The sequence below is a fragment of the Brassica napus genome, chromosome C1 (assembly GCF_020379485.1).
Source record: "Brassica napus cultivar Da-Ae chromosome C1, Da-Ae, whole genome shotgun sequence".
In the NCBI taxonomy this organism is placed as follows: Eukaryota; Viridiplantae; Streptophyta; class Magnoliopsida; order Brassicales; family Brassicaceae; genus Brassica; species Brassica napus.
In genome coordinates, this window is record NC_063444.1 from 21,839,928 (window position 1) to 21,912,016 (window position 72,089).

General features: G+C 33.3%; 4 protein-coding genes, 1 long non-coding RNA gene and 1 other non-coding gene across 9 annotated transcripts; all 6 read left to right on the forward strand.

Moving 5' to 3' along the window:
* Positions 1–13,572: 13,572 nt before the first annotated feature.
* On the forward strand, positions 13,573–14,653 carry LOC111198101 (transcription factor MYB77-like). The gene has a single exon (XM_048745973.1). It carries the CDS (start codon positions 13,608–13,610, stop codon positions 14,472–14,474), a length of 867 nt encoding a protein of 288 aa, XP_048601930.1. The 5' UTR covers positions 13,573–13,607; the 3' UTR covers positions 14,475–14,653.
* A 2,133-nt stretch (positions 14,654–16,786) lies between these two features.
* Positions 16,787–19,470, forward strand: LOC106405216. The gene is made up of 2 exons (XR_002659792.2): positions 16,787–17,777; positions 17,861–19,470. It is a non-coding gene; the product is annotated as an uncharacterized LOC106405216 (transcript).
* Positions 19,471–23,017: 3,547 nt separating this feature from the next.
* Positions 23,018–26,216, forward strand: LOC106406503 (aspartic proteinase 36). Its single transcript, XM_048745974.1, has 12 exons — positions 23,018–23,358; positions 23,426–23,546; positions 23,620–24,047; positions 24,161–24,317; positions 24,406–24,488; positions 24,570–24,669; positions 24,767–24,839; positions 24,918–25,103; positions 25,203–25,330; positions 25,417–25,518; positions 25,606–25,703; positions 25,793–26,216. The coding sequence occupies exons 1-12, from the start codon at positions 23,117–23,119 to the stop codon at positions 25,965–25,967; spliced, it is 1,893 nt and encodes a 630-aa protein (XP_048601931.1). The 5' UTR covers positions 23,018–23,116; the 3' UTR covers positions 25,968–26,216.
* Positions 26,217–27,665: 1,449 nt separating this feature from the next.
* LOC106403085 lies at positions 27,666–29,906 on the forward strand. 4 transcript variants are annotated; one of them, XM_013843938.3, is made up of 4 exons: positions 27,666–27,802; positions 28,206–28,840; positions 28,920–29,371; positions 29,461–29,906. In XM_013843938.3, the coding sequence occupies exons 2-4, from the start codon at positions 28,228–28,230 to the stop codon at positions 29,626–29,628; spliced, it is 1,233 nt and encodes a 410-aa protein (XP_013699392.2). In that variant the 5' UTR covers positions 27,666–27,802; positions 28,206–28,227; the 3' UTR covers positions 29,629–29,906. The 4 variants fall into 4 exon arrangements, with proteins under 4 accessions (XP_013699392.2, XP_013699391.2, XP_013699388.2 ...); XM_013843937.3 differs by having other exon boundaries at positions 27,679–27,802; positions 28,203–28,840; XM_013843934.3 differs by lacking the exon at positions 27,666–27,802 and adding an exon at positions 27,805–28,055 and having other exon boundaries at positions 28,203–28,840.
* Positions 29,907–30,066: 160 nt separating this feature from the next.
* On the forward strand, positions 30,067–33,736 carry LOC106404846. Its single transcript, XM_013845509.3, has one exon. It carries the CDS (start codon positions 31,873–31,875, stop codon positions 33,511–33,513), a length of 1,641 nt encoding a protein of 546 aa, XP_013700963.2. The 5' UTR covers positions 30,067–31,872; the 3' UTR covers positions 33,514–33,736.
* Positions 33,737–64,263: 30,527 nt separating this feature from the next.
* On the forward strand, positions 64,264–66,002 carry LOC125580806. Its single transcript, XR_007318584.1, has 2 exons — positions 64,264–64,920; positions 65,145–66,002. It is a non-coding gene; the product is annotated as an uncharacterized LOC125580806 (long non-coding RNA).
* Positions 66,003–72,089: the final 6,087 nt, after the last annotated feature.

Below are 72,089 nucleotides of genomic sequence, written 5' to 3' on the forward strand. Positions count from 1 at the left end.
TTACAATTAATGATTTTTTAAGTATTTTCTCGTTTACCGTTTTAATTCTCAAAATTTATATCTCATAAATATTTCATATTTTTTTATAAATTCAAGATTTACATATAAAGTTAAATAAAAAATTTAAAATAAGATTTATAATAATTCAAAACTAGAATTAGACAACAAGAATATTACAATAAAAACTTAATAAAAACTTTTTAAAAAGGTACATGAAGACATAAATTACACAAGTTTAAGTATTATAACAAAATTAATAGTCTGGTAAATTTTCTTTGGAACCTTCAAAATCTCCAAAATTGTCTAAGCAATTTTTTGTAACCAAGGATGGAGCGTACATAAATAATTTTATGGAATAATGTGGTATTTCGCTTGTAGTTTAATATTCAATTATGTATTTCTATTTGTAGTTTTATATTTTAGTGTAAGATTTTATTAATTAATAGTGCTGTAGTATTTTTTATATATGTGTGATATACCATGGATTTTATCCGTTTTTAGCTATGGTATATAGGTATTTTAGAAATTATTTATTATGTTTTGGAGTCTTTTTAGTATATTTACAGGTTCAGAAGTGTTTTGAAAGAAAGTGGTGATTTTGGTACATTTTAGAGATAAAATGAGAGGAAGCCCGTAGCTGACCATCAGACTGGTCGACAATCATAGACAAACATCGATCGATGCGTATCCCGTGCCGTCGATCGACAGCGAAGTGCGCAAGACTCGGCTAGGTTTTCAGCAGACTTATATCCCAAGTCACAACACATTTACAGAATTACCCCTGACCGCTTTTAATCTAATATTTATGTGCTCTGCCATTGTTCTAGGCAACACACGCTTTCATACTTTCTACTTTTCACAGCAAACAATAATTAGGTTTTTTAATAGATTTGGAGAGAAGATCCAAGACTCATTCAGAGATTTGTATTGGAACTCCAATATTTCTAACTATATTCTATTTATGCATTTTACTCAGTTTATGTTTATGAATTGTTTTGTCATGTCTGAGTAATTCATTTGTTAGATTTAGGGTTCAAATAGGTTAAGAGGGATTAGCCCAAAATATAAAATTTCTAAGGTGATAAATATCCTTCAAATAATTGTGGTTAATGGATGTGTTCTAGAGTAGATAACTAGAACCTTGAACTTAGGATTGTGGACAACTACGACGGTAAGTTCTGCACCAAAACTAATTCCTTTGAGCTAGTATAGCTAGAAACAAGCGAAAGCTGATTTAGACAATACTAGTGAACCTATCGATCAATTTCGCTTATGCGTGTCGAAGAGAACATTGATCGACGTTAGTTCCGTATCAACAAGCGATAAATGAGATATTGGACTTAGTCAATACATAAGAATCACATGCTAAAGTTGGATATCTTTACACTAGAAGTCGAGTTTTAGGATTGACCTGAATAGAAACCCTAGATCTAATGCTTTCTAATAACTGTTTACAAATCTCAAACCAATCACATGAACAACTGCCTTGCTCGCTTACTTGCAATTTATTGTTTTCATATTTTACCTAGCTTAATCACAAACTGTTTAGATCTATTGTGTGCCCTAGCTCCTTGTGGACTCGATCCCGAAGTACTACAATTGAACTTCTTATCTGAGAGAGTACAAATCACTCCTTAGGGTTAATTTGAGTGATATCAATGTGATAGCTTTTATAAAAAAAATTACGAATTTATATTAATTATAAAAATAGAAGGACTATAGTGTAAAATATAAATAATTTTGAAGTTATGTTTGAAATTTTACTTTTGGAGAAGAATACCTTGAAACTTCAAATATAGAGTTTTGAAAACTTCAAAATATAAAGACCAATTAATTTTTAATAAGTTATTAAAATATCTCAATAATAAGTGTCTTTTATAGTTTTAAACTAGATTTTGATCTGCACTTAAAAAGTGTGAGTTTGTTTTCAAAATTAAATAAATTCTTTTGAAATGAATGTATGTATAAGATAGTGTATAGGTTTGGGCACTTTTGTCCAGAACATTGAACGAACCATGCCAAACTATAAGACTGAAACCAAAATTATACTGAATTTCATAAACAACCGAGCAGATCATATCTCTATGGAACCGAAAAACTGAAACCGAACCGAAAACCAAACGGGTACCTGAATTTTTAAAATACAACTTATATACTTACAAATATTAATTACATTTAATTTTTAAATAAACAAATATCCTAAAATACTATTTGTAAAATGAATTACCCGAAAAACTGAATTAACCAAATATTTTTTATTCAAAATATTAAAAATATTAAAAAATTATCTTAATTATCTTATATTTTTATACAAACAACCCAAATTATCCTATATTTAAACTGAAAAGCCAAATTATCTGATATTTTTACCTATAGATCTGTAATTACCGAAAACAAAAATCGAACCGGAACTGAATTGGACCAAATTTTTTTTTTGTATATTTGCCGATTTCCAACTTTGCCTCTAAACCGAACCAAAACCTAAATAACCAAAATGAAACCAAACCAAACTTTGTAAATACATGAAAAGTTCCTAAATTTCTATAACCTAAACACCAAACACAAAATACTCGAACCAAAACTGAATGTCGAGAACTAATAGTGCATCTACATTTAAATGGTGTGAAGAAAGCATTCTATTTTTACAAGTTTAACTCCTTTTAGTGGGGGTGCATATGTGGTTTATAGATTAACTAAGATATAAACAGTGTTTTGGTATCCGATCCGGATCCGTGGCCGAATCAGTAAACCTGGTGGCCGTATATAATCTAGACTGGCTTATGTTTTTCATATAACATTCTATCAGAGGTTCTACCAACTGATATATTTCCACAAAATTTAGATTTAGTGAAAATCAATTAATTAGAAATCCGATAAAACCTAATACCCCCCTCCTTAAATAGTCTGTGAACCGACACTGGTTGACTCAGCGAAAACCCATAATCTATATTATAATAGTTGAGTTTTTGTTCAGTCCGCAGCGCGCCATGTCATCGTTTTGTGGCCCCACTTTTAAAAAGTGTGAAAAAGTGTCAAACCCATGGCTCGAACCCGGGTTATTGAGATATAAACACCAACATTTATACCACTAAGCCAAATAATACTTTGTACATTGATGGCCGAACCTAATATATATTTATGAAGGTCGGAACCATTGCTTCTTTGGCTTCCTCTGAGGGTCGGGCCTACAAGTGTATTATGGATTTCATTTTTAAATGAGATTCATCACGTTATATGAAAAAAACTCAAGTTTGCAACAATTATAGTTTTCACATATTGTAAACTGTTGTCGTTTAACATGAGTTTGGGTTCTATTTCATCATTGTCTCAAACAAGTCTGAGTTACAGAGTTGTGCCGTGTGTCTGTTCGTTATCTATTTTTTCACCGGTGAACTCTTCATGTCCCCATCTTAAATCGCTTGATCATAAATGTTCCTGATTTATAGCCCATCTGTAAACCCTATATATATGATTCTCATCTTTGATGAACTCAATCTGCATCTCCACAAAACTCTTTGATTACTTTTAGTTTTAACCATCTTCTAGAAAATGTTTCTCTCTGCCTCTCCAGTTCCCCAAACCGGCGTCCCGGCGTCCGTCACTCAACCTTCGAGTCTCTCCGTCTTGGTCGTAGTAGTCAGAGCATAGCCTCTGGATTCCTCCGCTTCTGGGATTCCCTGAACTTCAAGAAAGACAGGGAGTTTGTGGGAATCACGGTTCTCTTCCTTGATAAAAATGTAAGTTAATCTTCGATCTATCACACTTATTTAACATAATTGTTTTAATTGATTTCCTGATTCTTTGTTGAATAATATTATTTACAGATTCCGTGATTCATGGGTTTACTCCCGTGGGAGGTGCTAATCATTACATGACATCTTTGAAAGAAGATTCCATTGTGAAAGTCGATCGTTTTACGGTTGCAAGGTCTCAAGCATGTACAAAATAACTGATCATCCATTTCTCATTCGTTTCATCTCACTAACCATTATTGATAAATTCATCACATATGCTCCTGAGATCAATCTCCAGTCAAGATTAGACTGTTCGACAATCTCCAAGTGATTGCGAATACAAACCTAGAACTCTCAGGTATATTATCATATTGCATCTGAGTTTATATTATGTTTCGATATCATAACTGATATTTAAACTCGCAGATGTGGTTGAGAAAATCCGTTATGTCCAGGGTTCTGACCTCACCAAAGAAATAACTCGAGTCGTTATCGTCTCCTCATTGATCTGTAAGAAACAATCAACACATAATTCCCTTTATATTACTGTCTATATTGTGCTAACATCAATAATCAAAAATATTTTCTACCCAAGATTTGTGGTCGTGCATTTATCTCCCTTACTTATCAATCTAATTTTATACAAATCTTTATTTTACAGCTTAAAAGAAACCACAATAACCCAAACAATTAAAACACCAAAAACTAGAATCCCAAAAAAGACGAATCATTAATGATCGCCTCTCTTTTTGTTTAATCTTAAAAATAAACTTCAAAACAAATATACCAAACCAATCAACTCAACTAAAACTCAACGACACATACATTGAGCCAGCTAAACAAATACAAACTACACGAACAGCTATTTAACAATTTACAAACTTACATTCGCAGATGCTTACGAAGAAGACGAAGACCACAACTAAAGTGAAATTACCTAAACAAAAAATCAGAGTAAGTTATAAACTCTGATAAATACAACTAACAATGATTTTTGTTTACATATTACCCATCAAATAAAAGAGAAACAAACACAACCACACCAGAAGATACAAGAGACAATCCCAACAGACACAAAGGCAGCAACAACATCTCCACGTGCTTACTCCTCTTGTCTTATGAAAATAGCTTACATGCTCAATGTCAACATGCCAATGTTATTGTCTTCTCATGACAAATACATATATTCGTTTAAAACCCATTAAGGCCCAAATACTAATTGTCACTCATTTTATAGTATTTTTGTTAATCTTTTACCAACCGCTTGTGTTACACAAAGATCACAGTGTGTTACACACGAGTTCGAGATAAAGAATAAGATAGACGTTTCAGGCTTATAAAATTTTCTGAAAATACTTTTGTATTATTGAGATTATGTGATGATGTTTACAACAAATGATTGATCTTTATATAGAGATCGAATCATTAAGTTAAGAGACACACCTCTTAACATGAAGAGTTACAACTCTTTGTGTAATAACATAAATAACTAACTTATGTAAATGTATTAAGAAGAGATTATATTATATAGTTTAACACTCCTCCTTAATCATATCTCGACTTGACTCCAAGCTGCTTCCTGAGATCTTCAAACCTTGAACCGCCCAATGCCTTTGTGAGAATGTCTGCGAGTTGATCATCCCCTTTGCAATACTCCAGTTCAATGATTCTTTTTTGCTCAGCTTCCCTCACGAAATGGTACTTGATTTATATGTGCTTCGTCCTTCTGTGTTGCACCGGATTCTTCCCAATTGCTATTGCTGATTTGTTGTCACATAAGATCGGAATGCCTCCTTCAAACTCCTGACCAAAATCTTCAAATAGTCTTTGTAACCACAGAGCTTGATTTGTTGCAGCACACACGGCTATGTACTCCGCCTCAGCCGTTGATTGCGCCACTGTTTGTTGCTTGCTTGATTGCCAACAAAACATGGCTGATTCAAGAGTAAACACATAACCTGAAGTGCTTTTCTTGTCTTCTTTAGAACCACCCCAATTGCTGTATGTGTAGCCTACAAGTCTTGGTTCTTTCACGCTTGTGAAGTACACTCCAAAGCTTGATGTTCCTTTGACATATCTTAACACCCTTTTGGCTTCTTGGTAGTGCTTCATGCGGGCTGATGACATGTATCTTGAGAGATAGGCGCTTGCATACATCACATCAGGTCTTGATGCACACAAGTACAAAAGCCCTCCAACGATACTTCTATACTTAGTCGGATCTCCATATTCCTTGTCATCCTCAACTCCTTTTCCTTGTGGTGTAAGTGGGTTGCTTACACTCTTGCTGTCTCGCATCCCAAACTTGTCTACAAGTTTGTTTGCATACTTTTCTTATGAAAGAAATATGCCTCCATCATCTTGAAATACTTCCATTCCAAGAAAGTAGTTCAACAATCCAAGATCCACCATCTCGAATTCTTTCTTCATGTTCTTCTTGAATGTGTTGATTCTCTGGATGTTGCTTCATGTGATGATTATATCATCCACATATAGACTCATGATTAACACATCTCCTCCTTGCTTCATGATGTATAAGGCCGCATCATTCATACTCTTCTCAAAGCCGTTTGAAGAAAGTATGAATCTATCCTTTCATACCATGCCCTTGGGGCTTGCTTCAAACCACATAAAGCTTTGTGTAGCCTTAACACTTTGTGTTCCTTCCCGTGTGTCACATACCCAGGCGGTTGTGTGACATACACTTCTTCCTTGAGGTTGCCATTGAAAAAAGCTGACTTCACATCCATCTGATACAATCGCCACTTCATCTGAGCCGCATAGGCAAGTAAGGTAGTCGACACCATACTCATGAGAGAACCCTCTTGTAACTAGCTTCGCCTTGTGCTTGATGTGCTTGTCGTTTGCATCGGTCTTGATCTTGTAGATCCACTTCACACTTATCACATTCTTCTTCTTTGGCTTGTCCGCTAGTTCTCACGTCTTGTTCTTCTCAATCGTGGCTATTTCCTCATTCATCGCCTCTCTCCATTATTTGTTACCACACGCTTCATCATAAGTGTATGGTTCTTCATGTGCATGAAGACAAGCTTCTATTGCTTGAGCCACCTCATCAAGCTCTACTCTCGGTGCCCTTTCCATGATATCAACCATGGACCTAAACTTCCTTGCTACCTCAGAAGCTTCTTCATCTCCACTACTAGTATCATGATCATTATTTTGAATGAAAAAGGACTGAAAGTACCTCCGGATTGTTCCTCAGGGCTGGATGTACCTTCGGTTTGTTCCTCTGGGCTGGATGTAACTTTAGTTTGTTCCTCAGGCGAGTGAGAGTCTTCCATAGACAACTCCAATGTCTTCCTCACTTCTTCTTGCCTTTTCCAATCCCATTTTTTTTGCTTTCTTCAAACTCGACATCTCTTGATACTTCAATCTTCTCATTCTCCAAGATGAGAACTTTATAGCCTTTGGGTTGGTTGCTATATCCAACAAAGACTCCACGCTTTGCCTTGACGTCTAGCTTCCTCCTCTTTTGATCTGGGACATGTATGTAGCATATGCTACCAAACATTCTCATGTGTGACACATCTGGCTTGTGTCCACACCACTTCTCTATAGGACTGACTTCTTCTTCAATTACCTTTGATGGCAGATGGTTTTGAAGATATGAGGCAGTGTATACCACTTCTGCCCATAACTTGAGCGGTATTTCTTGCTTTGCCAACATCGATCTAGCCATCTCCACCAAGGTCCTATTCATGCGCTCCGCTGCACCATTTTGTTGTGGTGAATAAGGCAAGGTGGCTTGCTTATTGATTTCGTCTTCTTCAGTAACCGGTTGAATTCTCGTGAAGTGAACTCACCACCTCCATCTGATCTCTGCGTTTTGATGGTACAATCTGATTGCTTCTCCACCATTGCTTTGAACTTCTTGAACAGTGAGAATGTCTCTGACTTTTGCTTCATGAAGTATACCCAACACAATGAGTATGATCATCCAAGAATAGCAAAAAGTATCGGCTTCCATCAACAGACTGGTGCTGCATCGGCCCACATACATCCGTATGTACAATCTCAAGCTTTTCTCTTGTCTTAGTTTGAGATTCCTTTGGGAAGCTTTTGCGTGATTGCTTTCCAAGTCTACACGCCTCACATGTTTCCTTCTTGAGTTTAAACTTTGGTAATCTCTTTACCAAGTCTTTGTCTTGCATTTGTTGCAACCTTTTGTCGCCTACATGACCAAGTCTTGTGCCATGTCTCCATCTTTCCTTGCTCACTAGCGCTCATGGCTTCTTCTACGTGAGCCGAACTCATCCTGATTCGATAGCTTTTGTGAGTCATTGGGATATCCATTATCCTCCTTCCTTTTGCATCCTCTATGATGCATCTCTTCTCTTGGAATCTCACCCGGTATCCTCTTGAAACAATTTGTGTAACACTCAACAAATTCTTCGCCAAACTCGGAACCAAGAACACATTTCTGATGGTCCTCTTGCCACCTTTAGTCATGACGGTAATATCTCCTTTACCAGCTGTCATGACTATGCTTCCATTTCCAATCTTTATTGGAACCTTGATACTCCTATCAAGTCTTGAGAAGTAATTCTCCTCCTTTGTCATATGGTTAGTGCATCCACTCTCTACTAACCAGACGTCCTCCATCACTGTTGTTGTTGTTTCGCTCGCACTGAACAACATGTGATCTTCATTCAAGTCTTCTTCGAGACTTACATGTGCTTTCTCTTTCTTTTTTGAATAGCACTGATTTGCAAAGTGGCCTAACTTGCCACACTTGTAACACTCATTTGTTACTTCTGTGATCCTTCTTTGGATCATCCTTCTTCTGTTTCCGCAGACCCTCGCTCTCGGTATGGTTGTTCTTCTTGCAGTAACCACACCACTTCTTGCCTCCTCAGCGCTTTGAGTTGTCTTGTATGACACCAGATTTTTTGTGTTTAACACGAACATCGAATGCTCCTTCACTGGTGCTTTCTTCTCTTGCAGCCAGCCTTGCTTCATGAGCCTTCAAAATCCCGATCAACTCTGCCATCTTTGTTGAAGTCAAATCGCTTGTTTGCTCCAACACACTGACTATGCTATCGAACTTGGCTGGGAGAGAGATGAGTATCTTCTGTATGAGTTGAACATATGTCTTATGTTCACCATGATAAGTCAATTTATTTGCCAAATCAACTATCTTATCCGTGAAGACCTTAATGTCTTCATTCTCATACATCTTCAGATTCTCGTACTCCCTTCGCAACGTTTGAAGTCGAATCAAACGAACTTGAGGAGAGCCTTCATACTCTGCCTTCAATGCATCCCACGCCTCTTTGGATGTTGATGCTGCTGCAATCCGTGAGAAGATGTGATCCGATACGGCAGTTTGCAAAATTTGCAAAGCCAATGTATCGTTCATCATCGCTTCTTCTCTAAGCGATCTTGCCCTTGATGTTTCAGGGGTCTCATCCACTTGTGCTGGTGGGGCTGCTACACCTTCTTCAACCACAGACCATAACTTCCTGGTCTTGAGAATGGTTGTCATCTTAATGCTCCAGAAGTCGTACTTCTCTCCATCAAATATGGGGATTACTTGATTCTTCATCGTTTCGTGTGCTTCCGATAAATCGTATGCCAAAATCCTCTAGCATCCTTTTCTCCACGCCAAGTGTTTCTCTTACTAGTGATTTCTTCTTCGTCCTCTCAACCTTACAGCTCTGATACCATGTTAATTTTTTACCAACCGCTTGTGTTACACAACGATCACAGTGTGTTACACACGAGTTCGAGAGAAAGAATAAGATAGACGTTTCAGGCTTATAAACCTTTCTGAAAATAATTTTGTATTATTGAAATTATGTGATGATGTTTACAACAAATGATTGATCTTTATATACAGATCGAATCATTAAGTTAAGAGACACACCTCTTAACATGAAGAGTTATAACTCTTTGTGTAATAACATAAATAACTAACTTATGTAAATGTATTAAGGAGAGATTATATTATATAGTTTAACAATTTTTACAAGTCTTCATGTATTTGTTTTAAATGTATTTGTTTTAAAGGTCCGGTAAAAACAACAAGTTTAAAAAAATATATATATAACCAACATAATAAAAATATAAAATAATTATTACTTAATACACACAACTTACACAACTAAACTGGAAAAAAAAATATCCAGAAACAAAATGTATTCTCAACAACCTTAATATAATTTATGTAATCTCAACAGTACAAGTAACAAATTAAAAAGACAAACAAACAGTAAGTCTCAGTGACACCGCAAGCAACACCACGAACTATATCAATCACATTACTAACACAGTTTAGTCATTCATGAGTGGAGAACAGTGCATACACAGTTCATCATCACAACTCTAACCTTATAACAATAAAAAAACTTGTGAAACAATGATCAATCCAAAACGCAAAATTCACAGCAACAATAACCCTAACAAATATTGAGATAAAACAAAAATTCTGTTCATAAATCCGCGTTTGCGCGGGGCAATGCCCCTAGTGTATTTTAATTTATAGGTTTTCTAATGCTAAATACTATTACAATTTTAATGTAGATAATTTTTTTTTTGTTTATAAGTATATAATGAGTTTAGACCTATTAATAAAATTAAATTTATGATTGATGGGATGATATTTCTTAATGGATCTTAGATGCAATGAATTAAATTAATAGGTATATATAAATTTAACCCCAAAAACAAAAAGATAAAATTGTCATTTTCAGTAATCACTTTCTCATTATTGTTTTAAAAGAAATGTTATCTTGAAATTGACAAATGAATTTTTTTGTTCTTAGACCATGTACATTGGTTAGATTTTTCCAACAGCCTTTTTTTAACACAAAGATTTTTTTCTGACAGCCTATTGTTTTTTTTTTTTTTGGTCAACTGATTGACAGCCTATTGTTTCAACTTTAACTTTCAAGCTCATATTCTCTTTTTCCATTTCATTTTTCCTTTTCCCTTTCTTTTTTTTCTTTTATTTAGTTTTTTCATGTTTTTATTTAGAAAATTATGATAAAGGAGATTTATTATATATGTCCAAAACATATGAAACTAATTTCTATTTGTAAAACATAAAAATATTTTTTATATAAAACAATTAAAGAAATTAATTAATTTGCTATAGTATAAGTAACCTTAAATAATCAAGGTGAATACAGTTATCTGTAAACCCAAACTTTTTAGCTTTCAACAGCAAATAATTCATGTCATGTTTTTAATTTTTCAACATCTTCAATATGTAAGTTTTCAACTGTTGAAACAAAAACTCAACACTTTCATTGTATATGGTTTTACTAGTTGTCACATCCCAAATTTGTAGCATTAGAACGTTGTGAACTTTTTCAGCAAAAAAAAAAAGATAAACTAAAGTTCAAAACTAGAAGAGTTACAATTTTAGCCATTCAGTTGTTTGAAAAAAAAACATTATTGGGTAACTAGTAAATTTTAAAAAACTTAAATCGCAATTTTGTTTGGTTGCTTTTTTCCGGTAATCTATTATTATTTCCTGCTCCAGTATGTATCAAAAGTCCAAAACTGTGACTAGTTTAACTCTTGTTCTCAAACGTAACTAACGCGGCCGTTTTTTGCCGAGTATAAATGCTAGACAGTGAAACGTTTCAATTTGGTCGAAATCGGTTTCAAATTGGAATTTGTGAAAAACTTACTCTTACTAGTTATAGTTTTAGAAATCGAGTTATACTTAATAGATTTATCAATTTTGAGTTTAAATACAAAGAAAAACATAAGAAAAAGATTAAGATCGAGAAAAAAAAGTGATGGCCACCATTGTTAAGATTATGGACATGTACGATGAAAATGAAGTGAAATGACTATTATGGCAATTGGGTCCAAGACCCAACCTGCCTAATAAGGCTAATCCATCTATTATGTGGACTCAGACATCTCTTCTCTTCCGGCATCAGATTAGGCCATCTCGATCGGCAGATCATAGAAGAGTTCCTAGTCCAAAAGTAATAATATAAATACAAAAATGTAGGAAAGAGAAATGAGGTGAGGTTCTTTAAATTCTGTTTTCAGAACCGGCACTTAAAAGTAAGTGCCACATGTTTTGTTTTCATTTGCAAATATTTATTAAAAATAATTAAATTAAAATATATAAATATAACACATTAAAATATTAATTTCTTTTTGTTTTCATTTGCAAATATTAATTCTATGTAACATGACTCTTGCCACTTTTTTAATATTAATGTACCAACTTTTAGCAAAAAAAAAAAGAAAAGGTTTAAAAGGATAAAAATTGCCACTTAGGTGGGGGCATTGAATTCAGAAATTTGATAGAATTAGAAAGAATCATAGTTTCTATTAAATTCCACTGTTATTCAATTGTGAATTTCATCAATTCTTTTAAATTCTTTTATTATTGGATTAAGCATTTGAAATCATTCTTTTAATTATTTTAAATTCTGTTGTTATTCAATATTTGATAGATTTTGTAGCAGTGATATTTGATAAGAATTTAATGGAAAATGTCATGTATAAATGTAAAGGGCCAATTCTTTGCTCTTATGCAGAGATTTGTAATGAATCGTAGGAAAACACAAACAATAGCATTTCTCTACTTCTCATTTTTCCAAAAGTACGTGAAGAATGAAGAGATCTTTGTGGATGATAATTAATGAGTTACCGGCAAATATAAAGAACAACAATTAACAAATATAGAGTGAATGTTGTCTTGTTGCTGAAGAAACCCAGTGTCGGTTAACTAAACCAAAATGCCTTCTGAGACTTTCGATTGTGTGCTTTCGCATTACGAACACAAGAACAAGATAAAGAAAATGCAAATACTTGGAAAAAAAACTATGGCAGAACTTAGAAGATATGTGGAGAAATGCTATGGGTTTAGATGATCCATATATTTTATTTATTAGTATTATGATTTTAATAAAATTGCTACAATCCATAAATTAGTACTAATTACTATTTTTCTTTCAGTTTTAAAAATAAAATATTATTTTGTTACCGTTTTAAATATACAAGGATTCGAAAATTCATAGAATTTAGAGGAATTAGTATTCTATCAAATTTATGTATATTCTTTTCTATTAAGCATAGGAATTAGATAAATGCATTAAAATCTCATCAAATCTTATGAATTCTTTCAAATTCCTGTATTGAATACCACTTCCTTAGGGTTTGAATCCATGTTTAAGAGCATGTTTAAAGCACCGAAACCACTGCACCAGCTATATTTTTTGTGTACTTGCCTAAAATTAACTCCTGAATAATCCTTGAATAACTGATTCAGCGCTATAGGCTTCTATCTAATCGCATGCGTTGTTACAGTGTAGTTTTGAATAGTGGTTTAAACTTCAAAATCCAAAACGTGTAATTTCGAAATTAAAAGAAAAGTATGTTGGAATCCAGGTTGGCTTGGCCAGTCAAAAGTCAGAAATGCATTAAAAACTGTCTTTACCCAAACGGCCAAACCTAACCGTTATCATCTTTACTGGCAGATATTCGAATTTAATTTATTTCAAAAATTAAAACAACTTTCTAAACTTCGAGCGAATAATATCAGAACTTTTTTTTGTAAATTTCCGTGATTTTGTATATTTAACTTCACACATTAACCCACTCGTTACTGACGCGCGTGACCTCACTCCTGTCATTCGCTTTTAACACCATCGACACTATCACACGCCCGATCGCGTAACAAAAATAACGACACATAGACACAGCAAGATAACGACACGTTTTCGCCTACAGCTGTAACCCAAAACTTTCATAACCGCTTGCATGGAAGAAGCGGGTGCCATGACTTTCTCCACCGTCTCAACCGGTTACCAGTTATATTTCCCCTTCCTCTATATAAATGACCTTAGCTTCTTTCTCGTCTCTACGATCCTGCTTGATTCAATGGCGGATCGGGCAAAAGGTCCGTGGAGCCAAGAAGAAGACGAGCAGCTAAGGAGGATGGTGGAGCATTACGGACCGAGAAACTGGTTGGAGGTTAGCAAATCTGTTCCAGGTCGATCTGGTAAATCCTGTCGGCTACGGTGGTGCAATCAGTTATCACCGGTGGTTGAGCATCGACCGTTCTCGTCTGAGGAAGACAAGACAATTGTCTCTGCCCGCGCTACGTTCGGTAATAAATGGGCCACGATCGCTCGTCTTCTCAACGGCCGTACGGATAACGCCGTGAAAAACCACTGGAACTCGACGCTCAAGAGGAAATACTTAGGCGGCGGTGGAGATGGTAATCTCATTGTGATGACGACGGAGGATCAGGATCGGCGGAAGAAGAGGAGATCGGTGAGGTCTGAGTCTGCTACTCCTGTGGACACTGGGTTGTACATGAGCCCAGAGAGTCCCACCGGAATCCCACCTCCGCCATCTCCGCCGTCTCCGGTTGATGCTCAGCTTTTAAAACCAATGGCAATGCCGTCGCCGGCGGAAATGTCTTCGGTGGAGGAGGATCCGACAGCGTTTTTGAGCCTGTCACTGTCACTTCCTGGTGCTGATGTCAGACAGGAGTTGAAGCCACACAACTCGTTGCTGTTTCCGCGGTTTGGGAGTCAAATGAAAATCAATGTTGAGGAGAGAGGAGAAGCACTTGTGGGACATAAAGCTGAGTTTTTGACGGTGGTGCAAGAGATGATTAAGGTGGAAGTGAGGAGTTATATGGCGGAGATGCAAAAAAAAATAGCGGTGGTGGCGGTGGTGAATTCATCGTCAGAGGTTTCTATGATGCCGGCAACGGCTGTTTCAGGGATAGTGGGATGATAATACCGAAGGTCGAGTAGTTTTGTCATGTGAGCCAGTTAGTAGATCGAATCTATTTGGGAATTCAAGAGAAATTCATTTTTTGGGGTTTTGGTGAGATGAAAAAAATGTATAGACGGGTCGAATTGGACGATATAAGTCTCAGTAACGAGTAGCTCAAATGAAAATGTTTTTAGTGAGACCTTGTTACTTAGCCTGCGACATATAACAGTCCAAATCGATAAAAAAAATATGATCGTACTGAGAACTTAAACTAGATTACGATTAAACTAGATTACAAAGGGCGGATATATTTTTTGTTTTACATTTTTTTAGATATTAATTTTTATATTTGTGAGTTTTTTAGTCGTATTTGTATTTTTGTATAATATTTTTTTTTAAATAATTAATAAAATTTTTAATAATTATAATAAAATAGTTGGACAACACCTATGTCAATAAGTTATATAAGCCAAGTTTTTATTTTAACAGAGTAGATGCATTTACCTACTGTATTCTATACACTGTAAATAAGTTCAGGTTTATATAAATCCTTAGAGCATCATTATCCCTTTTAAAAAAAGGTTGTTTATGGTTTGGGGTTCCACCAAAAACACAAGCAACATCCCTTCTGCATGCAAATTAAGCACTCTGTTTTCTTTGTTACTTGTACTGTTTACGGCCTCTATCAACACGTGGTGGTCCGCGATTGGTGCACTTTTTAATTTTTTTTTTTTAATTCAGACAAAAAAAAAATTTAAGCAACCATGAAAGGTTGCTGGGATAATGATGCTCTTATAAACCATAAAACTACGTACCGAAGGACTATGATATCATCCCCTATATATTAATTGAGGAACATTTGAAAAGATGTAACCTTAATTTTGTAATAATTAAAAAAGATCTATTGCTTATTTGTCAATCAATTAGGTAGTTAATTAGTCATACGTGTCAGCCTCACATTGAAATTGAAAAACATGTTGGTCCAATTCGATTTTATATCTCACTAGAAACATTTAATACCAACTATATAATATCATATGATATTAACTAAAAAAAGGTGGTTATTTATTATATATTATTTCCTTAAATAAAACATACGGAATTACCTAATGTGATTATGATATATATAGTAATTAAAGATTTTAAATAATGAAGATTTGCTAATAATTTGTATGCTTTCTATCATTTTTGTTTAATTCTTTACTATTAAAATAAATTACACAATTACATTAATCATATATTAAAATTTTAGATTTTTTTGTACATGTTGTATTTTGAATTTTTTAAAACGAGTATAAATTACTAAAACTGTTAAAAGTCTCACATAAACTTTTGTGATCAATGTTTAAATTATTTTCTGTAATAAGAATACAATGATAATAAATTCATATAAATAAATAATTTTATTTTAATAGGTGTTTATGTTAATATATATACTTCATATCGTTTAAATTAAATTATATATCATATACGATAGATAAGATTGATTGTTTTGATTTATTTTTCTAAAATGATTGCGAATAAACAAGAGCGGTCATTTGATTTATATGTGCAAGCCAATTTATTACATAATAGTAACTGATTTCTTAGTTATTTAATATATAATTATTATTTTATTATTTCATAATATGCAAAAAAATATAAAATATGTATTTATTCTGCACAAGACGCAGATCTTAACCTAAGTATGTATCTCTTTAATAATTTTGAATCTTAAACATTTTCTAAATCTCAGGCCAAAATAAAAGAAAGAAATGAGAATAAACTCAAAAATCAATATTTATATCGAGCAATAACCAAAATGACACAAAAGGAGAAAACTATCGAAGATAGATAGGATTGGCACGTGAACGTAAAATTCTCATAACCATAATTAACTTTTAAATTCCTAAATCATGATATAAAACCGAGCTGGCATAATTTCATTGTAACCAAATAGTAGGCATTAAATTTTTAGGCCTAAACGTTAGGTTTTTATGTGATAAATACTTTTTTGACCTAAAATATTTTTAAAAATGAGATCAGTTCATTAGTAAACAAATTATGTAATTAACAAATAATGTTTTAAAAAATTGTTTAAGAGCCAGATATATTAATTCGATCAATAATATAATTTTTTTTCCATACGATATTTCTTAAATAATTTTCATATAAATTTACCCTGCGCAAGGCGCATCTCTTATCCCTGTTACATAGTAGATTGAACACTTTAGCCGTAACTAGAGAGACATTGTAAGCAACATAGCCTGCGACATGTTACATCAGAGTTTAGATTTGTGGTTCTAGAATCAACATATAATATTTCTTATTATATTTACTTTTGTTGGTTTTGAGTTTTGACACACTATATATATAACATCTATTATTCACTCCTGGCAGCACCGACACTTCATCCGCCCTCTATTATAAAACACTGCGTCTCATTTTTAGGCATTAAATTAGCATTGTTTGGGATATATTGTTGGGCTTCTTGATTTAATCGATCTTTTGAGCCAGAACGTGATTAACCCTTATCTTCTTCTTCACACCGGAATTTAGGGTATACGTCTCTTCAATCTCTGACATCGACGCTATTCACATATATACGCAGACAACAACAATGGAGTTTGAAGTGATTGGGATCTAAAATGGACGGGCATGATCTCTATGTCGCCTTTCAGTGGTGTCTTTTTGTCTTCCATGTAATCAAGCCAAACGTTCCCAATTTCAGATTCATCTCATTTATTGCTTTATTAACTCCTTCGATCCACAACAACACGATCTGCCATTATGCATTATGTCTTCTCTAAGGCGGTGAATAGTTGTATACACCTATAAAAATGTTAGCCTTCTTCACTTTATCATCATTCTCTCAAACCCTAAAACAACAAAGCAAACTTATTTCTTCAAATGGCTAGCTCCTCTAATCCGACGTCATGTTCTTCCACTGTCGAGGTTAAGCTTCCGTGTTTAGTTTTAACCGGAAGTTCACCGTATGTAAAGGTGTCGCCTTCTTCGTTAAGGTGCTTACTTATTCCTCCTAGGGATCCCATTCTCAGTCACCACCACGCCGTTGCTCATGAAGGATTTGGATTCCCTTGCTTGATTCTTTCAGATCTTATGTCGTTTCCTGCGAGATTCAGACAAGATGCTTACGACAAGGTAAAGTCTTTGGTCCTTTTGGTAGTAATTGTTTTCTTATTGTGAAGGATTTGGATTGAAGATGTATTTTTTAAATGATTGGCAATGTGATTGGTATTTGACGTATGAGTTTTGCTGCAAGGACGCTGATGATGATGGCAAAACTGTTATTGTTGCAGTCGTTGATAGTGATTATTTAAGGTGTTACTTGACACTTTTACTTCAAATCTTAAACATTTTCCGTTGAGCTCTAACTTTAATGATCCTTTCTTGGTAAAATGTAGGAGGAGCTTCGCTGATGTTCTTAAATTTTTACCAATAACTGATTCTGTGACAAAGCTAACCGCAAGGTGTGAGGTTTGTGGACAGAAAGTTTTTTTCACTGTGAGGAAGACTTGTGACACCAGAACTGAGCTGATCGGTGGGGCTGATGTCTATATCCTCGTTTTTCTTAAGCATTATATCAATAATCAAATTGTCATCAAAGCTTCAAAGTAAGTTTTGGATTTTCACAAGGCAAGAGCTGGACACCTGTGTGGAGACAGTTGCTGCTATGATCTAACCATGACTTGCTGTGAAACGCACTAAACATATACTATAGTGAGATTTTGTTCTTTGAAGGTGCCATGTTTGTTTGCTGCTAAGTTTTGAATCTTATGTTATTTTGTTCAATCATTTATGCAATTTAATTGATTTGCAAATCTAATATATATATAATATATATTAACAAGTCTAAGTAAAGTTTACTGATTTTCAAAATCGAATATATATATTATAATAATATTTACAAATTCTTAAGTTTTTTCTTTGGGATTTTGTATTTATATTTTTAATTAAAAAAACCAGTCTCTTTTAAAATAAAATCCATAAACAATCCCATAAGATGTATGAATTATAAATCATAAAAATAATAACAAATGATTTAACAAAGATTTTTAAATCACAGAACCAATAATATTTGATGTACCATAACGATCAAGTAGACAAAAATTAGGCAATTTTTGATAAAATTTAACAAAACGATGAAAGAGTACATTCACAAATTAACTTATAATTAAAACAGTGATTTTCAGAAATCTAAAAATTTTATTAGGAAAATGAATCAATAACATTCGTTTTGAAAATCAAAATCCTTTATTCAGATAATATAGTTAACTTGATTTTCAAATATAATGAATAAAAAAAAATCAAGCAACACATGAATATTAATTTTCTTATTTGTGTGAAATATATTAATAAAATATCTAATATTACATTAATAATACTATAATTAATTATACATTTTACCTCAAATAAAATTTCAACAATAATCTATCGTAAAATTTAGTAAATTTATAATCAAAACAATGACTTTTAAGAAATTAATATTTAAAATTTATATTATGAAAATTAACCAGTAACATTTTTTTCAACTAATCAGTAACATTCATTTCAAAAACTATAATCATTTATATTAAAACAAGGTTTACTTGATTTTCAAATATCTTTATAAATAAACAAAGTTATAGCAAACATGTATATTTTTATTATCTTGGTCACATATATTAATTAAATATATAATATTACATAAATAATTTTATAATTAATTATACATTTTAACTCAAGCAATATTTCAACAATAATCTACTGGGAAAACTAAATTTAGTAAAAACATAAGATAATCTACTAAAGTATATAAAATTTAACAAAAAATATGTGTATTTACTTACAAGTTTGTTTCTTTTCTACTAACAAAAATGAAAAAAAAAATCTCATGGTTTTTTTAATGGTCATCCAACTCTAGAAAATCACAATAAATGATGTAATGCCACATTCAGCTCTTAATATATAATTAAAACATAGATTACTTAACAAAAGAAAATCATCTTAAACCTTTTAACAAAAAAAACAAATCATATTTTTAAAATAACAAGTAATATTTATTTTAAAAATCTTAATTAATTTTTCAGATAACAAGTTTTATTTAGTATTCAAATACAATAACATGTACAAAATTTAACAAATATGTATATTTTAAATAATAACAATTTATATTAAATATTTACTCTAACTATTTAAATTATTTGTTAACTTTCATCTCGTCTGTAGGGCGGACCTGCCTTAGTACTATTATATAAAATAACAACAAAAGTAAGTTAACGAGAAACATTCTATGTGATTCTAGAAGTGTCAATAAATAGTTTCATACTCTTAAGATCATATCCAATTCACCTTTATACTTTCTTCTAAATAGAAAAATGTATTATATAAATGAATTTTAATATATGTGTTTATAAAAGTTAGAAAAATATAATGCATTTATATTTAGAGGTAAAATAGTATTCTGTTATATTTTCTCTTTAAAATATAGGAATTCTATTATATAATCATACATTGGAATAAATTTAATTTTATAATAAATTTTTTATTTTATTTTAGAGGGTTTCTCTGGAAATAGAAGATCATCAATTCGCATGGATCCTATGGTATATATGGAAGGGGCGAAATAATAAGGTCTTTAGCAATCTGGATATTGATCCACGAGATACTTTCAAGTTGGCAGAAACGGAGTCGGTACTCTGGGCTGATGCACAAATCTCTCTTACACAGAGAACAAACCAGTCACGATCTGTAATGAACGCAACAATACCAATTATTCCTGGCAGATGGTGTTTTACGGACGGATCATGGAAAGATCATGAAATTTTTTAGGGACAAGGGTGGTATAGTACTTTGGAAGGTTTTGATGGTTTAATGGAAGCAAGAAACACAAGAGCGAGTCAATCACCACTTCATTCAGAGATAGAGGATCTTATAAGGGCAATAGAATGCATGAGTAACCTTAGACAATTTAATGTTACATTTGCGACGGATTGTTCTCAGTTGGTGAAGATGGTTTCTGAACCCGAAGAATGGCCGGCTTTTGCAAGTTATTTGGAAGATATAGAGTTTCTGAGGAGAAGACTCAATAGTTTAGAGCTCATCCATATACCACGGACGCAGAATATAAGGGCGGATCGTCTAGCATGCAGTGCAAGAAAGCAACTGTCATTTGTTGTCCATATGGATGAGGAGCTAACAGTTACGTTTACAGAGTCTATATGAGTCTGTTATGTTGCTGACAAAAAAAATTTACATATGCATTGGTGTTTAGTACTAGGTTTAAACGCTAAAACATATATGACTGGAATTTGGATATTGAATTGGGGGTGAGTCGAATATTTCAGATATAAGATTTTTCTTTTGGTTTTATGAACTCTGATATCTATCAAATATTTTGTTGATCTAAATTTAGTTCAGATGAGATTGACTGAACATTTGTTATAAAAATAAAGACCTTTGATTTTGGGTTCTCTTCATTTTATATCTAAACATATATAAAACTATTAAAATTATTTAAATTAAGGAAATAATATTTAATATATTTCAGTTATTTTTGGATAAATAAATAATATTAGATATTTAAAGTTACTAATAATTGAATTATGAATTTTATTTTTAGCTATTTGGTTATTTAAAGCTAAATTTTATTAATATTTTAAGTATATAAATTATAGGCTATTTATTTGTTTTGTGTTTAATTCTGTTTTCGAAGATGGAAAAACAAGAAGATATCTGTTAATTCTAATTGCATTGTATAACTATAAAATATTATAATTCAACTTATAACCATATTAACAACGTTGCTAGGATATACTATGTATTATTATATTCATCTATATTAATCACATCCCTTAATTCATTTTAATTTTTTTTTTCATGTTTTGTCTTTTTCTTCCTTTCTCATTTCCTTTGATTTATATATTTTTACCAATATAATTCAGTCAAAAATACTATTTAAAACATACACTTTTATTTATGCTGTATTTAAAAATTTTCAAATGGATATAAACATTTTTTAAAATATATAAATTGTTATTAACAAAGACATTTCATTCTATTCTATATTATTTGTATATAAAACACATTTTATTTAGATATTTGATCCACCTATTTTAGATTTTAAATTTTCTTTGTTTTTGTATTCTTTTTTCTCCTCTATTTTCATTTGATTTTTAGTTATATTTCTTAATAGATAAGTTTCAGATGATATTTATACCATAATTTCATATCCTTATATACATGTAAATATTATTCCATATGCACTAAATAATCTGATTATTGTAGAACTTCTATTCTATCATGATATCTAATCTATTAAATTAGAGTCATATTTTTATCTAATGTAAAAAAGTTATTAGACCAATTCATTAGGAGCTTAATATTTAAAGAAAAATGTAAATGATATTATTTTCCTACATCGTAGATTTTGTGACCATAATCTAAACAATAGTTTGGTAAATATTATATATATAAATAGTAAATACACTTATTCACAAATATATATATTTGGTTTACATAATCTTAGTTATATCTATATATTATATATTCTACACAAGTTTTCACATCTAAATATATACATAATATTTTGGGATACCGTATTTTATTTGAAACATAAATGTTGTTAAAAAAATATAAGAATAGTAGAACATATGAGATTTTAAAAATAGACTATGAAAACTATATAGTGATGAAGGTTTGCTTTATTGTAACAAAAAAGTAAAATTTCACCAATATTTTATTTATATTATATATAATATTAATTTTAATAATAAAATCAGTTACATTACTATTAATTTAAATTTTGTAACAAAAATGACAACAATATCTGCCAATCCGCGCGGGTTAGAATCTAGTTTTACATTATAAATGGATTTGGTTTTAGATTCTAAATTTTATACTAATTTCTATTCTTTTGGTATGATTTATATTGTATAATAATATAATAATGTTATTTATGAAGCTAGTCAACTTAATGTATCTTCAAAAATGTATTCATTATTCGGCTTTTTAGTAAATAATATTTGTATTTATTATTCAGATTTTCTTCCTAACAACATTCATGAATCTGATAAACTTTAGAAAATTTTATTTATGTTTTCTTGATTACTTATTTTGTGTGAATTTATATACTTTTATGATAGTGCATCACTATGCATTTAGAACAGACAAAATATGTTGAATAAAAGAGGCAACAATTTCCACAACACCATTCGTATACAGTATAAACATGGTTAAGTATAAACATGGTTACTTGTTATATTCACTAAGTTATCTGGTTATATTTTTAATTTTGTTTCCATCGATATTATTAAAACTCAAGTACTTTTTGTTAATGTTTGAAAACATGAATAACAATATAAATGAGAATTGTTTGGAAACAATAATAGTGGAGATTTTTATTTATTAGATAATCAACCTTAAATTTGTTCCAATTATAAAAATTAAAAATATAAAATAACTGGATTTTGCATATGGTTAAACGTTAAATTTAGTTTAGTTGTGGTAAAAAAATTGAAAGAGAAAAGAAAAAGACATTAGATAAAAAACTACGTCGTTTGTGGTTTACATATGGCGTGGCGTCGTTGCTGGTTTTGTATTCAAAGGAAAAGTAGCCTTTCGTTCCCGTAGATCTGACGTTTGACTCGCAGCTTCACTCACTCATCCATCGGCGATTAGATATGGCGCTGGCGTCAATCGGCGCGACAGTCTCGCTCCTAATAATCTATCAATCTCTTCCAATCTATACACACGCGGCTGGTGAAAACATCGTCCTCCAATCTCCTCCCATGGTGTTCCCTCTCTTTCTCTCTCAACCCAATTCCACCTCTTCTTCGAGATCCGTCTCTGTTCACCATCGAAAGCTCCACAAATCACTCCCTCACTCTCGCATGCGACTCTACGACGACCTTCTCCTCAACGGGTAAGTCAATCCCTTCCCTTCCCTTCAACGCCGATTACCGATCTGATTGTATCATCAAAATTCGCAGGTATTACACGACGCGGCTATGGATCGGTACGCCTCCGCAGATGTTTGCTCTGATTGTTGATTCCGGGAGCACTGTTACCTACGTCCCTTGCTCCGACTGTGAACAGTGTGGCAAACACCAGGTTAATTAGAGATTCCAACTATAAAAGTCTCAATCTTGTCCTCGTTGCTTTACTTATCTTTATTATTCATCAGGATCCAAAGTTTCAGCCGGAGATGTCCTCCACCTACCAACCTGTCAAGTGCAACATGGACTGTAACTGTGACGACGACAAAGAGCAATGTGTGTACGAGCGTGAGTACGCTGAGCACAGCAGCAGCAAAGGTGTCCTCGGTGAAGACCTTATCTCGTTCGGCAATGAAAGCCAGCTTACACCTCAGCGAGCTGTCTTTGGCTGTGAGACTCTCGAGACAGGTGATCTCTACAGTCAACGCGCTGATGGCATTATCGGGTTAGGACAAGGGGATCTCAGTCTTGTGGATCAGCTGGTGGATAAAGGCTTGATAAGCAACTCTTTTGCTTTGTGTTATGGAGGGATGGATCTCGGTGGAGGTTCCATGGTTCTTGGAGGCTTTGCTTACCCTTCTGATATGACATTCACGGACTCGGACCCTGATCGTAGGTAATGTTCTAAAGGATTTGCCTTTTGGGTCCTGATTGGCGAATGTATTAATCCTGACAGATACGGTTTCATACCTTTCCACACATTTGACTCTAGTTTCGGGATGGCGACAGTCCATATTACAATATAGATTTGACGGGGATACGTGTCGCTGGGAAGCAGTTGTCGCTTAGCTCTGGAGTCTTTGATGGAGAGCATGGCGCCGTTTTGGACAGTGGGACAACGTATGCTTATCTCCCTGACGCAGCCTTTGCAGCATTTGAGGAAGCTGTAAGACTCTCAAATCTCTGTTTAACACTTGGTTCACCTGTTACACTTTGTTTTTTTTTTTTTTACACTGTCTTTTTGTGTTGTGAAGGTGATGAGGGAAGTTTCTCCATTGAAGCAGATTGATGGCCCTGATCCAAATTTTAAAGATACTTGTTTCCATGTTGCTCCAAGGTATGATTTCTTTGCAAGCTTGTTATCAAACCTTTAAATCAAGGGAAGATACTGACGGTTAAAATTTGCGTTATGCTCAAGTAACGATGCCTCTGGACTTTCGAAGATATTCCCATCAGTCGAGATGGTGTTTAAGAGTGGACAGTCATGGCTTTTGTCTCCTGAAAACTACTTGTTCCGTGTAAGTAACTTAGTCCTCAAACGCTTTTGAAGTTTCATTTTCTCTCTATAGCCTAATGTTGTAGCTGATGATGTGATTATCTTTTATTCGATAAAAGCATTCGAAGGTGCATGGCGCGTACTGTCTCGGTGTCTTCCCAAATGGGAAAGATCATACGACTCTTTTAGGAGGTAAGTAGATATCATTTACTCTGTTTCTTTTCATTTTGGCTACCTTCACTGCTAACGCAATATCTAGTGTTTTATCAGGAATTGTGGTTCGCAACACGCTTGTTGTGTATGATCGTGAGAATTCTAAGGTTGGATTCTGGAGAACTAATTGTTCAGAGTTATCGGATAGGCTTCCTATCGATGGTGCACTACCGCCACCACCACCTGCAAAATTGCCTTTAAATGAATCAAATCCATCTCTCAATACATCAAGCAATCTTCCAGGTTCGCGACATACGTAGATTTCATCTAAAACTCTTTTGTCCTGTAAAGTAGAACCTATTGTCGTCATGTCACTTGATGTTTTTGTACATATTTCCTCAGGGGAGAAGACACAAATTGGTCAAATAAACCTTGATATACAACTAACAGTCAATTCATCATATCTGAAACCTCGCCTTGAAGAGCTCTCCAAGGTATTCTCCAAGGAGCTCGATATCAAACCTACACAGGTAAGCCTTATTGATAAACACATTATTGCTTGTAAGCCTTTCAACACTGTTTTTTATGTTGCTAATATCTGAGTCATCCGTCACAGGTCTATTTATCAAATCTCACCTCCAATGGAAACAACTCTCTAATCAGAGTAGTTGTTATTCCTACCGAATCTTCTAGTTTATTCTCCAATGTCACAGCAACGGTATCTGATGTTTTTACAATAAACTTCTCCTTTTTCATTGCTTGACTTTCTTCATCTTACTTGACCTTTCCATCATTCTCCTTGTAGAGCATAGTTTCTCGGTTTAGCAATCATCAGATCAAGCTTCCTGACATCTTCGGAGACTACCAGCTCCTTACTTACAAACTCGAGCCTCCAAGAAAAGGGTATGACATTCAATCTTAAGTCTTAGCCAAAGAATAGATTATTTCTCCAATTATCTTCAAAGAAAAGTCTTGTTCCTTTCGTGTTTTAGGACAAGGTGGCAGGTGAAAAACATCATTGTCGTGATCGCAATTGTGATGGTGTCTGTAGTTGTTAGTTTATTAGCTTATGGAGTTTGGCTGATGTGGAAACGCAAGCAAACATCAAATCTGTATAAACCTGTCGATGACGCCATAGTCGCTGAACAAGAACTGCAACCTTTATAAATAGCCTCCTAGTACTTTACTTTTATCTTACAAACTGTTCGGTCTTTATTCACACAACAGCATACCAACTGTCTTGATGATGTTTATTGCTTAGTAAATAATGCCAACTTTTTGTTTTTAATTACGAGTGTTTTATATCCTTTTCGTTGGTATTTTGGTTTCTATGTTTTTTTCTGTCTCATTTGTCAGTTATTTGTAAAAGATTGTATGGAAACTGCATTCTATCGATTTTTACTTTGTTCTGATTAATTATTTAAGTAAAACATAAGAAACAAACCGAGTTATTTTTTGTCAAGACATGTTTATATTAATAATATCATAAGAAACTAAAACGAGTTATTTGCAATGCACATGTATGCCAGAAATGAGAAATCACATTTCTACTACTAACCAAAACCAGTTATTGTCTGGAAAATGCATATTTATATAACATTTTCTAATTTACAAAAAAAAATTGCAATTTTTCTGTTAATTTATATATATTAATTGATGCATTTAGTGTAAAACAAGTAAACTTGAAATAGAAATATTGTTTAAAAATGTATAAAACCAAATTGGCACATTTAAATTTACCTTACAATCAGTCTTTTACCTTCGCATTGAAACCGTCAAATTTTACCTCTTTTGACCGCTTAAATGCCCTATAATCGCTTTCCTCTTTTAGTCTTGAATTCTTGATTGATAGAGATTTTAGAGAGCATTAAGTTTTCATTAGTGAATCATTAATTGCTGATAAACCATTTAAGGAATCATTTAGAAACTGAATAGATCTTTTAGATGCTTATTCTTCTATGCTTTCATTTAACTATTTAATAGAACATTCACCTTTAAAAATATTTAAAATAATTATCAAGTCTAACAATATCAAAAATATGTTTAAATTAAAAATGTAATATATATTATTGAAACTAAATTTGAAAATAATAAATTTTATTATTTCAAAAGGATTTTAAATTCAAATATAACTTAGTGAATATAATTAAATATTAAATATTATTCTCAACAAAAATATAAAAATATTATATACAATACATGATAAATATCTTATATAGTAATTTTATAAATTAATGTTATATTTTAATTTATCAATGTTATAGCAATCAGTTAAAAATACATTAATGTTTTTCATCAGTTCTGTCAGTAGAGGTTTAAACTATGGTAGAAAACTAATTGTGGGCAACATATATTAGAAATAACAATTCAAACATAAATAGAACACACAGACAAAAACTCAGTTATTATGGGTGTGATTGGTAGTGGCTGTGAGTGCTCTCTACAGCCTCATTTCTTTCTAGAGCACTAAATTTACACCAATCTTGATTTCTATTTTTTTTTAAGTTCACAGCCTTTTTATAAAATCCACAGCACTTCTTTGAAATTATGTCTTTACAATTTCTCTGCAGAGACAAAAACCTACAGCCCATATTTAAAGATTTTTAAAAATTAAAAATCTAAAGCCAAAGCAATAAAAACCACAGCAATATTTCTACAGTCAAAAAATGAAATCACAGCAGTTACCAATCAACCCCTATGTGACAAAAGATTTTTATATTAATTAATTGATGCAATTATGGCAAAAAAAAAATTGAATAGAAACAGGAAACAAACCAAAATTGCTTTATTGATAATTTCCATATTTGTTTTTCATAATATTCACTAGAAAAATAAAGATCTATTGGAGGATAAATTGCTTGATAAACAAATAAAAATAAAATATTTTGCAACAGCATTGCGATATTAATTTGGGGGATTTATAACTCTTTCAACTTCTTTTGGATTCTTCTACAAGCGAGCGATTAGAGAACAGAGCCCAGTCAATTTCTCGAATTATTTCGGTGAATAATCTCTCTCTCTCTCTCTCTCTCCTCTCTGTTTCTTACTTTCTTGACTCATTCTCTGTTAGGGTTTAGGGTTTTAAGTATCTCCAAGAACTCTGGATTTACGCTAACAGAATCCGATTCATCAAAATCGCATCTGGACATGCGTGATATCCTCTAAGATCACCGAATCACTCAATTTCGATAAATCTTCTCCGTAAAAATCGTTCCTTTTTGGTATATGATTGGACCCACTTAGGCTTTGGAATCAGTAAGATCAAAGTTGAAACCTTTTGTCTATTTGAGTGTAATCTTATTGTCTGGTCTTGTTTTTCGATTATAGCAGAACAAAGTGGAATCCTTTTGTCTACTTGGGTCTAATCTCATTGTCTCACTCGAGTTTTGTATTCGATTGTAGCAGAACAAAGGTGAAGAAGGGCTTTATGGATACCTCTGCCAATCAACAACCGGAAGACGTTAAAGTTGATATCTTGGAGTGTGGGAATCTGACTGATGAGTCTCAAGAGGGAGAAGATGGGTTGTGCCAATCCTCTTCGAGCTCTTTTGGTGATTCACTGTGTGCTCGTGACGACGATGACGATGATGATGATGATAATGGTTTTGAAGCCGAGTCTATGTTAAACAAAGACTATCCATTACCAGACACTTTTGGTGATGGGAGTGAGTTGTTGGGTCTGAGGAAGAAGAAGCTGACGGATGAGTGGAGGAAGTTTTGTCAGCCGTTGATGTGGAGGTGTAAGTGGTTAGAGCTCAAGGCTAAGGAGATTGAGTGTCAAGCAAGAGGGTATGACAGAGAAGTTAGAAGTTACTACCCGAGTAAACAGTTTGATTTGGAGAAGTCGAAACTGGAAGGCTTTGATGGGAAATCGAAATCTTTTGGTGATCATACTCAGAGGATGAGTGTTTACAAGAGAGGAAGAAGGAGACATGTTGAAGAGACAACAGATGTTGCTGCTTATATCTCCAACCATAACGTTTTCTCTTATTCAGAAAAGCGGAAGCCAACAACTCTCAAAGCTCAGTGTCCTGTTCCTGGTGAGATCTTATACACATTGTTCCAGTTTTTCTCAAAGTTAGATGGTTATTTTAGGACTAAATCTTTGATTTGGTACAGGACGGAAAGCTACAGGCAAGGAAGAAGAGGTTGAAGAAGATGATTGTTTTGTTTCTGAGTCAGATTGTTCTGATGATATACTAGGAATGATTCTGTGTCAGATTGATGAGGCTCAGGATAAAGCAAAAAGATTGAAGAAGCGTGTTGATCAGCTGTTGTGTTGTGAGTCTCAGGATGGTCATACATCATTGATACCTGCAGCAATAGCTCCATCTCGGAGAGACTTTAATGTACAGAATGTCAAGCAACTTGCTCTTGTGGAAGAAGAACCGTCGCTGCCTCATATTCAGAGAGAAGGGACTGTGCAAATTGGAAGGCAACGAATCTCTGCTGATCATACTGAAGATTTGTTGATACCTCAAGCTCCTCCTCCTTTTGAAAGCGATGGGCAGTTTCTGTATAACATCTCTCCACTTCCATATGAGAGATTAGGCTTTCCCACAATCGAAGATGTAAGCATCTTTTTTTTTTTAAGTGTTCATATTATAGTGTTTGGTTGGAATTGAGAAAAAAAGCTTTGGAAATGGTTGTTTGTGTTCAGCTGCTGATGGATGGATCAGAGATGAATGATTATGAAGCAGAACCGGAGCTTGATAATTGTTTCATGAAGCTAATGAATGAGTTTGGAAAAGACACTATGTCAGATGATGATGAAGAAGAAGAAGAAGATCCTACACCGGCCACTAAGAGGCATAAAACCTCTCACTGAAAGCTCTCTCTCTGTGTACAGAGCCTTATCCTCCTGCATGATCAGCATAAAAGCTCCCTGAAAGTAGTAGTTATATTGGTATATTCTGTTCATTCCCCTCTCTCTCTCACTCTAGTAACTCTTTGCATTTGGCTTTTTAAGAACAATGAGACCACAATAGGTTTCAGAGTTTTGTGCATAGTTAAATGACTTAGAATCTTATCATATGATATTTTCTTTGTTCTTCTATATCATGAGACCCTTTTATGATTCATAAATTCAAAAGTTTTTAAGAGCTTTTCTTTTGTGGAGAGTTCAAGTGATTGTGCACGATAATCAAAACACACAAGCATGCGGATTAATCGAGTGTGATTAAACTTCAAACCCTTAACTTTTGATAAATAGTTAAATATTGAGTTTCTCTGACAGATACACATGTCAAGTTGAGAACTTAGTCTGAACTCTAAAGTGCTTCTTTCTTCTAGAAAAGGGGCTTTCTTGATTTGCAAATCTTGAAAAGAAATTATTATTAACATGGAAGATGAGTCAGGTTAGTGATAATTAAATTACCTGTAAAGACCAGATATAAGGATGATTAATTTACATGTAAAGACCAGAGATTAGTGGTGTGGTGTGATTAATTGAGTTTTAAAAAGTGGCTTTTTAGGTAGCCGCATTTTCTTGAGACCCAAACAAGAGATTTTGATATTTGTTGTTAAGACCATAGGACAGAGCTTTTCGTAAGGGACATTTCCTTCACTCTCATTGGCTTTCTCCTTGAGGGGGACCGCAAATCCAACTTCACTCGTCTTTCTTTATTTTTTTATTTCCATGCTAGTCTTACACATTTGAAGTCTTGAGTATTGGTTACATAAAATGTAGTGTCGTACTCGGGACTTAAATTTGATAGATATACTTAAACTTTACGTTCTTATCTTGAAAAGTCTCAAACATCTAAAAGCATTAACTTTGGTTGCCATCCAAAATAAAAGTTTGGGAGTTTCATAACTAGTACCATAGTTTCACTAGAATGAAATTGTGTTTACTAATAATTGGGGAAGTTTTATGAAACATCGACCAGCAGTTGTTTGTTACCAATAACAATTGTGAAAGCTATATCAATATCTTTATTACTTATAGAACTCCGTGAACTAAAACTTGGAAGATTAAAAAAACTAGAGAGGAACATATATCAATTTTTGTTTTTGTTTATTGATTGTATGAAAATTACAATTTTAAACCTCGTACAATTTTAAGCCTACTGGTTAAGGTTTAAAGGCTTCTACACCCAGGTCTGGGGTTCGAATCCCAGACTATGCAATTTTATTGCAGATTACAAGAAATCCAGATTTCAAATCCCGGAAAAAACGGTTTATTAAACAATTATGCAGACTACAGAAGAAAAAACTTACAGGTGTCGGTTGTCGAATCGTCTCGTATATATATATTCTTAACTACCATAATTTGTGTTTCCAAATATGTAATTGTAAACTTTTATTGGTGCACCGAGATCTAGATCAGTTGAACAATTATGCAGACTACAGAAGAAAAAACTTACAGGTGTCGGTTGTCGAATCGTCTCGTATATATATTCTTAACTACCATAATTTGTGTTTCCAAATATGTAATTGTAAACATTTATTGGTGCACCGGGATCTAGATCAGTTGAAAAACAATAGTTGTTATTATACTTTTAAGGTGAAGATAAAACTAAACAGCACTTTACGTTGATCTTGGAAACTTTTTAGAATTTGAATTTGTGTGTGTGTTGAGTCGAAATGATCAATATGTGAATCTCATAATATATCTTAGATCATCTATATGAAAAGGTCTTAGTCGTAACCGTTCTGGTGGACATGAATGAATCATTCAATTTTGGACTTTAGATAACGACATCAAGATGTCAAAACCACCAAAGTTTTATCTCCATCATCACATATCTAGAGTTTGTGTGAACATGAGTCTTTCGGTTCTCATTTTTCACCTAATTTTGGTTAAAGAACACGAAACGTTGATGTACACTATTATATGTCGTACTAACATATTATTAACATATAATGTTGGAACTTGAAGTGGAAAGGTAAAGGCTAAAAAGAGGAGGTAGCCGCCATAAAACTTTTCCACGCGAGCTAATTATTTATTATTAAGTCGACCAAAAGAGAAGAATTATGTGGTCTTTTAGCATAAAAGCATAAGTGATTGATTAGTTAAGTCTCTTCTTCTCTTTCAAGATTAAAAAAAAAACAAGAAGGCAGATCAAAGAAGATGCTCAAATTCGACGAACCACAATGCACAAACCCATCTTGTTTCTTCTGCAGCATGAAAGAGCCAAACCCTTTCCGTAGAAGATCAAAACTCGCCGCTATTTTCAAAGAGATTCCTCGTACGGAGTCAAAAGACCATGTCTTGGTCCTGAGCGGTCTTTGGAACATAGCCATGTCCGAGCCTGACGATCCTGAGTTCCCATCTCTCGGTTTGTTCGAGTGTATGTCGAAACTCATACAGAAATCAATCAAGAACACAGCTTGGCTTCTCAAAGACCAAAACATTTTCATTCCTTACTACGCAGCTCACATCATCGGATCATATGCTATGAACAAGGAAGATTTGGCTTCATTAGCGGTTGAGTCAAAGGTCTCTGTGGTTCCTGCTTTGTTGGAGCTTTTGAGAGGGAGAATCAGTTGGGTTGAGCAGAGAGCCGCGGCTCGAGCACTTGGTCATTTAGCAAGCCATGAGAAGAGCTTTGGAGCCGTTTCTGTGTTCGAAGAAGAGATTGTGAAGCTTTCGATGGAGATAGCTACTACTTGTTTGAAGAATGTTTACGAAAGCTTTCTTGGGGTTGAAGATAGCTTGAGGCTCAAGTATCAAAGCGATTTGTTGACTAGAGGGCTTGGTGGGTTAGAAACAGAGAATCAAAAGGCAGAGGAATGGGGGATTCAGCTACAATGCTGGTCTTTAGATCTATTGAATTGCTTCGCCTCGCGAGGTAAGTCTCTTGATAGAATCTGCGAGGTAGGTTTCTTGAAGAAAGTGAGTGTAATGTGGGGGGGTTTAGTAAACCGGAAGTCACCAGGAGGCATTGGATTGATAAAGACTCTGTGCAAAACAGAGTTGGGAAGAAGCAGAGTAAGTGAGGTTAGAGAAGTGATTGAGAGACTTTGCGATCTTTCGAGATCCTCTGATGATTGGAAAGAGATGGCTTTAGATACCCTTTTGCTGCTTCTTAAAGACTCCAACGTTAGGTATCGAGTTATCGATGTTTTAGGGCATTGTTTAGTGGATTTAGCAGAAGATGTAGTTGCTGGAGACAGAGTAGCTCAAGTAGTTTTACAAGAATATCACAAGATTAAGTATAGTGGCTTGAAGATGAGTAGCGAGGAAGCTCAGAGAAGTATAGAGAGTCTTTGGGAGGTTAAAGTAGAGAGGAAGAAGAAGGAGAAGCTTATGAGTGAAACAGAGCTTGAAGAGAGAAGAAAGATGGTGAAGTCGTTGAAGAAACAGGGGAAGAAGAAGTTTTTAATGGGTTTTGTTGAAGAAGCGATGGAGATTTATACAGTAGGGATCGATTTGTGTCCGTTGTATATGATAAGAGATAGGGTTGTGTTGTATAGCAACAGAGCTCAGTGTTGCTTGTTGCTGAAGAAAGCTGAGTCCGCCATTAGTGATGCCACGAGAGCTTTCTGTTTATCTGGTGTGGATGATCCTCATGGTAAGAGTTTGTGGAGGAGATCTCAAGCGTACGATTTGAAAGGGTCGGCGAGAGAGAGCTTGATGGATTGTTTGGCGTTCGTAGATCAACGGATCCAGCATTCGAGTACGGAGAGAGTACCGTACTACGCGGCACAGATGATTAGAAAGCAGATGAAAGACACGTGGGCTTTCTCAGGGTTTGACTCAAAGACCTGAACAAAGCATAACTACTGCACGATGTCGTTTGCCGCTCAGACTAGCTGACCTGTGTTATAGAATTGATAAATCTACTATAAAAGTAATATGAAATCCTTGATATATGTTTGAAAGTTTTGAAACTTCTAACATATATCTCAAACAATTATTATATTTTTAAGGAATGAGTCTAAATCCAAAATTTGATGTATAATAATTTTTTAGTTAAGCGTTTTATCGTCCATATTTTGAATTTAATTGGTCTGGAAAGATTGAGATAACTGCAGGGTGAAGGAGAGATTCAATGGCCTGGTTGTAAAAGTAAACTAGTTTTAGTGTGTTGGAGACTAACATAATGGAAGACGCGTAGTAATGAGACTTGTTCTAAAGGATTATTGGCATATGATCTATGTGCACGGTGTAGGCCTTCTTCCAGCAAAAACTTAAGAGAAATATATTCCAAGGATGTAGGAAATAGAGTGATTACGACTAATAAGAGACAGAAAACATCACCTTAACGAGGGCGGTTTTCCTCGTTATTTCGTCGTAAAAGAGGCTTTACGACGAAATAGCGAGGAAGCGCGTTTGCTCGTTACTCGTCCGTCGTAACACATATTTCCTCGCTAATTCGTCGTAACTTAGCGAGGAATATATTTCGTCGTAAAGACGAAGTAGGGCGATTCGTCGTAAAGACCACGTCAATATTCCACGCAAAGACGTCGCTACAATTCCTCGTAAATACCTCGAAATGAGTTCCTCGTAACCTACACGTAAATACCTTGAAAGAGTTTCCTCGCAAAATACACGTAACAATCACGAAACGATTTCCTCGTAAAAATACTCGTAAACTTTTCCTCGTTATTTCTTCGCAAATGTTTCCTCGTAAAATAGTCGTTAATTGTTTCTCGTCATTTCCTCGTAAGGTTTCCACGTAAAGAGGTCGTACATTAGCTACGAATTTACTTCGCTTTTATTATTTTTACAAAATTTAAAAATATAATTAAAAAATAATTAAAATTATTTAATTTAATAATAAATTAAAATTTAAAATAAAAATAAATCAAAATGAAAATATTTTATATATAAATAAGTTTTGAATTTATATAATACAACAACCAAAAAAAAAACTAAGGGTCGTTCATCGCCCGGTAGAATTCATCACTCCTCCTCGTAACATCCGCCTCGTTATGTACGTCGGATGACTCGCCTTGAATGGGATGTTGTTGTCGCATGTTCCTCAACATGGACTCCCATTCCGGATTTGTGGCCGCAATAACGTCCAAGAAACCCTCGACTCCACCCATACGAGATTTTGTCGCGGTCAACTCGTTACGCAGCTGAGCGGACTCTCTACGCAGCTCAGTGACTTCATCATCCCGTCGCTGACCATAAGACGATGTCGCTCTCGGAACATCGTTGACGGAACCAATACCCAACGTCTGTCCCTTTTTTTTAGGGACAACCTTAAAAACAAAAAATAAATATTGTAAGTAAAAATTTAAAGTTAAATTAAATGAATAATAAAAAAATAATTTTTTGAAAATTTACCTCCTCGTAAATCTTATCCACGTCAAGTGTGGATAAGGTGACGGGTAATCCGTCGGTAGACTGCTGGGTCAGCTGAGTCTGGCGGTCTTCAACCCGAGCAACTACGTCGTTGTAGATTTGCTCGGACTTGCCATCTACAAATACGCCCGCCTTGTTCTTGTGGGTCCTCTCGTAAAGTTCCATAAGAGAAGGGAGATGTCCCGTCTCTTTGGCCTAAAAAACAGTTAAGAAAGTTAGAATAAATTAATATATATATTAAAAAAAATTATTTAATTACCATTTCCAAACGGACACCGGCGTGGGGTTTTTGGCCCGTAGTGTGAAGCATCGGCCCGTTCCCGTGCTCATCGACCGTGTTACGGGAGTTAGAGCAAGCCTGGGCGATTCTAATGGAATCAGGAAGGCTCCAATAACGGATGAGGCCATCCCACACATCCGTGGTGAGCTCAGCGGGTTTGCCACGCTCATACCCCTTCACGATCCAGTCACCCTTCCAGTTGGAGACCGTGTCCAACAAGCGAACTTTCGCCTTCGCGTTAAACTTCTTCCTCACCCTCTCAGTGATCCCCAAGGCCCAATTAAATTTTTAAAATTAACATCAATAGTATATTTCCCAACATTATCCACCTAATGAACACTAAATAACATAAAATCCGTAAACCTATCTAAATTCCCTATACTAACCACCTAATCTATCCTAAACTAACCAAATTAGAGAGGAATTAGAGAGACTTACCATTGCTACGAAATGGAGAGGAGGTGGAGAGGAAGTAGAGAGGAAAGAAAGAGTGAGCGCTCAGGGGTATATATAAGATTACATATCGTCGCAAATTCGTCGTAAAATTACGACGAAATAGCGAGCAGTTACAAAGGCCCGTGTTTTTCAATACGAGGAAATTACGAGGAATCGCAAAGGCCCGTGTTTTTATATACAAGGTATTAACGACGATTTTGCTTACGTGGAATTAACGAGCCTTGCTTTCCTATAAATATACCCACAACTCTCATTCTCAAACCACACACAAACTCCCAAATCACATCCTATCTGAAATCACATTCCTGAGTAAAATCCTATTCAAATTATAAATATTTGAAAAAAATAGGAAAATGATAAGATATTAGAATTCATGTGGACGAGACTTACGTATTATAATTGCTGGAAGTCTTGCCACATATTAATCTGGTATTTTTATCCTTTTCCCTTTTTTCTAGTTTTTACACTACGAGGTATTTACGACGATTTCTGCTTACGTGGAATTAACGAGTGTTATGTTTAAATCTTTTTACAAGGTATTTACGACGATTTCATCCAACGTGGTCTTTACGACGATTTCTGCTTACGTGTTTAAATCCCTAAAATCCGAAACCTCCAAACCTCAAACCCCAAACCCCAAACCCCAAACCCCAAACCTGAAACCCCAAACCCCAGACTTCAAACCCCAAAACCTCCAAACCCCAAACCCCAAACCCCAAACCCCAAACCCCAAACCCCAAACCTGAAACCCCAAACCCCAAACCTCAAACCCCGAAACCTCTAAACCCCAAACCCCAAACCCCATATTCCAAACCCCAAACTCCATATTCCTTATTTTCATATATTCCAAACTCCATCTTTATTTTTAAATTTCGTCGTTATTTCCTCGTTAGCTTACGAGGTATTTACGACGATTTCTGCCTACGTGGAATTTACGACGATTTCTTATACGTGGTCTTTACGACGATTTCTGCCTACGTGGAATTTACGACGATTTCTTATACGTGGTCTTTACGACGATTTGTGCTTACGTGGAATTAATGAGTATTATGTTTAAATCCCTAAAATCTGAAACCTCCAAACCCCAAACCCCAAACCCCAAACCTGAAACCCCAAACCCCAAACCCCGAAACCTCCAAACCCCAAACCCCAAACCCCAAACCTGAAACCCCAAACCCCAAACCTCAAACCCCGAAACCTCTAAACCCCAAACCCGAAACCCCAAACCCCAAACCATCTTTATTTTTAAATTTCGTCGTTATTTCCTCGTTGGCTTACGAGGTATTTACGACGATTTCTGCTTACGTGGAATTTACGACGATTTCTTATACGTGGTCTTTACGACGATTTCTGCCTACGTGGAATTTACGACGATTTCTTATACGTGGTCTTTACGACGATTTGTGCTTACGTGGAATTAACGAGCATGCGTTCTTTATTTTAATATTTCGTCGTTATTTCCTCGTTGGCTTACGTGGAATTAACGAGTGTTATGTTTAAATCTCTAGAATCCGAAACCCCAAACCCCAAACCCCATATTCCTTATTTTCTACTTCATATATTCCAAACCCCATCTTTATTTCTATTCCAAACCACAATTCCCACATTTGCTTATTCATAAAACAAACTCCCACATTACCTTATTCATAAAACAAACCCCACGTTATCTTATCCATAAAACAAACTCCCTCATCTTATTCATAAAACAAATACATCAATCAGATACATCGACATTCTCGTCATCACTAGAAACATCATCATTTTCATTAAACTCGTATTCAACAGCTTCGTTTGTGGCATCATCGGTAAGATCTTCGTACTCGTGATTATGCGGATCAATGAGAAGGATGTCATCAATTTCTTGTTCAGGTTCCTCGACTTCATTTATCTGTTCTTCTTGCAATGGTGGTTCTTCTCCACTGATGATTCGTCCTCGAGGTGTAACTTTGATCACTGCTAACCAATTTATACATGAATCTCTCATCCGAGGGTATGGAAGGAAGCTAACTTGGTGGATTCAAAATTTCCTCGCTAAATACACGTAAACTATTTCCTCGTAAATAACACGCAAAGTTTACGTCGTATTTACGAGGAAATTGTTTTTCCTCGTAAAATACTCGTTAAATTACATCCACTTTACGACGAAACACTTTTGTCGTTACGTTACGAGGAAATAACGATGACTTTAGTTTTCCACGTAAGTTCCTCGTAAAATTGACGTAAATTTACGAGGATTGTTTTTCCTCGTTAAATTTCCTCGCTAAGTATGTGTTTTCTTGTAGTGGACGATCAAAGAAAAGAGTGATAAGTTTTAGATAGAGAGCATGAGAGACTTGAATAATCCTGTGTACTGATTTTTAGTGTTTATATCAAATTTATATATATCCTACTTGCAAGTAATTATAAAATGGTTACAAGCAGTTAATCATATATTAATTATGAGATAAATAAATGGATGTGTTTGACCACTACTGAGTGCTTCAAATCGACCACTTCAAGTTTCCTAAAACATTTGATTTACTCTTTTCAGTTCAATACATGAGACATAAACGTTAGAGAGAAACATGATGGTATTGAAATTGTTTATATTCAAAACATAATCAGTAGGGGTGGGCATTTCGGTTACTTTCTCGGTTCGGTTCGGGTTCGGTTCGGTTTGGTTAATTCGGTTCTAGTATTTTTCCAACTGGAGTAAACCATAGTTAGTTTGGTTCGGTTTGTGTTCGGTTTGGTTTATATTTGGTTCGGTTTGTATTCGGTTCGGTTTGTTTTTTTTTGATTGGTTTAATTATATTCTTTTTAGTTTAATTTTTCTAAGAGAAATTATGTTTTAAAACATAAATTATGTGAACATAAACTATGTGAACTAAATTCAATATAAAACTGAAACAAAAACCTTTAAAAACTCACAAAAAGTATATAAAAATTAAAACAAATGAAAGTTAACTAAAGTAAAAAAACCAACATCATTAGTAATGTTTCTTATCATTAAAATTAAAAAGCCTGCAATAAATAAAATATTCTAAATCAAAACATTTTGATGATTACATATTAGGTTAGAAGAATATAAGTTAATGAATAAAAAATGAAAAATATGTGGTTTGGTACGTATTAGAATTTTAGTATATTGGTATTACTAATATTTTTAATTTAAATAATTACAAAAATACATCGGTTTTTCGGTTCGGTTTAAAACCGAACCGAACCGAACCATTCGGGTTGGAAAAATCATCAACCGAATGGTTTGAAATAAACTTTGGTTTGGTTTGAATCGGTTTCGGTTCGGTTGGTTCGGTTTAAATAGGTTCGGTTCGGTTTTTTTGCCCACCCCTAATAATCAGAGAGTTATCTGTCTTTTTGAATACATAGAAAAAATGTAACTCAATAACTAACCACATCAACGGCTAGTGATTAAGCACTTCCAATAGTGACTACTTGTTTTATTTAACATGAATTTTTCCAAAAAAAAAAATTTACTTATATTTATCGCTTAAAATGTTTCAAATATAATTTATTCTATTTAATTATTAGTTTCTTATGTTTTATGTTTTACAATAGTTCAAGAAAATTAAAAATTTCCCGTAACCAAACATTAATTAGGAAACCAATTTTAGTACCTATAAATAAAATAAAGAGTAACTAATTTTCTTTGTTGTTTCATTTCTAAAATTTAAACCTATATTTTAGTTATTTTATACTCATATTTTGATAATATTTTTCTTATACTTTGTTTTTTGGTTAATATTCTAAATCTCTATTTTGATCAATTCGATTTTTTAGGATCAATTCATGGAAACTTTTGAATGCCCAGAAATATTTAACACATTGCATTGAAACTATATTACACAATATGTTGCCTCTACTGTGAACCAGTTAGTGATCTCAATTTTTGCATTTACTTGTTGAAAATTAAAGATTTGCCATATAATGACTAATGAACTTGGACAGTTAGTAACTTCAATTGCCGTTTTCTTATAATGAATAAAATATAAATTTTAAATTTAAATGTATGAAAAAATCCTATTAAAATTTAGTAGTTTATAAAGTCCTTGCACATTTTTCATAAATTTAAATTTAAACTTCTTACTTATTCTTTTTCATTAATAAAAATTGTAACTCATGTTCATTCGTCATATATTGAAATATTTAATTTTCAACAAGTAAATGCAATAATTGAGATCATTAACCGGTTCACAGTAGCTAGGAAACATATATATATATAATGGTTTGCTTCCCTCTTAGGCTGTCCACATAGGCATCCATGTCACAAAGTCGTGCTCTATAAAGCCAACATGTGTCACATCCATAGAACTTTGCGTTTCATTTATTCAGAACAGTCAGGACTTTTTTGTCTGTCTATTTCAGGTTTTTCTCAAGAAATCCGACCCATTAGCGAGTAACCCTAATCCCCCCTCTAACTGCATCGGATGAGTCTTGGGGTTCTTCTCTCGATTTCTTCTCCGCCATTCGTAGAGTTTAGATAACGTCTTTTGTGATTCTTCTTTATTAATCAAACCGCTTCCATTTACAGATCATTAAACCTTTTCTTAACTCCATCCTCTTTCCTCCTCTGAAAACCCGTCTTCTTAAACTTCCGCTGAATCCAAACGTCTTTAACGCCATTGTTAAACGTCTTTAAACTTTGATGTGTTCATCAAAGTTCTTGAGGGTCGTTTTCAGTAACCGAGAATGCCAATCAATGATTAGGAGAATTCTGCGAAATCAAGCCTAAGAAAAGAAAAACGTGGTATTTCATATAATACCTTTATCTGGCATGCTCTGTTTCTTTTAAAACATCTAAGTGCTTTGTTCCGTATACCCAACAAAGGGGTTTGGTTTTATCTTGAAGAATCGGAACAATGCTCTTTGGGAAGAGTATTTCATCATATGCGACATGTTTGATTCTCTAAGTAATTTACTTTATTTGGTGTCACTAATTTGTACAATACGATTTTCTTTTATATACGCGCGGATTATTTGACATTTTTGTTATTTAAATTTGTAATTTTTTTTGCTGATTTGTTGTATAATTTAGAATGGAGATTCTTATGTTTTTTTTGCTATTAGTATTGATGGGTACATATTCAAATAGTGGGATGCGACTGACTGATGCAAGTTAAACTTTTTTTTGATGTATGGCATTAGGAAGTTTATATGTTAGAGATAACATATGAATTGTTATCGTAGAAGAGTGATAATTTACTTTAATTGCGAGGCACATAAATGTACATAATAGTTGTTGCGTTTTAAAATTACAATATTGATATAGATATTGAATAAACATGTTTCAAATGAAATACTAATTTATTGATTTACTTGTACAAATAGCAGTGGCTAATGTTTTTCGGGTGGCAGAAAATTGTAGCTTTTGTAGCAGTGGATAGTTTAAAGACTTAAAGTGTTGCTTTGTTATATATTGACTTAATGAAATTTTCTTTATTAATTTGATGAACTTCTCTTTGTTGTAAACCAATGTGTTTAAGACCATTTTTATAATATATATTTTATACTACTTTTAATTATATAAGATAACTTTAAGGAATATTTGTTGTATTAATTTGGTGATTATGTTAATCTAGCGATTACAAACAGTATGATAAAAACTAAAATTTCCAGTCAATACACTGAACCAAACTAAATATAACTCTTCAATCATATTTTCTTCACACATGTAATATAAATTATACATCTCTCAGTTACATTCTTTTTAAAAAAATTTACAAATATCATCTTTATAAAGGGAAAAAGTTTTTGACAATGTGGTTTTTACTCTACTGATATAGCTCAATTGTCTATTTGTCTTCTTCCTTTTTTTTTTTTAATAAAAGGCTTAGCTCAATTGTCTTTCAATCGCAAATTGTCTGTATTCATCAAATTGAATGATGATGGAATTAAAACTTTGTTTCTAAAGTTGATCTCATTGTTTTTAACGTATGCCTAGAGTTATTTTGAACAATAGAATAGAAAAACATGTTACTTTATTTTGTTAAAGGATACAGTTACTATATTATAGTTTGTGTAATTTTTTTAGCCTATTAATATACAATATCTAATTTCTTCACACATGTCGTAACACTAAAAACTGAAAAGGTAAAAAATAAACTCAAATCTAATATAATTAGACATGTTTTCTGAATAAAACTATAAATGGAAATTTACTTCCTACTGAGATCATTCTTCTCAAAGATGAAAGGTGATTTCGTTCACATAGTTGTTAAAAGGAGGTGCATTGTCTTCTTAATAATATAATAGCTATATTTCTTGTTACAGTGTCTATTTTGGTCATCAACATTATTATTCCCCAACCCGATTATCCCCATAAGATTAGATTTTCTTTCTTTGGTGTTTCTCATTGCGGATGAATTTTACATTAAAAGGTTGAGTAATTTTTGTTTCCAATCTATATAGACATTACATTTTAATCTCAGATCTTGGTGTTTATAGAAAAGTCATCCAATTAACTTTACATGAGGCAGTTTCTAATATGCTTTACCATGAATCGTCAACTTAAAACTGATATACAAAGTCAGAAACTAACAAATAGTCAACTGAAAAGGAAACACAGTATCAAATGCATACTACTGCGAAAACATCAGTAAAAGAAGACTGCAGCAAAAACATCAGAAGCAATAGAGTTTAAAGATAGATAGAATAGTTAGAACTCTAAAATTATTGACTGTAGAAAAGAAACAAAAATACAGAGCAGAGTGCAGAAAAAATGGTTGTAGGCTTTTCACAAAGGTTTGGCTGCAACATTCACAAACGTCAACCCAAATGCTCTGAGACCGAATAATTTTTGTTTGAAACCAGGTTGCCTGATGAAGTGTTGTTGTACATAATGTTATGGAACTAACCTGTTCTTTTGAGTAGATTCCTTTTCAAAACAAATGGAGGATGGTGCCTTCAGCGAGGACTAAAGGTCATGACCTCACTATTTCTGGGAAAAATTGCATCCTCATGGCATTGCATTTGGACTTTGTACACCAGCTCCAGCTTTATGCTGCTGCAGAACGTGTTCAAAAATAGGACCATGTTTTCACCTTGTCAACAACCAAGAGATAAGTAACGTGACACATAAGAGGGATCACATAATAGGGATAACAAAAAAACATTTGCTTCATTGTATAATGCGGCTTTTCTCTAGTATGCAGTGCCTTCAGATTATGCACAACAATTGATAAAAAAAAGAGCTTAAAGAAAAAAGTATGGCTGCTAGTATAAGCAAGCAAACCAGAACAAAATATCCCACTGGTATCTTTGACACACAATATATGATAATTGGCTTCTCTTGGGTTAAAAGTGAAACCCTTTTCTCTTAGGTTCCAGAAACGATAATGGATTCAGATACCTGAAGGAAGAATTTTGACAAATGGAGGTTAACACTAAATCTTTGGAGGTGATGCGTAAAAAGGTTTAGGCTTTCAGATATCTGACCTGGTGTAGGTTTTCATCGACCCAAGAAGACGTATGAGTTTGTGTTATACAACCACTACTGGTGAGTCTGCTAGTTCACCTTTACTAAAGCTTAAAGTAACTGCATAGAAGCAGAGCTAAGTAAAAATGCATTTTTGTCCAACAGCACATTATGTGTCAAAGTTAAAATGGGTTTTTGTCGTACTGTTTAGGAAGAGACGATCTGTCAGAAGAGAAAAAATAAAAATATCAGGAGTTACTAAGTGGAATTGATTAATTTTAAAAAAGATTTCAGGAAAACCAGAACCTCCGACAAACTTATAATTGACGTTAGTTGCGACGAACACCTTCGTCTCAACAGCTGAGACCAGACCATCAAAAACACAGACACAAACAGCTGGTCCCCTTAATTAGCGCGGACTGCAACAATAAGAAAACAATCAAATGTTACAAATCCAATTTTATGCGATGAGCTAAAGAAACAAAACATTGAGCGAGTGCTCTTGTATAAGATAATGAAGTGTTAGGAAGCAAAAATTCTCCGATGAGTTAAAAGGAACACAGATTCAGTGGAATCGAATTACCTTCTCGGTTTACCAGAACCATAGCGATCCCCATATGGAAGCTATGGTCTCTCCTTCTGGTCTCATATATATAGGCCATGTTCGTTTGTACATCTGGAAGATGCATCCAGATGGTCCATCTAGATGTCTTATCCAGATGCTCCATCTGGGTGTCGTTCGTTTCTTCATTTCGTCCATGCATCCAGATGAATCATCTGAATGCAACTATGTTCGTTTGCTTTTCATTTTCTAACTTCCATCTACATCCAGGTCGACTCGTTAATAAAATGATTAAAATATAATTTTTTACGTTTCGGCGGAAAAATAGCATTTTTATGGTTTTGGCGGAAAATATTTTTGCGGTTTTTGAGGAAGAATGTGTTTTTGGCGAAAAAGTGCATTTTTGTTGTTTTGGCGGAAAAATATGTTTTTATGGGTTTGGCGAAAAAATACGTTTTGCGGTTTGGACGGGAAAAGTGTGTTATGCGGTTTTGGTGGGAAAAGTGTTTTTGACGGGAAAAGATTTTTTTTCACGATTTTGGCAGCAAAAGTTTTTTTCGAGATTTTGGCGGGAAAATTTTTTTTCGTGATTTTGGCGGGAAAAGCATTTTCGCGATTTTGGCGGGAAAAACATTTTTGCGGTTTCGACGAAAAAATACATTTTTGCCGGTTTTGGGTGGGAAAATACGTTTTTCCAATTTTGGCGAGAAAATGTGTTTTCCAGTTTTGGCGGAAAAATGCGTTTTTCCGGTTTTGGCGGAAAAATGCGTTTTTCCGGTTTTGGCGGGAAAATTCTGTTTTCCGGTTTTGGCGGAAAAATTTGTTTTCCAGTTTTGGCGGGAAAATTATGTTTTCCGGTTTTGGCGGGAAAATTATGTTTTCCGGTTTTGGCGGAAAAATTCATTTTTCCAGTTTTGGCGGGAAAATGCGTTTTTCCGGTTTTGGCGGGAAAATGCGTTTTTCCGATTTTGGCGGGAAAATGCGTTTTTCCGGTTTTGGCGGGAAAATTCCATTTTCCAGTTTTGGCGGGAAAATTGTGTTTTCCGGTTTTGGCGAGAAAATGCATTTTTCCGGTTTTGGCGGGAAAATTGCGTTTTTCCGGTTTTGGCGAGAAAATTGCGTTTTTCCGGTTTTGGCGAGAAAATGCTTTTTGCGGTTTTGGCCGGAAAATGCTTTTTGGAGTTTGGCGGGAAAATGTGTTTTTTGGGTTTTGGCGGGAAAATGCGTTTTTGAGGTTTTGGTGGGAAAATGCGTTTTTTTGTTTTGACGGGAAAATGCGATTTTTCGGTTTTGGTCGAAAAGTGCGGTTTTACTGGTTTGGCCAAAAAATGTGTTTTTATGGAAATGTGTGTTTTACGTTTTTTTGCGGAAAAACGCATCTTGCGGTTTTGGCGGGAAAGTGTGTTTTTTAGTTTTTGCGAGAAAATGCATTTTTTGGTTATAGCAGAAAAATGTATATGCAAAAAAATAGAATTTAGGGTTTGAAAATAAAATTTTGATTTTAAAAGGTCATTTTTGTCATTTATTATTTTGGACTGAACTAGATGCATCTGCATCCAGATGCACCATCAAGAGTCACCTTCATTTGGGTGAGAATTTGAGATGAGTTTTTAAAAATTCAGCTGGGTGATCCATCTGGATGTAGCATTATAATGCACAAAACGAACATCGATTTGCATCTTAACCCAGATGGATCATCTGGGTGAGCAAACGAACAGGCCATAGTCGTCGGAATTGGTGGGGAACACATGGAAGCTAGACGGATGAAGATATCATCTATTGCAATGATTAATTAACAGTTTCAAAAAGGTGGTGGAGTGGAAGATAGGAGTGATTTCGACGGTTTCAAAAAGGTGATGGTAGGGTAAATCAAGAAGACGATGGAGGCAAAGCGCTTCTGGAAAATGAGTTTTTCTACTTTAATGGGCCTACGGAAAAAGAAACCCAGTTCTCTCGTCAAAATTGAGAGACGTCGATGTAGAGAAACATAGGAGATGCCACATGTCATGTTTTGCCCTCTCCTTCCTGATGATGTGGCACAAGAAGGAGAGACAAAAGTCTCTTTTATTGTATAAGATCTTAAACTTTTAACCCACATAATTCCATATAAATAGTGAGCAAGAATCTAAAACATTAATGGGTTTTAATATGATTCCTAAAATGATAACTTTTTGAAATTGAAGTATAAAAGGTGAAATTTTTGAAGTTCAGTTGTGGTTTAAGAGATATGTTTAAATGTTCTCTTGGAGTATATATATAATCGTATACCAAATGTTTATGTTCTGGAACAGATAATCAAATCTGTATTGGTTTTGGTGCAGGGAGCTGGTGGACCAGAGGAGGAAGATAATTGATGCCCGCCATGGGTGAAACCTCTGCTTAAAGAGCAGTTCTTTGTTCACTGCAAGTTTCATGTAGACTCTCACAAGGGTGATTGCAATATGTATTACTTAGACTGCACCAGTGGCGAGCTTTGCTCTCTTTGTCTTTCCCATCACAAAGATCACCCCACCATCCAATCCAAGTGTGTTCTTGCTATAATTTTAATTAAATTTTTGGTTGGTTGTGCTCTTTGGTTTAGGTTTTGAATTTGTATTGATTGGTTTTGGTAGATAGGTAGATCTTTAGGTCTATATATCAATAGCTTGCCACAATGCTTGGATTAATAGCTATTCCATGCAGGTCTGACTCCTTAAAAATATCCCTTCAAAAGTTCTGATTATGTTTCTTACCATCTATCTAATAATCTAAAACTTTTCAATACATCTGATTATGTTTCTTACCATCTATCTAATAATCTAAAACTTTTCAATACAATCTGATTTGATCAATGGATTCTACTTGCAACGTCTTTCTCATATGTGTTTTGATGATTTTATCATTTAGTTGCTTAGTTTTTTTGTTTAAACTTGGTCAATAGCAGCTTCTTCTGCGATCATAAGCTAAAGTTATGACCTGATGTGATTTACTTTTGTTTTCGCGCTCTTTTCAGTGTGTCCATATGATGAAGGAAAATTGAATTTGGAGCTTGAGGTTTGAATGATAAGTGTCTGCATTCAGCTTGGTTTTGAGAACCAATCAGACACTGTCATACTTCTGTGCAAATGTCTTCGTCAAGATATCAGTAGGAGATGGATCACAAAGGAGGACAAGGAATCTGAAGTTTGGCAGTATAATCTAGGATGCGGCAGTATAATCTGATGTTGTTCTCTTTCTTCTCTTAACATGTTAGTCGGATAATGTCGTTCATATGATGAGTATTGTATGATTATAAGTTATGACGTTCAGTTTTACCAAGTACCAACAACGAAAGATGTTAAGAGGAAGGGGTGGTGTGGTAGACTTCAATCATTTTTTTTTTGTCATGAATAACAACCTTAATAGAACTCATAGTTGTAACGCAAACCCAAATCTAATAGCCAATACCTACAAAACTTAACATTCGATTAAACTACTAAAATCTGGTAGTATAAAAAGATAAGACCTCCACAATTGTCTTAATCAAATAATGTATAATACATATTAATTATTTAAAAATATTACTTAAAATATTGCATGAAATAAATACAATGATAGGAAAAGCTAAAATAATATACTAAAACAAATAACAAAAAAAAATCTACGGCATCATAAACTACTGTACCACTTAAATTATTTGTCGGTCTTTTTAGGCTCTATTATTTATGACTCTAATACAATAATATTATTCTTACTATAGTCAACTAGCAAATGAAAAATAGATTTGATTCATCCGCCAATTTATTTTTCTAAGTTCATATATGGTCAATAATTGTATCCCAACTTTAATTTATAAGAGAATAGAATGACGAGAGGTTTGAGATCAAACATTAAAATCGATGTGCCGTTAACCAGTACTACAAAGCTCTGCACACATGAAATTAGCCATGTGTTTAACCGTAACTGAAGAATCGAACCTTACCAAAAAAAAAAAAAATCGAAACAAAATCAAATTTCATAAATCATGTATATTTCTATATATCATGTATTCTATATTTTTCTGAAACTAAAATATCAAAAACAAACCAGAACCGAACCAAAATCAATAAGTATCTCAATTTGAAATATAATTTACAAATCTAAAATATTAAATAAACTTAGTTTTACAGTAACAAATATCATAAACTTATTATTTATAAACTAAACTATCCAAAATGAATTATATGAATACCATTTTCCTAAATTATTTAAAATTATATAAACTACCTGATAATTTATCCAAAAAACTTAAATCACCTGTTTTTTCCTGGCAAAAAACAATTTATCAATAGAATCTACTCAAATTAACCAAAATAGTCTGAAACGCCCGTAACCGAAAGAGACCCGATTTTGTTTTAGATATTAGCTGGTTCTCCACTTTGTTGTCCAAACTGAACCAAAAAAATAAAATATCTGAACGAGAATTGAATCAAATTTTATAAATAACCGAACATATTTTATATATGTAGAATAAAATAAAATAAAATAAAAAAAACCAAAAAAAATCCAAAAAAATTAATTATAAGAAAGTTTGAATTTTAAAAAAGTATAATTCGAAAACATAAAAAAATATGTTTTTTATTTAAATAATTATTTGTTATATATATATCAAAAACAAGGATATAAGAGTCTTTTGCCACTTATTGAAAATGTATTTTTTAAAATGCCCCTTTAGTGATGGTAAAGATCAATAATGGTATCATGAATGTGGTAAACATGAAATTTCACCTATTATCTATTTAAAGTTAATATTTTCTTTTATTATGTCAAATTGAACTAAGAATAATAAGAAGATATATATATAAATATATTATCGTATTATTCTGAATTTGTTTTTGCTAATTTTGTATTCTCTGAAAAAAGAGAATAATGAAGGATATTGTCATTTTAATTTCAAACCAAAAATGTTTATTAAAAGTAAAAGCACTCGCATCGGTTGAAATTCACCAGTCTCTAAAAAATTTAAAAATATTAAAAGCTGAAAAAAAAGAAAGAGAAAGGATACAAAAACGAAAGAGAGCAAGAGTGGTACCTGTGGGAAGAGCTTTAATACATTTTTAAAGAATCGGTGAATGCATGTGGTATTATTTTACAGGTTGTTTTTATTTTAATTTTTAAAATTATTAATAACTAAATTATGTACAAAATAATAATAAAAATATTAGTGAAATACTCTACTTGCTATTTTACCACTAATTATGTCCTTACAATGTGATCTCAGGATTCTATTCATTATTTTTTTTATAATATAGTTTTCAATCCACTTCATAAAATTAATATAAATTTATATAAAACAGTTTTTATTATTAAATTCCCGCCCGTAGGGCGGGCCGACCCTAGTATATTATAATATAGCTAGGTGTCTTCCTGCACCATGTGCAATAAAAAAATTTAAAATATTTTTTAACAGATAAGTATAAATTATATTTTAAAATAAAATTTTATTAATATTGTAAATTTTCTTTTTCGTATCAATATTTTAATATAAATTTGATTTAGTTAAACATAAAAATTATATTTAAGAATATGCATGTATATATTTGAAATTATAATCTTAGATAGATTTTTCTATCTATTTATTTTAATTAAATATATTAAATAAATTTGTAAAAGTTGCATAATTACCAAAAATTAAAATTAAACAATATTTATAAAATTTGTAGATATATAAGAAAATAATGATTTTACGATTAAATTTTTATAATTTTCTAAAAAAATGTATATATTTTTGAAAATTTTAGTAATAAAATTGAATAATTTAAAAATATATAATTATATTATATTTCGAAATTTATAATGCCATATTTGAATATATTTATTTTAATGATGATTTATGAGTTATTCTCATATTCTAAAAAAAATTCCAAAAATATAAACTGACATTAAATGTAATATATGAGTTATTACCATATTTTAAAAAGTTTACCAAAAATATAAATTAACATTAAATGCAATTGTCCATGTCATATTAAACTATAAGACATGTCATCAATTTCAGTAGCCATGTCATATTTGTTTTGTGAAATTGATTGTAGAAAGGACATGTTGCAAAATCACTTCGCAAATATAGTCTCGGGGATTTCAACGCAAACTATCTTTCTGTACTAATCAAATACAATCTACACTAATAAAAGAGACCTTTTGAGGCTCCATAAAGCGTCCACATCAGCATAAAATCATTATTCGAAAATAAGTCATGTGGCATCATTACTACTATTATTACCTTATTATATTAAATCACATTATTACAATTTAAATATATAAATATACAATATGCAAAATATAAGTAAATATATATTTAAATATATAAATATATAATATACAAAATATAAGTAAATGTTAATTTAAATTTGTAAATATATAATATACGAAAAATAATAATAAGTAAGTACACAATTTAAAAAATGGAAATACTCCATTAAACATTTATCTTAAAATGTAAAAATTAAATATAAGTAAATATACATTTAAATATTTAAATATATAATATATGAAAAATAATAATAAGTAAGTACACAATTTAAAAAAAGGAAATACTACCTTAAAAAAGTAATCTACAATCTATACCAATAAAATAGACTTTTTAAGACTCCATAAGGTGTCCACATCAGCAAAAAAACTTCTCTAAAAAAATGACAAGTGTCATTATTATATTTTTTTTGTAACTATATATAATGTAATATTAACATTTCATATAAAAAAATAAATAAATAAATTCGGAAATTAGAATATGAAAATATAAAATATAAGAAAATATACAATATTACATATTTTACATTTAGTTTTACAAAAAGGTTAAAGAATCTATCTATACTAATAAAAGAGATCTTTTGAGGCTCGCATCAGCAAAATAAACTTTTCCCGAAAGATGAGACGTATCATTATTTTTTTTCTGTAACTGTCTATAATGTAATATTAACATTTCATATAAAAATTAAATAAATAAATTCGAAAATTAGAATATGAAAATATGCAATATAAGAAAATATACAATATTACATATTTTACATTTAGTTTTACAAAAAGGTTAAAGAAATAAAATTGAAAATTAAAATAAAAAATATACAATATAAGAAATGATAATATTAAGTTAAATAAATAAACTCAAAAATTAGAATAAAAAAAATATACAATATAAAAAAATAATAATATTACATTTTTTATATTTAATTTTACAAAGAGGAGTGTCCATGTTAGATACAAATCTTTTTTCCAAAAGAAGTCACATGGCTCATTAAATCATATGACCGAAAATAATAATTTTGACTGGTATAAGCCAAAAATAAGCAATCTCTATTTCTTACTGTTCAAACCATCTTCCATAATGTAATATTTCCATTTCATATATAAAAAGGTATACATTTGTATTTTAATTATTTCCAAATCCCTACTAATATTGAATTTGACCGGAATAAGCCAAAAATCAAACCATCTCCATAATGTAATATTACCGTTTTATATTTACCAAAAAAATTAACAAGAAATTAAAAAAGTAAATATACATTATCAGAAAAAACAAAAAAATAGAATAAATAAATATACAATATAAAAAATGGTAATATTACATTAAACATAATATCTGAAATAATGTATAGTTTTACATTTTTATTATTTCCAAATCTATACTAATAAAATTACATTTTTATATGAAGAGACTGCTTATTTCCCTCTAAAAAACATGGCTATAAAACCATTCATCCAGCAACAGCGAACTCACACCATTGCCCCTCATCAAAGAATACTTCATGAAAACAAAAACAATGACTCCACTAACTTTGTAGGGGTTCTTCGCGTTGGAGCATCTCAGAATCACAGATTTTTATTTGATTATATCAATTTCTGTCAGACCGCGAGTATGTGGAGCTTGCGCCGCAAGCCTTGCGGTATCGATTTTTTATGCCATGCGATTATGATTTGACTAAGCTTCTCACTTTTTTAAAAAAACAAAGAAGAATAAGTTATTGGGGTTAATTGATTCATTGGTTAAGCAGAGTTAAGAGTAATTTTGTGTGTGTGCTTTGGCAGGTGGGAGTCAAATTTCACTTAATAGTTTATATAAAAATTACATTGAATAACTTGAATTTGGTGAAAAATAATTAACAAATAATAGTTTATATAAAAATTTACATGATCTAATCCAAAATATAAAACTACAGAAAACTAACAAATATTTATAAGAATGAAAAAAAGAAAATCCATTTACGATATTATTTTTGACATTTCATCAAAATCCGACCAATGGAAATAAAAACGAAAGTAATATCATGTATATTGTTTTTGTGGTTATCAAGCTCAATCTTAAAAATATTCACATGAAAATTGAAAGAAAAACACAACAATAATTATTACATAATCAAAACATAATTTTTTTTTTTAATTAATAAAATCTAATAAATAAATTGCGATTAATAAAGTAGAATTTGTTTTTTCCTAATGAAACACATCGTCGAGTGAAGAAATTTACCACATTTGAAAATTTATCTAATAAAATTTATCAGTAAAACATGAATATAATGTTATTTTCTCCATTAAGCTCTAATGAACTGTTATTCCATTGAGTTTAACCTTTCATTCTTAGACTATGGAAATTATGATAGTTACAGTAACATTTTTCAAATGTGTGATTTTAATTTTAAACAAAGTAGGTTAACATTGTATTTTCACAAACACGAAAATTATGTGAATTCATTAGATATTGATAATTTAGAAATCAAATTTAATTATTAATAAAAAAAATAAAGTTATAAACCCGCACTTAGTTTAATTATATTTTTTAATAATATATCATTTGGTTTATTATCCATTTAGGGATTAAAAGTAACAAAACAAAATTACTTTTCGGGTTTGAACAGTGAATAGTGAGTTAAATGATATATCATTATCATATATTCATTTGTATCTCTTTCCACAATGTAAAAATAACATCTTATTATTATAATCTTTTGCAGTATTAAAGATTAATACAAAAGATTACAAAAAAAAATTATATATAAAAAGCTATATCCAAATATATACTAAAATTTAAAATATGTTTAGTTGTTCTTTAATTGCTCACCCGCCCGTAGGGCGGATTTAACCCTAGTCCTTACTAATAAAAATGACCTTTTGAGGCTCCATAGAGCGTCCACATCAACAAAATAACTTCTCCCGAAAGATGACATGTGGCATAAAATATAGTTTTACATTTTAATATTACTAATTTTTGAAAATTATAAATAATATGTAAACATACAACATAAAAATGGAAAAACTACATTAAACATATGTAAAATTACCATTTTTCACTTTAAAAAAAGACGTCTTATCTCCATAATGTAACATTACCGTTTAAAAAAATAAATAAAAAACATTATATATAATTTCAAAAATAATAAATATAGGTAAACATACAACATAAAAAATGGAAATACTACATTAAACATATGTAAGATTACCATTTACCATTTTTATTTTTAAAAAACAATATGTAAACATACAACATAAAAAATGGAAAAACTACATTAAACATATATAAGATTACCATTTTTCACTTAAAAAAAGATGGCTTATCCCCATAATGTAATATTACTATTTTGTAAAAAAAAACATTATATATAATTTCGAAAATAATAAATAATATGTAAACATAAAACATAAAAAATGGAAATACTACATTAAACATATGTAAGATTACCATTTTACATTTACCAATAACAAAAATATGTAAACATACAACATAAAAAAATGGAAAAACTACATTAAACATATGTAAGATTACCATTTTTCACTAAAAAAATGGTTTATCTCCATAGTGTAACATTACCATTTTATAAAAAAAAGAAAAAAAAAACATAAACATAACTATTTGACTATTTGTCCAAATTCTTCTATTAAACATTGTCGTTTTACATTGAAAATGGAAAAAAATATTACGCTTTAAACATCTATCTTAAAATATAAAATATAGATATTAACTAAATATAAAGTATAAGAAAGAGAAATACTCAATATACAGAAAAATAACTAATAAGTAAATATTATAAATATATGAATTATATATACAATAATAAGTAAATGCACAATTTTTAAAATACGGAAAGAGTACATTAAATATTAAACATCTATCTTAAAATGTAAAATATAGATATTAAGTAAATAGAAAGTATAAGAAAAAGAAATACACAACTTTAAAACAATGGAAAAAGTATATTAATATTTAAAATTCTATCTTAAAATGTAAAATATAGATATTACGCAAATAAAAAGTATAAGAAAAGAAAATACACAATTTAAAAAAATGGAAAAAGTACATTAATATTTAAACATCTATCTTAAAATGTAAATCTATCTTAAAATATAAAATTATTAGTAAATAGAAAGTATAAGAAATAGAAATACACAATATAAAGAAAAATAAATAATAAGTAAATATATAATATAAGTAAATACGCAATTTAAAAATGGAAAATCACATTAAGATTTAAAAATATATCTTAAAATTTAAAATATAGATATTACGTAAATAGAAAGTATAACAAATGGAAATATACAATTTAAAGAAAATGGATAATGTACATTAAAATTTAAACATCTATCTTAAAATGTAAAATAGAGATATTAAGTAAATAAAAAAGTACAAGAAATGGAAATACATATACAGGAAAATAAATAATAAGTAAATAATGTAAATATATAATATATGAATTATATATATTATACACAATTTTTTTTTTAAATGGAAAAAGTTCATTAAACATTAAACATCTATCTTAAAATGTAAAATATATAATATAAGTAAATACACAATTTTAAAAAATGGAAAAAGTACATTAAGATTTAAATATCTATTTTAAAATATAAAATATAAATATAGATATTACGTAAATAAAAAATATAAGAAATAAAAAATGGAAAAAGTACATTAAGATTTAAACATCTATCTTAAAATCTACATCTATCTTAAAATGGTAGTAAATTATATAAAAATGGAAATACCACATTAAACAAAAAAAAAATGTATAGTTTTACATCAAGAAAGTCCCTATAAAATTCATTATTCCATCAACATCAACCTCACACTATTAAGGAAAACTTCAAAGCACTCGAGCAAAAAAATGGTTCCACCATCAACTCTTGCCGTCCCAAAAACCTTTAATGACCTTGAAGGAGATTTTTTATAACAACGATGAGAAGAGAAACATAACATGTCACACAAGCAAACTCCTCACACACCAAAACTCAAGTTACTTAGACAAATGCAGTCAGTAGAAAGAACCCAGTAGCATATAAATAGGGAAAAGAGGGTACCTTTACTCCTGCCCACCAGTCAACAGTCCAGACAAGCTCTAGCCACAAGGTTTTTGCAAGCACCCAGTTGATTTTACGCCTCTCTTCAAGCACTTCTTTCCAATAGCTGTGACAAAGTACATCAATACAGTATCAGAGGGAACTAATAGTTATGAACAAAAGCATCAGCAAACCATCCCCATCAGACACAAACCCATATCCTAAATGCTTTAGAACAAAGACCATCACTATCAGCTTCTTCTTGTCTTAGTTATGAACTTGGATCTTGGATCCAAAACACACTCCCAAAAACTCATATGAAACACAAAAATAGAGACAAGTGACAGTTACCTCAACTATGCTTGAAACCCAAATCGGAGGAGAAGAGAGAGCTCGTGCTGCGTCAGAGAGGAGAGAGTTCGAGGTCTGCGTCTGAGATGGAGATGAGAGAGCTCGAGGTCTACGTCGAAGATGGAGATGGAGATGAGAGAGCTCGTGGCTGTGTGAGATGGAGATGAGAGAGCTCGAGGTCTGTATCGGAGATGGAGATGAGAGAGCTCGAGGTCTGCCTGAGATGGAGATGGAGAGAGATAGCAAGGTTGCGTCAATTTGGAAAACAAGATGCGGCTGCGTCAATCTAGGTTAGGTATTTTTGTAAATACTGAAACATATTGAGGGCAAAATAGTAAATTACGTTATCGGCCGCATAATTTACGTAGCAGCCGCGGGTTTTATCGGCGTCAGCCGCAGGACGCGGCGTTCGGACGCAGCGTCAGACGCAGCGTCAGACGCAGCTTCCTGCGTCAACCAAACGAACACGAATTTTTCAAAACATTGCCGCAGCCGCAGACGCAGGTAGATGCGGCAACCAAACGAACAACACTATTGTCTCCGGTCATAGTCCTTGGATTTACATTTTTACCACTACCCATCTTATTATCATTATTACCTTTTTACCTTGCATTTTTGAGCAATGCTCTGTTTTTCCCCTATGTCCATTAAAATCGTTATCAAAAGAATATATGATGCAGATTTATTTTCGTGTGAACATGAAAATTGATGTTTACTTTCACTATACAACCGAAATGTCAGATACTAATTTTTTTTTAGATACTAAATTTTTAATAAGATGTGTGATAACTTTTTCTTAGCTCTATAATACATAGAAATACATTGGATGAATAAAATAGTAATGAAAGATTTAAATGTCGATGCTTAAATCTTTTCTCTTTTTGTGAAGAAATCATTTAGGTACATGCTTTTACAATTATATTAAAAATGATTTTACAAGCTTATTTTCATCAAAAACAGGTTCATATGACGAGAATATTTGCGTATACGATATAATAATGTTATATAGAACAAAGCACATGGTCGTTCAACAAATCTTAGATAAATATGGATATAACCTAAACAAAACAAAATAGGCCAATTGTTAGAAACACATCAAGAGATCTTTATGCTGAGTTAGAATAACCAAATTTTGATGTTGTTTGACAAATTAATCAATTATAGCAGTATAAGAGAAACAGTTACATTCTACCGGTACAATCTTCAAAACTGGTATAACACATGTTACTATTACAACCAGATGATGAAGTTTGTTATCATAATTTGAGCAAAAAAATTAGGGTTGGGCACTTCGGTTATTTTATCGGTTCGGTTTGGTTCATTTGGTTCTAGAATTTTCCAACTGAAGTAAATCATAATTGGTTTCGGTTCGGTTTGTATTCGGTTTGGTTTGTGTTTCCGTTCGGTTTAATCGGGTTCTTTAGTTTTATTCTTTTAAGAAAAATAATATTTTAAAACACATGGTCACGAGTTGGCGAATATGAAAAAAATAAACTTTGTAAACTAAATCCAATATAAAATTGAAATAAAAACATTTAAAAAAATACAAAAAGTTTATAAGAACATAATCAAATCAAATTTTAACTAAAGTAAATATAAATTAAAAAATATCATTAATAATGCTTCTTAAAAATAAACTATGTAAATTAAATCTAATATAAAACTGAAACAAAATCTTAAAAATCCACAAAAAGGTTTGTAAGAACACAAATCAAACCAAAGTTAACTAAAGTAAATAGAAAATTAAAAACCCAATAATGTTAATAAAGTTAATAATGACTTTAGTTTTAGCATTTTAGTATATTGTATAATGATAGTATGTTTAATTCATATAATAACAAAAACACATTGGTTTCTCGGTTCGGTTCAACTCGGTTTTGTTCGGATCGGTTTCGGTTTGGTTTGTTCGGATTGGGAAAATCTTAAACCAAATTCTTTGATAATATACTTTAGTTTGGTTTGGATCGGATCGGTTCAATTGGTTCGGTTTGACTCGGTTCGGTTCGGTTTTTTGTCCACCTCTAAAAAAATACTTTAGCTAAAGGTTTTAGAATAAAACCAAATTATTTAAACTTTTTTAACAAATAGAAATACTGGATTATAATTTAAAGTGTTGTCTTTCTTTTTTTCTTTTTTTTTTACGTCCAATTTAAAGTGTTGTCAAAAAAATAAAATAAACCTTACGTATTAAGTTTGTATGACACTACAAGAAAACATGGGGATTCTGATGGCCGAAATCGTCGGAAATTCGTCGGAATAGCCCGATTCCGACGAATTTCTGACGAACCCGTCCGTCGGTATCGTTTCGTCGGAAAAAAAAAAAATTCGTCGGAATTTCGTCAGTACTTCCGACAACTTTCTAACGAATACCGAGAAACGTCATTCTGACGAACTTCCGACGATATTACGATGCGGACACACGAGACCAGAGTTCATCGGAAAAACTACGTACTGACGGACAACGTTCCTCGGACAATTCCGACGTAGGGTGTTCCTCGGTGTATTCCGACGAACACTGGTCGTCGGAATATACCGACGAACCTAGTTCGTCGGTATATTCCGACGAAATGTGGTTCGTCGGTACATTCCGACGGATATATATCCGTCGGTATATTCCGACGACCCTGTCCGTCGGTATATACCAATTTTAAAAATGAATTGATTTTGCATTTTTATATATTTTTTGATATTAATAAATTAAAAAAATCAGAAATTTAAAACTAATAATATTATATAATTTAAATTCATACAAACCGAAATAGGAAAAATACATTCAGAAAGTTTAAAATTCATACAAACCGAAATTGGAAAAAAAACATTCCGAAAGTTTTAAAAAGCCAAAATAAACTAAGATGAACTCGAAGACATCAAACGATCTAGCTTCTGCATAATCTCGGTGTTGAACTTCTTCTGGGATGCCAAGTCAGCAAGGATAGTGGCATTCTCCGAACGGATAGTGGCATTCTCCGAAAGGATAGTGGTGTTCTGCTCCTCCAATGCCCCAATCCGTTCATCTTTGTCATGTAGCTCGTCGAGAATCATGGGATCGGCATACGGAGCTTGCGAAGAAGATGCCGGATACGAAGAAGCACGACGGGCCAACCCAACTAAACGGCCTCCTTTCCTTTTAGGAACCGCCTACAAAAATATTTAAAGTAAGTAAATAGGGACAAGTAAGTAATCGACATTATAAAAAAAATATATTAATAAAAAAAATTACCTTTTCAACCATCTCATTTATTTGCAATAGAGACAGGTTGGTTGAAGCTCCCGTAGAGTCGCCGTCATCAGAGAGAGGCTGAGATTGAGAAACTATTTCAGCTTCCACCAAATCAACTACACCTTTGATCACGGGGTCCTGAATTTGACCCGTCGTCTTGTTAGTGTGAGCCACCTTAATGAGTTGGAGACGATCAACGGGATTACCGTCATTTGCTTCGATCTAAAAAAACCGCCATTATTAGCCAAGAAATATATAAAATATTTATTTAAAAAATATAAAGATAAATAATAATAAAAAACTTACAAGTTCATCCTCCTTAGTAGACATAGAGCAAGCGCCGAGGTTGTGCACATACATACCTTTCCCGCCACGATCGCTCTTCCGGTTCCTGGAGTTCCGGGAAGACGTCTCTGCAGTTTCTTCCTTCTCCCAATGAGCTATCAACTGCTCCCACACCATCCCGTTGATGAACCGTGGCTTCTTGTTCTTCTGCCAAACTGTCTTCCACGCGTTTATCTGCTTTGTGTAAGAGTCCATGGCCTTTTCGTTGAATTTCTTACGGACTGTTTCCGTAAGATCGGAGTGCCAGTTGAACTCTTGCTACAAAACAAACACAATTTAATAAGTAAATATATTTAAAAAAATGTAAAAACTTTAAAAAAATGAAGAGTTACTATACCGCAAATTGACGAAACCACAACTCTCGTTCGTCGGAAGGGATCACACTCCACTTTGGATATCCAAAACGGAGCATGGAGTACATCATCTGGTGGATGCTCCGGCTAATGCCATTTTTCGACTTGGTGAACCTTTAAAAAAAATACAAGTTAGCAAGTTAATTAAAGGAAAAAATATAACGGTACAAATAAAAAAAATACTAACCAATTGCTATGGCCTCGTCGTGGGTTGGGTTGGACAAAACGGGAGATGCTCTCGACCTGGTTGTTGAACCAATAGATGAACCGGCATGACCCCCGGATCCTGTTGAGCAGCAGCGTGAGGGGCAGCGTGAGGGGCAGAGGGAGCTGGAGCGGGAATATATGCGGGAACCGAGTCATGAGACGATCCCGATGCACGGGAACTGCTCACCGAACTACGTCGAAGACGGGCTGCGGGGCGGGCTTCATCCTCGGCCCTAAAAAAAAAATTAATATATCAAACATATTTTCAAATCATTTCTATTTTTAATGTTTTCATTTATATATTTACAAAAGGTTTTATAAACGTTTTAAAAAAAACTATTAAACCTTTTATATATATATATATATATGTATACAAAATTATAAAAAATTTATAAATATAGAAAAATGTTGTTAAAAATTTATAAATGAAGAAAAATGTTGTTAAATATTTATATTTTTTAAAAAAAACGTTTTATTATACATAGTTTATTAGTGGAAACTTATAAAAAATTATAAAAAATTTTAAAATTTTTATTATACATGATTTACATATATATATATGTATACAAAATTATAAAAAATTTATAAATATAGAAAAATGTTGTTAAATATTTTTAAAAAATTTTAAAAACGTTTTATTATATATATTTCATTACTGGAAACTTGAAAAATGTTTTTAAAAATAAAAAAAAAACATTTTAAAAAATCAAAAAACGTTTTTAAAAATCAAAAAACGTTTTTAAAAATCAAAAAATGTTCCAAAAAAAACTAAAACAACAATCCAAACAACAATCCTAACTTATATATCCTAAACTATCAATCAAACAACCTAAAATCCGAGATCTAACATCCAAAACCCTAAACAATTGAGATTAAAGAAGGTTTGGGATGATTCTTACATGATTTAGGGTTTGGGGGAGGAATCGCCGGTGTAGAGGGAGGAATCGCCGGTGTAGAGAGAGGAATCGCCGGTGAATCGCCGGTGGAGAGAGGAATTTAGAGAGAGAGATGCGGAGATAACAAAGAAAGAAGAAGGAGGAGTGTTATTATATCAGACGATTCCGACGGACACGGGTTCGTCGGTATTCCGTCGGTATAATTAAAATATACCAAATGCCAATTCGCGAAAATTTTCAAGCGGTTTGGTTCTCCCGGGCAAATTGAAATTCCGACGGAATGTGTCCGTCAGTATATTCCGATGGACACATTCCGTCGGTATATTCCGACGGAATTCCGACGACTTAGTGTTTAGGGTGTTGATTTCAAGTTTCTAAATGCAAAATCCAAATCTTTGATAATATATATAGGATTTGCATAAAGATTTAACAATAAAAATGTTTTATAACACGATTTTACACAATAACATTTTTTGTAGTGTAAGCTTATATAAATATGATTGTATAAGTATATAATGTTAAGATGAGATGTTATGAAAACAATGATACGCATATACCTGCAATTGCTTCATGAACATTACGTGGCAATAATGCTGAAAAAGCAAACGGAAGGAGGCGCTGCATAATTACATGACAATCATGACTCTTCAAGCCAGTAAACTTTCCTTCGCTTCTATCAACGCAGTTCCCCAAATTTGATGCATATCCGTCAGGAAATTTCACTTTATCTGTAATCCAATCAAAGAACTCTTCTTTTCTAGCACCATCTAGCCGATAAATGGGAAAATGGGCCGTACCGTTCTCATCAACGTGAAGTTCAGAACGATCACAAATATCGACTAAATCCAACCTTGACTTCAAATTATCCTTCGTTTTACCTTGGATGTTAAGGACTGTGTTCATCAGATTATCGAAGAAGTTCTTCTCAATATGCATGACATCTGAATTATGCCGCAATAGATGACTCTCCCAATATGGCAGATCCTAGAAAATACTCTTTTTGTGCCAGTTATGTAGCTCTCCAACCGCATTGACTCGAATGTTTTCATGTCCACCTACATCTGGCGTCCTTTCTGCATCAAAATACCTAAACTGCTTCAACAAATCTTTCCCACTAACTTCCTCAGGTGGACCATCAAACACCTGCTTGTTCTTCGTAAACGAAGTCTTACTCCTGCGGTATGGATGATCAGGTGGTAGAAATCGTCTGTGACAGTCAAACCAACACGTTTTCCTTCCGTTCTTTAGTTGGAAAGCATCTGTGTCATCTTGACAATATGGACATGATAGCTTCCCATGTGTTGTCCATCCAGATAACATACCATATGCTGGAAAGTCACTTATTGTCCACATAAGTACTGCCCGCATCTGAAAGTTTTCTTTGCGCGAAACATCGTATGTCTCAAAACCATACGCCCATAGTTGTTGCAACTCATATATTAGTGGTTGAAGAAACACATCTAGTGATCTTTTAGGATGATCTGGCCCGGGGACGAGAATTGAGAGAAACAAAAACTCTCGTCGCATGCTCAAGCTCGGCCGTAAGTTGTACGGTGTCACAATAACTGGCCATAGAGAATATTGTCTTCCATGCTTTCCAAATGGGCTGAAACCATCAGTAGATAATCCAAGATAAACATTTCTTCTCTCTTCCGCAAATTCTGGATATGTTGACTGGAAATGTTTCCAAGCCTTTGCATCTGAAGGATGTCTAATCTCACCATTTGTGGAATACTCTGCATGCCATCTCATTGCTTTTGCTGTGCGCTCACACTGATACAACCTCTTCAATCCTTCCGTCAAAGGCAAATACCACATTCTTTTGAATGGGATCGGAACTCTTCCCCTCGTCTCCTGATAACGAGGTTTCCCACAAAATTTGCATACATTCCGTGTCTCATCCGCTCTCCAGTAGATCATGCGGTTGTCAATACATACATCTATCACTTCATACGGTAGTTGAAGACCTGCAACAAGTTTCTGAACCTCGTAGTATGAACCCGGTGCAAGGTTATCCTCAGGTAGAATACCTTTGACAAAATCAGTAATCGCATCCATAGATTCTTCAGCCAAATTATAGTCTGTCTTAATACCCATTAATCTAGTTGCAGATGATAAGACTGAATGACCATCTCTACAATTTTGATACAAAGGTTGTTTTCCTGCATCCAACATGTCAAAAAATCTCCTAGATTCGGGGTTTGGTTCTTCCCCTCTATAATGATCATGTACCATCTGCTCAGTACCTACACCATAATCTATATCCATTCTAGATTCTTCTAACCTAATATCAGGCTGAGGTTCACTAACAGGCTGAGGTTCGCTAGTACTACCATATTCATAACCAGTTTCCCCATGAAGGTACCAAACTTTATAATTACGTGAAAACCCTTTCATATACAAATGAGTCCAAAGATCAAATTCTTTTATAACCTTATTATTATTGCAAGAAGAGCAGAGACATCTTAACATACCACTTTTTGCATCCGGTTGCTGTTGAACAAGCCTCATGAATTCTCCAATCCCTTGAACGTATTCTTCCATAAGCAAATTGGTGTTCGGATCCAAATGAGGTTTATCCATCCACGAACGATAATAAACTTCTGAAGACATGATTTTCACGGAATTGTTATGACTAAAGAGAATGAAGAGATAATGAAGTGTGAATGAGTTGAATGAGGAGGGGTTGTATTTATAGGAAATTGCTTACGGACCTCCGACGACTTTCCGACGAAATTCCGACAGATGTAAAGCAGTCCGTCGGAATTCCGTCGGTATTGTCCAATCTCAAACAGCTATACAACGGTCATATATATTTGTCGGCAACGGTCACATGGTTCGTCGGAATTCCGTCGGAAAATACCGACGGCATTCCGACGACTTTGCTGTTAATCGGAATGTCGTCGGAAATTCGTCGGAATATACCGACGAACTTCCGACGACTACAACGGTTACATTTTTTATCGGAATGTCGTCGAAAAGTCGTCGGAAAATTCTGACGAACCATGTTTCGTCGGAATTCCGTCGGAAATGGCCGACGGAATTCCGACGACTTAATTTTTTTGGATTTGGTCGGAAATTTATCAGTATTCCGTCAAAAATGTCCGACGACATTGGTGTCCGTCGGAACCTCCGTCAGAATTCGATGTGTTTTCTTGTAGTGTGAAGACAATAAACTCACACCACTATCCTACATCAAAAATAAACAATATCATATGCATACAATCTCCGTTTTGCAAATTAGCAATTACACCACTCACAAAAGAATCATGCGAAATACAGGTTCTAATCAAACATGAATACAACCTAATAAATTTAGAAACAAACTTGAATATATATTTGCCAAAATATCAAATCCGGCGCGAAGCGCGGATCTTTCCTGGTTATCTTCTATTTTCACGTTGTCATGTTATTTTGATCTTTCTTTTTCATTTTCTCAGTGTGGATATTGTTGATGCAAAGAATGGCTCATGAGATTTCATGACAGTAAAGGAGGCGGTCGCTGCGGCTCTGACATGTCTACTCAGAATTAATATTTGAGATTGGGTAAAGAAAAACAAATATAACCAGTTGGCGATGACAAATAGTCCATCATACTTACGGAAAACCTAAATGCTAAATAGAGCATCTAAACTTCCCACTCTACCACACTAACTTTATCTTTATAGTTTGATTATATTTTGCTTATATTTTACTTTTTGCTTACTTTTAAATTTCTATTCGAAATTTAAAATTTGTTGTTCTTACCATGAAAAAAATATAAATTTGAGTTTCTTAGGATGGATACTTTGTAATGTTGTGTTTAGTTGTTCCCAAAAGGCCTAAAGTTTCATGCAAGGAATTTGCTAAGACCCTTTTTTTTGTGGGAATGAAAACTTTAACTTTTTGAGGTTGATAGCTAAATTCCATTTTCGTTTGAGAACAATATTTGTTTTCCATTTTTCCTAAATTATAAGAACATATTTCTTCAGTTTGTGATTTTGTGTAATAGTGTTGTTCGTTTGGTTGCCGCATCCACCTGCGTCTGCGGCAATGTTTTGAAAAATTCGTGTTCGTTTGGTTGACGCAGGAAGCTGCGTCTGACGCTGCGTCTGACGCTGCGTCCGAACGCCGCGTCCTGCGGCTGACGCCGATAAAACCCGCGGCTGCGACGTAAATTATGCGGCCGATAACGTAATTTACTATTTTGCCCTTAATATGTTTCAGTATTTACAAAAATACCTAACCTAGATTGACGCAGCCGCATCTTGTTTTCCAAATTGACGCAACCTTGATATCTCTTTCCATCTCCATCTCAGGCAGACCTCGAGCTCTCTCATCTCCATCTCCGATACAGACCTCGAGCTCTCTCATCTCCATCTCACACAGCCACGAGCTCTCTCATCTCCATCTCCATCTTCGACGTAGACCTCGAGCTCTCTCATCTCCATCTCAGACGCAGACCTCGAGCTCTCTCCTCTCTGACGCAGCACGAGCTCTCTCTTCTCCTCCGATTTGGGTTTCAAGCATAGTTGAGGTAACTGTCACTTGTCTCTATTTTTGTGTTTCATATGAGTTTTTGGGAGTGTGTTTTGGATCCAAGATCCAAGTTCATAACTAAGACAAGAAGAAGCTGATAGTGATGGTCTTTGTTCTAAAGCATTTAGGATATGGGTTTGTGTCTGATGGGGATGGTTTACTGATGCTTTTGTTCATAACTATCAGTTCCCTCTGATACTGTATTGATGTACTTTGTCACAGCTATTGGAAAGAAGTGCTTGAAGAGAGGCGTAAAATCAACTGGGTGCTTGCAAAAACCTTGTGGCTAGAGCTTGTCTGGACTGTTGACTGGTGGGCAGGAGTAAAGGTACCCTCTTTTCCCTATTTATATGCTACTGGGTTCTTTCTACTGACTGCATTTGTCTAAGTAACTTGAGTTTTGGTGTGTGAGGAGTTTGCTTGTGTGACATGTTATGTTTCTCTTCTCATCTTGTTTGTAGGATTCTTTCTGCCTGCTGTTGTAAGGCCTATCTTACATTCACTTGAGGCTTCCAAACAAGTTAAAGCCCCTCCTTCTTATATACTTTGTGTTTGCAAATTTTCTTCGTTTGTTTTTTATGTTTCCAAGTTCTGTATTTTTGTTGTTGTGTGTTGTACATAACACTTATCTCCATGCTTTTGCTTCTCCTCGCTTTGCTTCTTATTCTTGTGATTTTACTTGTTCATTTATGTGTCTCTGTAAATTTATATGCTTTCCCTCATGTACTATCACGTTTTATTGCTTTCAAAAGCAAGGATTGGGCATAAGATTGACTTGTTAGTCAGCCCATTGTTTAGTACTTGGTAATGTCTAGCCAAAACTAAATCCTTCAAGTGGTTTTTTGCAGGTTATTGCTGGTGTCACTGGGAAGAAACAGAGCTAAATACATGCAATGACTTTCCCCTGTTTTCTTACATTCAGATTCCTTCTTTGTCTTTTAACTCTTTCCATTCACAAGTGAAATAAGCTAGACCTCATGTTGTTTTTTTACATAAAGGCATGCGTGTAAAGTACACTTTGTTCATCCTTTTTATCACATGTATTCGGTTCTTAATGACAAATCTAAAAGCTTCAAACTTTTGTTGCCACATGAAAGTGCATATAGATTCATCACAAAGATATTAAGTTTACATTATGATGAAATTGCTAGTCTTACATACACTCTTAATAGCTCTTTTACATCAACTTGATCCTCAACAGGTAGACCATGTGATAAATATTTTGATATATTAGTTTTTGTCTTAATTTAATTATTATTTATGACAAAAAATGTTGTTATATTTATATATTTGACTAATAATTTATTACCAATTAAATATAATATTTTTAAAGATGTAAATAATATTTTTATAGATGAACATATGCTTGTGATAAAATGATTTATGATAAAAAAATGTTGTTAAATTTATTACTAATTAAATATAATATTTTGATGAATGTAAATATTACAATTTTACAAATTTAAATCTACATTTTATTTATTTAAAATACAATTTTACAAATTCATAAAATTAAAATATGAAATAAATGAAAATTGCGTCTACGGCAACCAAACGAACATAACTAAATCTACTTTCCGCGTCTGCGGCTGCGGCTGCGGCAATGTCCTGCGTCTTCGAAACGAATAACAAGTTGCGTCTGCGGCTGCGGCTGAGTCTGCGGCTGCAAAACGAACAACAACCAAAGGAACAGACGCAGCCCGTAGCCGCATACTCAGCCGCAGCCGCAGCCGCAGGAACCTGCGTCAATGAAACGAACATCCCTAACTATGCACATAAAGTCTAGGGGGGGGGGCTTATTGTACTAGGGGTTTCGTAAAATTCTGAGGGTTTTAGATCCGGTGGGATTTGGTGGGTTTTAGAGATTTGATGGAGATTTTGATGGGGGATTTGATAGAGTTTTGATGGGGGATTTGATAAAATTTTAACAAAAGAAAAATTCAATATGCTGCTACAATAGCTTCTCACCAGCTTCTCATATCGTCTAAAAATTCAATATGCTGTTTTGTTGCATCAGGCTTTTGACAGATGGGGTAAGGTGGTAATGAATTGGATATGTTAAATTAGCTTCAAAGATTACTTGTGAGTTGTGAAAGAGAAGAAGCATGATACAACTATTGTGTATACTCCTTTGCAAGATTTTCTTTTGTATAAATCTTCCTTCAGTTGTTGATATCAGAACCTTAAGTGTACCTATCTAGTGACCAGTTTGTCAAACCATTTTGATGCATTCTTTGGATTGACGCAATGGAGAATTGGTTGCTCAGCCATATTAATATTTTAGCTTCTTATGAAAGATCTAAATCTTGGTCAATATTATCTTATTTCCACAGATTCTTCCAAAAACTACATCGAGTTTTTTTACCTCGCTCTTGTGGTGATAAGATATAACAGCAGGCAAGTTCATTCCCACTAAATAACTACTGTATGATGTTGCAGAGATATACTCTCGAATAGCAGCTCATCAGATAAGTATTCAAATCTGTTATATATTTTGCAAACGTGTTGCATATCTAGTCATCTGGTTTTGACGTCTTGGCCTTTGCTTTTAGATGCGTGGGAAGGTGAAACTATTATGTGCTCTCTCTCCCTGTGCTCCCACTAGAAGATCATCTTTTTTAAGAATTATGGTTCAGTTAATTGGAAACAATGGAGCTCTTGTATGTTTCTTGAGTCATGTTTTCTCAGGTTTTAATGTTTTCTCAGCAACGAGCTCTGCCTTTAGAGCTTCATGTATATTGTTGGAGCTGGAGAAGTGTGATACAGAACTTTAATTGAGTTTATTGCTAAACCATTTAGCTAATAACATTTTTCCAGCTGAATTATTGACACATTCAATACAAAAGGTTTAAATTATTAGTGTAGTGCAATAGGTTTAGCAATAACTAATAACCAACATTCTCCTTGGAAACATGGACCCAAATAAATCAACGAATGTCTTAAGTTCCCTGAACATGAACCAATTCCTACATACACATGCACTTATCAAAGGATACAACCTTGAAGCCAGAAATATTTCAGCTTCCACACTTCGAGATTCTCCAAGGTTCCTCTGACCTTCTCCACATTCACCTTTTTTCCTCTTCCTCAACACTCTCCGAGTCCCAAATCTGTCTTCCCGCCATGTTCACTGACGTAAGCCTTTACTTGTCAGGGCCTTCTCCGCTTCCGCCGCGGTAAAAGTACTCCGGTCACACAAGCTTCGGACTCCACTGGTATTCCTGTTTCGATCTCTTACGTGACAAATTCTTTGAACGTGACAGATTCGTTAAGGGTTGAGAGTTTTGGCCTCAATTGATTTCAAATGTGTAAAGGATAATAAGGAAGCAGTCAATGTTGGAATTCATACCGGTTTATAACGATTTATAAATCAACCTATGAATTTAGTTTGCCTAGATCTCATGCAAATACTGAAATGAATCTAGATCTTATGGTTACGAATATACCTGCTTATTCGCAGCGGAAAGATGAATAAACCAAGTCGAGATTTCAAGCACTTCAAACGTCGTGCCTCTATCGGTATCCACACACGCACGAACTGGATCGATACGGGGTGCTAGTGCCGTTGAGATCAAATCTCAAAACCTTGACAAACTCTTTTGTCTCCTTAAGGTTTAGCCATCACGTTTTCTTTTTGTTTCCGTCACTCACACAAAAACATCAACGACACAAACTTATCTATCAATGTGCATGTGACCTAATTATAATCACATTAGAATTATGGACTAAGCCCATTAGTATTAGTTACTCTAAGCCCACGTGCAATCATTATTGCATATTACATGCATATTTAAGTTTCGTACATATCACATATGTATTTATTATATGTATATTATATAACATAAATATAAACCCTAAAATATTTATAATCCAATTCGCTTAGGGGTGTGACCTTATAAGATCATATAATATTAGTAATGAATTCTCAATCCATAAGTTATAAGTGGTTTCTAGCAAAACATTATAACCACCTAATATTATATGATTGTCAAACCTCGACACTACGACTTTAACAAGAGTAAGTACAAATGATTTTAGGACATTCCCAACAATCTTCCACTTGTACTAGAATCATATATTCTCATAATCCCTTTGTCTCTATATCTCGATTTCAGCATAAGGCAAGAACTAGTGTCATTCTTATTAGGCTAGATCATGTTTATCGTATTTATACTGATAAAACAAACGACTGACATTCATCTCGTTTGAGCAGGGCCATGCATTTCTCAGTATCAAATCTTCGATAGGCCCAAAGATATTTATCTCCCATTATATGGGAGAGACAAATCCCATCTTGTTCCATCCATGTTCCTTACAAACTTTATAGAACACCTAATCAATGCCTTTATAATCACCAGTTACGGCTGACGTTTGACAAGGTCAAAGTGAACTAATCCCGAAGTAAAGAATCATGACGAACTCAAGTCTAAGGACTATACTCTGTAGTCATAATGAGAAACTCTTATGACACTCATATAACAATCTTGTAGAGTTCTCATAGCGGGTCAGTCCGATCATGTGTTCTCTAACACATATCTATGTGATTGACTTCAATACCACATATTGAATGACTCCATGAAACTTAGTCATCAATCACCTCACATACTAGCCATTCATGGTTAGTAATGTCCCACGTTAACAACCTTGACTTGGGACCTCAATAATTTATAACATCTTTCACTTATAGGGTTTCATGATCAAGTTACATACTTGATGACCTATAAAAATAATATAAATTATTTTGGGACATTTATTTAATTATCCAATAATTAAATAAATATGAAAGAATTTCATTAATTTTAAAACATAACCAAATGTATGTTAATATGAACATCATATCATAAACGTAAATTCTCCCACTAAAATCAAGATCACATCTTAATATACTTACTGGCCACGACTGCAGCATGACTCTCATGCTTAGGTCATAGAAGAGGCTTGGTCAATGGATCAACAACATTTGTATCTGTTGAGACTCTTCTATGGTGCTTTTCTTGGAACTCTTCCAACTCACCGCTCCTCCAATAAGACAAAAGATGAAACCAGATTGTGATCGGAAATCATCTTTGTTGTCTGAAAAACTGGCATCGCTGTAACCACTTACAACAAGCTCATCACTTCCTTCATAGACCAAAAACTTATATTTAGTATTTCTCAAATACTGAGGATAGTCTTGACTGCTATCCAGTGACTTTAACCTGGATCAGATTGGTATCGACTCGTCATGCTCAAAGCACATTCAACATCTGGACGAGTACAAAGCATAACATACATGATAGATCCTATAGCAGAAGCATATGGGATTCTACTCATTCGCTCTCGCTCATCGTGTGTCGAAGAACACTGAGTCTCGCTAAGAGTTATGCCATGAGACATTGGCAAAAACCCTTTCTTGGAATCATGCATCTTGAATCTATGTAAGACCTTATCGATATAAACATCTTAACATAATCTAATAGTCTTATTTAATCTATCTCTATAGATTCTTATTCCAAGAATATGTGCAACTACTCTCATGTCTTTTATTGAAAAAGAACCTTATGTGTTTCTCGAACTCCTTCGAGCTATATTTTACTCCCACTGTTCTTCTTGGAAAGAAATTCTCTCTCTAGAAAACACCACTACGAGCAACAAACACCACTACGAGCAACAAACACTTTGTTCTCGGTGGGGTTGTAAAAGTAATAATCCTTGGTTTCTTTAAGACAACCAATAAAGTAGTGTTCGTCAGATTTGGGTCCAAGCTTATCAATAAACATACGTTTGACATAAGAATCAGTACCCTAAATTTTCAGAAAAAGACAAATTTGGAACCTTTCCATTCCACATCTCATATGGTGTCTTCTCGACTGATTTTGATGGACATCTACTTAGCGTAAACGCAGACGTTTCTAGAGCGTGTCCCCAAAGGGGTAATGGAAAATCTGCATGACTCATCATTGACCGAACCATATATAATAAAGTTCGGTTTCTCCTTTCAAATACACCATTCAACTGTGATGTTCCCGGAGGAGTGAGCTGTGAAACAATTCCATATTTTCTCAGATGATCATTAAACGATTGACTCAAATATTCTCCACCTCGATCGGATCGAAGAGCTTTAATTTTCTTGTCAAACTTATTTTGTACTTCATTCTGAAAATCTTTGAACTTTTCAAAAGATTCAGACTTATGTTTCTAAATAAACATAACCATGAAGTACTGATACTTTCCTCTAACATTTATACTCATTGGTCCACATACATCAGTATGTATAAGTTCTAATAAGTTTTTATCTCTTTCACCGTTTCCAGCAAAATGAGCTTTAGTCATTTTACCCAACAATCAAGATTCACATTTTTCATGTGATTCGTAATCAAATGAGCTTAAAAGTCCATCACTATGATGCTTTTAAATGTGATTCTAACTTATTCTGCCCAAACGATAATGCCAAAGGAAAGTTTGATTCGTGCCGTTAGACTTGAATCTTTTGGTACTAATGTTATAAACATGCATGCTTTGGTCTAGAATATAAATTCCATTCTCTAATGGACCGCTACTATAAAAGATATCACAATGATTAAATAAACAACGCTTGTCTTTAATCGAAATGAAATCTTTCCAAATTCAAACAATGAATAATATTTCTGCGTATAGCAGGTACATAGTAGCAATTCTTAGTTTCCAAAACCATGCATAAAGACAAAGACAAATGAAATGTTCCTACAACTAATGCAGCAACTCTTGCTCCATTTCCCACACGCAGATCCACTTGTCCTTTCTTCAAGATTCTACTGTTGTTTAGGCCCTGCATATTTCTACAAATATGAGCACCACAACCGGCATCAAATACCAAAGAACAAGAATTAGAAATAGTAACATTTACTTTTATAACATAAATACATGAAGATGACGTTTCAGAAATCTTCTTCTTTTTCAGATCTTCCAAGTATTTCTCACAGTTTCTTTTCCAATGTCTAGAGCCATTATAATAATGGCACTTATCAACATTAGAAGGACCCAACTTAAACTTAGGAGAAGGGTCAGGCTTGCTTGGATTCGCAATCCAGCCTGACTTACCCTTTCCTTTGTTCTTACCTTGTTTCTTAAACTTGTTACCCCCTTGTACCATAAGAACATTTGGGGTATCCTTCTTGATGTTGGGTTCAGCTGTTTTAAGCATCCCAT

Excerpts from the sequence above, each read along its gene's own strand:
- LOC111198101 (XM_048745973.1), top strand. The coding sequence starts at position 13,608 with ATGGCGGATCGGGCAAAAGGTCCGTGGAGCCAAGAAGAAGACGAGCAG.
- LOC106406503 (XM_048745974.1), top strand. The coding sequence starts at position 23,117 with ATGGCGCTGGCGTCAATCGGCGCGACAGTCTCGCTCCTAATAATCTAT. Across the intron at positions 24,840-24,917 it reads TCATACGACTCTTTTAGGAG|GAATTGTGGTTCGCAACACG; the intron begins GTAAGTAGATAT and ends GTGTTTTATCAG. Across the intron at positions 25,704-25,792 it reads CTCGAGCCTCCAAGAAAAGG|GACAAGGTGGCAGGTGAAAA; the intron begins GTATGACATTCA and ends TTCGTGTTTTAG.
- LOC106403085 (XM_013843938.3), top strand. The coding sequence starts at position 28,228 with ATGGATACCTCTGCCAATCAACAACCGGAAGACGTTAAAGTTGATATC. Across the intron at positions 28,841-28,919 it reads AGCTCAGTGTCCTGTTCCTG|GACGGAAAGCTACAGGCAAG; the intron begins GTGAGATCTTAT and ends GATTTGGTACAG. Across the intron at positions 29,372-29,460 it reads GCTTTCCCACAATCGAAGAT|CTGCTGATGGATGGATCAGA; the intron begins GTAAGCATCTTT and ends GTTTGTGTTCAG.
- LOC106404846 (XM_013845509.3), top strand. The coding sequence starts at position 31,873 with ATGCTCAAATTCGACGAACCACAATGCACAAACCCATCTTGTTTCTTC.